This window comes from Lathamus discolor, chromosome 1 (assembly GCF_037157495.1).
Source record: "Lathamus discolor isolate bLatDis1 chromosome 1, bLatDis1.hap1, whole genome shotgun sequence".
Classification (NCBI taxonomy): Eukaryota; Metazoa; Chordata; class Aves; order Psittaciformes; family Psittacidae; genus Lathamus; species Lathamus discolor.
Window position 1 is genome coordinate 29,357,296 of NC_088884.1, and position 71,505 is coordinate 29,428,800.

The 71,505-nt window shown below is 42.7% G+C and overlaps 2 protein-coding genes across 3 annotated transcripts; both read left to right on the forward strand.

The window, feature by feature from the left end:
* Positions 1 to 1,968: 1,968 nt before the first annotated feature.
* On the forward strand, positions 1,969 to 32,624 carry NAMPT (nicotinamide phosphoribosyltransferase). 2 transcript variants are annotated; one of them, XM_065666125.1, is made up of 12 exons: positions 1,983 to 2,144; positions 13,139 to 13,295; positions 14,573 to 14,676; positions 17,452 to 17,580; positions 18,045 to 18,203; positions 18,569 to 18,705; positions 20,708 to 20,933; positions 22,109 to 22,228; positions 24,745 to 24,762; positions 27,557 to 27,697; positions 27,852 to 27,986; positions 29,720 to 32,624. In XM_065666125.1, the coding sequence occupies exons 1-12, from the start codon at positions 2,085 to 2,087 to the stop codon at positions 29,831 to 29,833; spliced, it is 1,500 nt and encodes a 499-aa protein (XP_065522197.1). In that variant the 5' UTR covers positions 1,983 to 2,084; the 3' UTR covers positions 29,834 to 32,624. The 2 variants fall into 2 exon arrangements, with proteins under 2 accessions (XP_065522187.1, XP_065522197.1); XM_065666115.1 differs by lacking the exon at positions 24,745 to 24,762 and having other exon boundaries at positions 1,969 to 2,144.
* A 31,869-nt stretch (positions 32,625 to 64,493) lies between these two features.
* On the forward strand, positions 64,494 to 68,310 carry SYPL1 (synaptophysin like 1). Its single transcript, XM_065663823.1, has 6 exons — positions 64,494 to 64,624; positions 65,345 to 65,370; positions 65,538 to 65,596; positions 66,134 to 66,354; positions 67,055 to 67,243; positions 68,126 to 68,310. The coding sequence occupies exons 1-6, from the start codon at positions 64,556 to 64,558 to the stop codon at positions 68,255 to 68,257; spliced, it is 696 nt and encodes a 231-aa protein (XP_065519895.1). The 5' UTR covers positions 64,494 to 64,555; the 3' UTR covers positions 68,258 to 68,310.
* The last annotated feature ends 3,195 nt before the right edge of the window (positions 68,311 to 71,505 follow it).

Consider the following 71,505-nt stretch of genomic DNA (forward strand, 5'->3'; position numbering starts at 1 on the left):
CCCTGCCACAGGCAGGGACACCTCACACTAAACCATCCCACACAAGGCTTCATCCAACCTGGCCTTGAACACTGCCAGGGATAGAGCGTTCACAACCTCCCTGGGCAACCAATTCCAGTGCTTCACTACCCTAACAGGAAAGAACTCCCTCCTTACATCCAATCTAAACTTCCCCTGTTTAAGTTTTAACCCGTTACCCCTTGTCCTGTCACTACAGTCCCTGATGAAGAGTCCCTCCCCAGCATCCCTATAGCCCCCCTTCAGGTACTGGAAGGCTGCTCTGAGGTCCCCACGCAGCCTTCTCTTCTCCAGGCTGAACAGCCCCAACTTCCTCAGCCTGTCTTCATACGGGAGGTGCTCCAGTCCCCTGATCATCCTCGTGGCCCTCCTCTAGACTTCTCCCTATCATGGACAAGCCAACAATTGTGCCAGACACCATGTTTGTTACTTGCTCCAAAAGCAGTGTTTTATTGTCACAGAACAATTCAAATAGGTAAATATGATCGAAAAACCGCAGGTATTTACACAGATTAGAAGACCAAATACAGTTATAAAATAAAGCTTTTCTAAGGCACAGTTATATTCTGATCAACACGGGCAAGGAAGTATCTTTCTTTTGAAATTTATCATATTCTCCCACTGAAGCAACTGGTACCAAGAGTGGTGGAGGTAGAGATTGAGATTTTGATGCTCTAGAAGGCCAGGGAGCCCTTCACCATACAGCAATCCCAGCACCCTGGTAAGAGAAGACCTGACACAGACAGCAGCTGTTGTCATTCTCCATACAACTGCAGCTTTCTCAAGCATGCACACATGCCTTCTGTCTTCATAAAACAACAGAATGGTTTGAGTTGAAAGGGACCTTAAAGCTCATCCAGGTCCAACCCCTTTGCCATGGGCAGGGACACCTTCCACTAGAGCAGGTTGCGCAAAGCCCCGTCCAACCTGGCCTTGAACGCTGCCAGGGATGGGGCAACTTTCTGCAAGTTCTCCACCTTCTTACCCCATCTCTTTCCCGAAGCTCATGTGCTCGTCTCCCTCCTCCGTCACCACACCGGCCCAAGAGCCCTGACCCGAGCACAGCTATTGCACGCCCCATGGCTGCCGCAGCTGCCCGTTCCTGGCACAAGCGCAGCGGCAGACACACGGTCGGCGGTGTCTGTGTCACCTCCGAAGGGCTCGTCCCCCGAGTCCCCTCACTCTTAGGGCTCCCTCCCTCCAGTGAGGCCCTTTCACCCCAGGAGTACAGGAGCCCAGGCTGCACCCCGGGCGGGCCCGCCGCCCCCTCTCACCCAGCCCTGCCTCCCGAAGTTGCTCGCCCTCAGCGCAGCTGAGAGCATCGTCCCGCCGCCACCAGCGGGCACGGGGCCCCGGGCTTCCCGCACTCGGCAGGCGCGGGAAGGCCGGCGGGGAGCCGGCCCTCCCTGACGGGCACGGCGTTCCCGGCAGAGCGGCTGACCCGGTCACGTCACCCGGGGTCTGCCCGGCCAGAACCAGCGCCCACCCCTTCCCGTCACCGCGGCCCGGACCCGGCTGCCGCAGAGAACCGACACCAGCTCCCCACGCATGCGCAGGCCGCTTACCGCCCCACGCCAAACAGCCCGCCCCCCCGCCGCCCGCGCGCTCTGCCGAGCACGTCGCCGCGGCGCCGGCCAATAGCGAGAGAGCGCGCACCGGCCGCGCAGTGACGTCACAGCGGCGAACCCGATCCTCCAGCCCTGCGCCCGGAACCCAGCCAAAGGGAACGTGCACCGGGGGGCCCTTCCCCGCCCGCCGTGATCTCAGAGCCACCGCCCCCCTCCGCTGCACCGACCGCGCGGCGGGGCCAATCAGGGCCCGCCTGCCGCCCTAGTCCCGCCCCGCCCGCGCAGTGACCTCACGGCATCTCTCTTCGGCGGTGGAGACGTGCAGCCAATCAGGGGCGCGGGAGGCCGCGCGAGGCCCCCGCCCCCCGGCCGTAATCCCCTCCCGTCCCCGTCCCCTTTCCTCCTCTGTCCCCCCGCACCGAGCGCCTGGCGGCGGCGGGCAGCGGCGCAGCCCGGTCGTGTCCGTGCGGGCGGCGGCGCCTCCGCGGGTTCGGCGACATGGAGTGCGCTGCGGCGGGGGCCGAGTTCAACATCCTTCTCGCCACCGACTCCTACAAGGTGGGCGCGGGCACGGGCACGGCGGGCGGGCAGGAGCGAGTCACCTCTGCGGGCGCTCTGGTGCCGCCGCACCGGACCTGCCGGGCCTGGCGGCGGGCGCTCCACACGCCGGGCACCGAGCCGCGCCGGCGCCGCCGCCACCGGCTCCTTCCCTCAGATCACCTGGCCGAGGCTGAGCGCCCTGCAGCCCCCGAGGTGTGCGAGGGGGTGCCCGGCCTCGGGGCGGCGAGCGGGGCGCGGAGGCCTGGCCGGGGGCTGACCCGGCAGCCCCGCTCCGCGGAGCGTGCGGCCGATCCCGCTTCCCCGCCGGGGTGCCCGGGGCCGCGCGGCCGGGGGGTGCCGGCGGCGGCCGGGCGAGAAAAGAAAGTGAAAGCGGGCGGGGCGCGAGGGGCGGCCATGGCGGGGGGCGGCGTGCCCGCCCCGGCGAGCATCCCTTGGCGGCCGCCGCGCTGCCCTCCCGCCCTCGGCGGGGCCGGGGGTGGGCGCACGTGTCGCCGCGGCGGGAGGGTGGCGGCGAGCGGAGCTGCTACTCCTCCGTGTGTTGTTTCTCCCGCTCTGCCCGCCCGGGGGTGGGACGGTGCGCGGGCTGCCCGCGGTCCTGTGTCGGGCTGTGATGCAGAACGCTCCGAGCGGCCGGCTGACTTAAAGTGTGCGTTTGCTAATCCTGTGATTAGTCCGTGGTCATTGCAGTGTCACAGTTGCGAGGCGAGGTTTTAGTTCAGAGTGGGAAATTGAACTCCACAATTCTCCCTGCGTCCCATGGGGTGATTTGGAAACAGTGGTGCTTGATAGCAAAGGCCGAGTGCAGGCACGCTGTCCGTGTTCCGATCTGGTGCTTTCTGACCCGGTCACTCTTGACGTGCCTCACAACACGAGTATGGCCAGGCCCAACTCCTCCTCCTGTGCAGCGTTGCATTAGTGTATATAAACAGCTTCTCGACACTGGGCAGAGCCACTGGGTGACTCCAGAAGTCCGGTTGTACAGATGTGCCCTGTGTCTCCTAGGCTAGAAGACTTTTCCTTCAGGATCTGCATTGCCATGTCAAAGACGTTGTTGGTGCCCTAAACGAAGCTACAGTGACAGTCCTGATTATGATTATAAAGCATTGATTATGTTACAGCTCTTTAAATGTTTGATCACTCGGATGGATGCTGGAGAGGGATTCTTCATCAGGGACTATAGTGATAGAACAGGTAGTGATGGGTTCAAATTTAAACAGAGGAGATTTAGGTTAGATACAAGGAAGAAATTCTTTACTGTTAGGGTGGTGAGGCACTGGAACAGGCTGCCCAAGGAAGTTGTGAATGCTCCCTCCCTGAAGTGTTCAATGCCAGGTTGCGCAGGGCCTTGAGCAACCTGGTCCAGTGCCTGGGCCATGGCAGGGGGGTGGAACTAGATGATCTTCAGATTTTACTCCAACCCAAACCATTCTATGAATCTCTGGGTTGCTGGGAGGAGGGTACTTCTAGATAGAAGAGTTGAAAAAGCAAATACACTGTTACAGCCAGGTCTTGTTACTGGCTGATGACTGAAGTACAAGCTTCAGTTTGTACGCCCCTTGCTGACTTGTGGTGTTGTACCTTTCCCAGCTCCTTTGTCATATTATTATGATTATTACATAATGCTACGTAAAGGTGCTCTTTTTGTAAAGAAATTAGTAGCACCTATTGTTGCTGTTAGTGGGAAGGTGTGTTGAAAGACACTGATAAATCTTAGAGCAGCTCAGTCAGAGCATCATAATGCTGCTATTGAGGGCTCCCAAAACTGCTTTCATTAAAGGCTTAAGTGATCATTATCAAACTTACTCAAATATGGAAGATCCACTTCCATGTCTGAGACTAATCACATTAAATACTGTAGGCCTACGTTTAAATGGTATCTATTTAAATCTAATTTGCATACTACTTCTAAATGCACTGGATCTGCTCTAGGATTAGTGATGGTGAGAAGCGCTGGAGTGACAGATGACCGGTTTGCTTCTGTTTTGCTTTGCTCTTTCATAGGAAAGATGATTTAGTAACGCTGCAGGAGTGGTAGAAATCTTAAAGAGGCCTCAGGTTGGTTGGGTTTTTTGCAGTTTGAAACTGAATTTGGATGAGGTTTTCTGTGGCAGCTAGGAGCCTTTTGTATTATACTGAAAACAGTTGGAATTGTCTGCTTTGCTTTGTCAGGACTATTCAAATGGTCTCTTCCTCTAAGCTTTTCTTTCCCAAATCTTAGGAACTCCAGCTTCTTTGAACAAAGCTTAAACAAGTAGCTTCTTTTATCTTGTTAGGTAGCATGAGCAAACATCACTTATCTTCTCCCTGGATGATACTGTCATTTCCTAATCAATGAAACCCCCTTAGTGAGAGCACTTTCAGTAACGATTGCATTAAAATATCTGGTAGTTGCAACATGAAGCTTTTCACTGGAATTACCAAACAGTCTTACTAGCAGTTAAACATGAGAATTGATCTTGTATGTTGTGGTTTTTTTTTTTTTCTTTAGATACTTCTGCACTGTCCACAATTGTAGCATCCGCTTGTGTGCAGTGCTGTCCACAGATAACATTTCAGACTCTGAGAAAAAAGCCTGTATCAGTTCAGAAGCTTACTTGGTGATCCTATTGCAGTAGACACTGATCCATACAAACTAATGTTGGTGACAAAAGTCATGTGGAAATAAACAGCTCGGGGTAGGGGAATGTAAACGTGCAGACTGCCTTAACCAGTACAACCCTAGCTCCTCGCTTAGGCAGCTGTCTGTGGGTAAAAAGTTCTGGTATCCTGGAGTCGTATCTGTCACAGTTTGTTAGTTTGAGCATTAGCTCCAGTGTCCCATTTCTTTTGCTACAGTTGAAAATTTGGGCACAGAGAAAATTGGTTAATGGCTCACTGCCTGTAAAAAAATCAGCAACAAGGTAATTTGGTAGGCAGGGATTTGTCTGTAGACAGTTAATCCAGCCTCCCCTCCCTCTAAACTATTTTCCTGTCTGTGCATGTCACAGGACATTTCCTCTGAAGTCATAGAAGATTAATAAATACTCGGTTTCAAAATCTTAAAAGCTGTTCTTGGAAAAACAACTGAGTATCATGCTAATTTCTAGTATACTTGGTATTTATATATAGAAACTCCTGTTACGCTCTGGCTGCATTACTGAGCTTCTGTTACTTACTCAATTGTACAAGTGCTCCAGGATTTTGAGGCCAGGCATCAAATGGTGCAGTTTATCTCCAACTTCCATGACAAGATAAAATGTTTTTACATCAGTTAGGTGGGTTTTTTTCTTCTTCTTCACTTAGTTGCATATTCTTAAGCATCTCCAAATCCCCTAACAGTATAATTCCTCTTGTGTGCTGGGTATATATGCCATCCCCTCAGAGTCTCAGCATGGGCATATGGTAGAGTGTGTGTGCATCTTGCTGATAAATAACAGCAGTCTTTTTAATTCTTTGAATCCTAAGACTTTTGGGAGATTCATCAATGTAATGTTATCTGGGAAACTTAATTGTGTGAATGTCCGCTATAGCAATGATGCTTCAGTAGTAGAGTTTTCTGCTAGTGACTCAGTATTACTGAGAATTACTTGAAGTCGATAATCCTTGTTTCTAAAGAGCTGCAAGAGGGGGTCTCAGCAGGTTCATTGAAGCTCACTGTTCATGCTGCATGATGTTTTACTTTTCTGTCTGTACTAAGAAGTCCCCGCAATCTTGCTCCTCTGACAGCAAAGGTTCTGTTCACTCATTGTGCTTCCCAAGCAAAAGGGCCCCTGCCCTTCAGTTCCCTGTTAGTCGGGTGTTGGTGACACACCAGCTCTCCGTTTTCTTTCTCTTTGATTCCCAATGCTCTGTTTATCCCATATTTATTTATTTCTGCCCAAGCAGGGTATATGCAAGTCTGAAGCTCTGTTGAAAGGATCAGCATAGCAGAGCTGTGTAGTTCAGTTGCAAGATACCAGTGCCTGGTGTATACCAGTCCTGGGTTGGATGGACCATGAACTGCATGTGAGTAAAGGCTATCAAAATGAGGACTGCACCTTGTTCCCTAAAGCAGTAATAGCTTACTTTGCTTTTACCAATGAAATGTATTACTGGTGCTTGGAATGTTTTGTAATTAAGCTGATAGCTGTAATAAGCTGCCGTGCAATTACCCCATAGGAGCAGACTTGCTATCTAGACTATAAATGAGATCTCTTTCAGAATTCAGTTCATTCTGGACCCTTCAGGGAAGCCTAAAAGATATGTTTTAACTCTGTATGCCTTGCGTGTTGAATTTTAAGTATTTGTCACTTTGAATGACTTCTTTTACTACGCACGGATGGAGGAGAGCACTTACTTCTGAAGCACTTGTCATGAGCATGTTATTCCAGGATCTGACAGCCTCTATATTCTTTATGTAGAAGGCTAGAGGTACGCAAGGGAGACACATCTATAATCTTAACTTACTTGTTTTGACTAGTACTTAATGACTGCAAACTATTCTTTGTAGTAGCCCGTATATATATTATTTTTTAAATAAAACCTTGTGGTGGTGGTGTGAATGTGATCTCTTGCCTCCTGTAATTCTGTCAGTGGAAAAGCATCTGGCTTGATGCTCCTCGTAAGAAGCAATCTTCACTCTATCTAGATTCACTGTCTTCCACGTTTTGATTTGCAGTCGCATGCTCCTGTTACAAACCCCAAGTCATCATTGCTCTAAAGGAACACTGCAACTGCACAGAATCTAGCCAATTTTTAAATTAATGGGAAGTAACTCCTTCAAGAATCATTACAGCTTTTGTTGTTGAAAAGGTAAATGTTTTACTTTTTTCATGGAGGAGCAGGAAACTTGTAGCAGTATGTGAAGTAGTACAGCCGACTCCTCACTAATGTGTAAACAGTAAACATAAGGCATTTTGTCACCTTTTTTGATAATCTTGGATACAAAACTGTGCTGATTTTGGCTGGGCTGGTGTTAATTTTCTTCACAGTAGCTAGTGTGGGGCTGTGTTTTGGATTTATGCTGGAAACAGTGCTGATAACACAGGGGTGTTTTAGCTAATGCTGAGCAGTGCTTACACAGAGCCAAGGCCTTTTCTGCTCCTCACACCACCCCACCAGCGAGCAGGCTGGGAGTGCACAAGGAGCTGGGAGGGGACACAGCCAGGACAGCTGACCCCAACTGACCCCAGGGATATCCCACACCATGTAGTATCATGCTCAGCATGTAAAGCTGGGGAAAAAGAAGGAAGGGGGGACATTTGTAGTGATGGTGTTTGTCTGCCCAAGTAACTGCTACATGTGATGGAGCCCTGCTGTCCTGGAGATGGCTGAACACCTGCCTGCCCATGGGAAGTGGAGAAGGAATTCCCTGTTTTGCTTTGCTTGTGCAGCTCTTGCTTTACCTGTTAGGCTGCCATTATCTCAACCCATGAGTGTTCTCACTTTTACCCTTCCAATTGTCTCCCCCATCCCACTAGGGGAGAGTGGGTGAGAGGCTGCGTGGGGCTGAGCTGCTGGCTGGGGTTAAACCCTGGCAAGAACACAGAAATCTTTAGTGGTAAAAAACATCCACTGTAAAGCATTACCTCTTGTATTTTCTCTGAGCAATTTAGAATACATTCCATTCTAGTGCTTACACCTGACCCTGTTTTTTTTTTTAAATAAAAGTGGATGTGGTCACTTAAAGCATCTCTGATAATGTGCAGCTTCCATAGGAATTCAGTTGCTTGTGTGCTCTCTCCATGGTTTTCTTATTACTGACTGTTCTCTTACCTTTGTGTTTGCTCACCTCTATTCGTCTTATTTTTCAATACATGTAAGAGATGAAAAGATTAGAATACAGAGTTATTAAAAGTGGTACAAGATCAACCTTCAGTCATAACCTGCATTAGTTTATCCCTCTCATCTCATGAGAGCAGATACCTCCCAATACTCTCACTTTAGTTCTTAAACATTATCTTAATCTGCATTTGCTTCACTTATGTGTGTTTAATAAGGGGTTTGGAGTCTCTCTAAGGCTACTTTCATATGGTAATTTGAAGCTCTCATAATCAAATATAATCATAGACTAGTTAGGGTTGGAAAAGATCCTAAGATCATCAAGTTCTGACTCCCCTTCCATGGGCAGGGATGCCTCACCCTAGACGACATCTCCCAAGGCTCTGTCCAACCTGGCCTTGAACACTGCCAGGGATGCAGCATTTACCACTTGTTTGGGCAGCCTGTTCCAATGCCTCTTCACCCTCACAGTAAAGAGCTTCTTCTTGTATCTAACCTGAACTTCCTCTGTTTAAGTTTGAACCCATTCTCCCTTGTCCTGTCACTACAGTCCCTGATGAAGAGGGAGATAGTACTGATTCTCAGGTTTGGGTTGTTTTTACTTTTCTGTTTTTTACTCACTTCAAGTGTGTACTCACTTTACCCACTGCTGGTGATGCTCTTCTTGTTGAGTTACTGAAGACTGATTCTTCTAAATTTTCCTCTTTTGTTCAAACGAACTTACCTTTTTTAACCACCCTGATTTTTTGTTTGGTTTTCATTTCCACTTTTGTTTGTGATGTGCATTCCCTTTGTGATTGCTTTGAAAGTTACAAAAGCATCCTTGTTAAATGTAACTGCTATTCACAGTTGTGGGGTTTTGCTGGTTATTGGCTTTTTTTCCTGAAGGGGGTCAGTGCTACCTAATTGCTGATTGTTATGTGTGTGTAGTGAGGTATATCTAATAAAGCATTCACTTTGTTCCTAAGTATTAGTTCATAGAATCATAGAATCATTGAGGCTGAAAAAAACCTTCAAGATCATCAAGTCCAACCGTTACCTCAGGACTGCCAAGTCCACCACTAAACCAGCTCTTGTCCACCACCTAAACTATTGTTGCAAACAATGTTGTTTTCAATATGGGTTATTTGCAGCCTTTGCTTTTAATCGCTCCATTGGCTAAACTTTCTAAAGGTTTTGGTGAAGCAACCATTCAAATCACAGCCTCTTTCCACAGTGTTTTCAAATAACATGTAATACCATGACTGGTGGCAATTCAGAGGTGCTTCATCAAAGTCTCGCCGGTGTAAATGCCAGAAGCACCACTGCAGTAGAATCGTCTTAACTTTGGAAGTTGTATGTGGACATGAGGTTCCTCAGGCCTGACATGCCCTAGCCAAGTGCCTCAGCCACTGCCTTCCAGGACCAGGCTTCTTCTGGCTCATCTTCTACCCATCCCTCTGATTCTTCATATTTACGGCTGTGCAGTGCCGTGGGTTTGTTAGCTGGGTTTTTCCATACACATTTTGCACTACAGACTTCCCAAAATGACTCCAGAATGTTTGAATACCCTCTTAGTTTAACTGGTATCATCTTATCTCTCGTACAGTTATGGTGCAGGAATGATCCTACTGGCTAGATATTTGGCATTTTGTTTTCCTCACTGTAGACGGGGCTTAGAAGCATCTTTCTGATGGTTCATGTCCGCACTCATCTGACCTAGGTGAGCACTAGGAGTAAACCACCAACAGGGAATTTGGCCATGCCTGACTTCCCATGTCAGACTGTTTCTCATGTTTTCAAATTGTTGGGTTTTATAGATTTAAATGACTTTTTAAAGTCATTGCACTGCAATCTGCTGTCCAGAAAAGCCTATAAGATTATTGGCTTTTATGCCAAAGGTCTTATTACTTAGCATATAAAAATGTAGCGTTCATCTCAGCCATCCCTGTTTTGTGATGAAACCTGTTAATTTCCTTCCCTTATAATTTAACTCTTAATATTTGGAGTGGGTTTTTTGAATGACTGATCTGAATGCAGTTTGCGCCTTACGGTTTTTCTCAAATGGCTGACTTGATTTAGTTAAGTAGATGTAGTCCTTGTGGAGGTATTCCTTCTCCTGAATATACCTTTATTTGGATTAAATTTAATAAGGAGCTATCACAACTGGAATAAAAGTGTTCTGTTTCAGTCATAGTACATAACCTTGTAGGTGGTTGTTCAAAGGTTGTCATACTTTTTGTAGACAAAGCCTAAACCACAGCCTTTGAACTAAATATCAAAAGGCCTTTGAAGATATTTTGGGGTTTCGTTTTCTCATAAGGGTCTCTTTATCCCAGTAGGGGCTTTTGTTTGTGGGTCTTTAGTTGGGTTTTTTTGTTTGTTTGTGTTCTGTAGAGGTGGCTTTCCTATTGACTTTATAGTCACTCCTACTTATCAAGAGCCTGTCTTCACAAGTCCTGTTTCTGTCATCCCCTACCTGAAAGCATAGATTTATCAATACTGTCTCAATCTGTAAGTCACATAAAATACATTTCAAAATTGTGTTGCCACTGGTTTGTTCTTTCCACTTTTCTTTAGAATACAGAAAGATGCAAAACTTCGTCTGACAGCAAGGAAAGCTTAGGCATTTTTTTGAGCAGAGTTTTCATTGCCCAAGTGCCTTGTGGTGTTGTGCTGTTTTGGGGTTCTTTGGTTGGTTGGTTTGTTTTCAGTGGCATCCTTTGTGTCTCCTGTGAGCTGTTCCCACTCCCTAGAGCATCATCTTTTGGGAATTTCATTGCATGCCAAACCTCCTGAGCATCACTGTGGTGAATGGGTATTACTTCCCCGTGTCTTAGTAGTCCAGAAATGCCAGCTAACGGTCAGAGCAGTCTTGATGTTTCATGGGCAGATGCTTCTGCTAGGAGAGAGCTTGGAAGCAAAACAGATGGCCAGGCAAATGAAAGGAGATGTAGGTCTTGTGGTTAACTTCTCATGTACCTACACCACATGACAGGAGCACATAGTGCTTGAAAAGCGTGGTGCTTCAAGTTTTGATCGTGTCTTTAAATCCTGAGTAGTTTGTGGGAGGCCTTACAGACACCCAAAGAGTATTTCAGCTTTACAGACAAAGCTAAGAGCATTGTGGAATACAAAAAGAAGCACAAATTGTTTAAAATTACAGATGTGAAGTCTGCTCAGATGTAAACATCTTAATTGCCAGGGATGTGCATTTTTCACTGTTTAAATAGATTCTAATGTGTGAAGAATATAATTGACTCATACACATATAACTTGTAAAATTAGTTCATTATCTCTTTCAAGGGCTTGAAGCAATTTAATTGATAAAATGACATTTCATTTTATTGTTTTTTTTTTGTTATTATTTGTGCATGACATTGTCATGCACTAAATTTTTGTTTATGTTTAAATCCCTAGAAACAGCTACTTTCTGGACACTATCCAGAATATATTTTCAGGTTAAGATCTAATCTAAAGTCAGCAGAATTAGCTAAACCTGTGATTTAATGTTTGAAGAACTTGAGTGGGTTTTTTTCAGGTTGAAACTGCCAGCAAGGTAGTGTGGAGGACCTGTTTCCCCAGGTATGCTACCTAAAGGAAAAATCAGGCTGTTAGCATTCCAGCCTGGTTTCAGACCTCCGGTTCTGATTTGCAGCTAGAGCACTGTGTTTTGTGATCATGTTTCAAAGCAGAGCTAAAATGGGAACCTGTCTTTAAAAACCTGTATTTAAATGCCATAGGAAAAGGTGCCACCAGCTCAAATGTGTGCACAGTACAAGTATACCTTAAGCAAATTTGGATCAGTACCCATTGGATAGAGAGAAGCATTTAGCCGGAGAAATGTCTTTGAACTGCAGAAGTCAAACTTTCTTTTAGAGATGATAGTCCAAGATCACGCAAATTTTCATTATAATATAGGTGTTGGCTTCAGCAACGTGCCCAAAGTTAGTAAGTTGGATAATAAAACTTTTTGAAAGAAACCCGAGTAGGCAGTCACACACAGATGTGTTTTCTTTGTTTTGCTTGAACTGTTGAGGTGGGAACAGCAGCGTTACATTGGTTTGCTGTATAGCTTGACAAGGAATTCGGGTACTGCTTTGGGGTATTGTTCCTGGGATGTCTGCTATGTACACTTCAAGCTGGTGGGCTCTGTGTTGAGTATTTACTCTGAAATCATGTATGATGTAGCACGCCAGTAGGATGAAGAGTGGAAATAAGCAGAGTTCCCGGGTGGTACTCTCAAATCCTGATAAGCACCAGTGGAAGTGCAGTCCCAGTCATAAAAAGGAACAAGATTTTTCACACTGTTGCTATAACTTCCTGAAGCGGCAACCGTGCGAACAAAATGTGGAGTTTCTTCTCCTTGTGCCTTACTGTGAATGAACCTTCTAATGTTTTGTTACATGTTCTTTTTCTGGGAGTCCATGTAATAATGATTTGTGTAAGGGGGTTGTGTGTGTGCTTCTGTTCCTATTAGAAAGACATGTAAAACAGTGTATTCTTGACTGCTCCACAGTAACAGGGGTGAAGGAAGGTTGGGTGGGAGTGTGTTTTGTTTGAGTTTTGTTGGTGTTTTTTCCCTTTAAACATGATGATATCCTCAAGAGAGTTTACTGTGAGCTGGCAGTGTGATTTACTACTTTGGAAGCTTTGTGTAGAACTAGGAAAGGACATGTTATAATTTGTGGAGTGAGACATTTATTAATAACTAGAACTAAATCTAAAAGCCAGGGTTTGTCTTTGGATCTAGCAGTGCTACTCTTCAGCATTCTGCTTTTGAATGTCAGTGAAATTGGAATAGAATAGGTTTGTGCTCCATTACGTGCCTGCGGTGCAGTGCTTTGCTTGAAGTAAAAGCAGAAAACTTGCAATGACAAGATTGGGTTTTATTTGGTTGGTCTGGAAAACCTCATATAAGACAAGACAGTGGAAGGATCAGTGCTCAGTGCTGCTCCTAAAATCTTAGCCAGTGTCTTTTCCAGTTAATCAAAGCCAAGTTATCAGGGGAGTGGAAGAGCTGACCATGAAGATTACTCTAGGGGGTTGACAGAAGCAAAGAATAAGATAGGGAAGTCAGTCTTTGGAACTGAAAATTGAAGGCAGCTAAAAAAGAGGAAATCCTATAAATACTTACTGTGTACAATGTGCATGGATAAATACTAATAATCCAGAAGAGTTGGGAATTACTCTGAGCTTTAGTGTACAAATGTAATTTCTCTTGTGCTTTGTAGTGATGTTTTGAGCTCTTACTGAAGTTTTTCTTAATATAGGTTACACACTACAAGCAATATCCACCTAATACAAGCAAAGTATATTCCTACTTTGAATGTCGTGAGAAGAAGACTGAAAATTCCAAATTGAGGAAAGTGAAATATGAAGAAACTGTTTTTTATGGTTTGCAGTACATTCTGAATAAATACTTAAAAGGTAACTGTGTCAAATTCCAGTGAAACTTTACCTGTAAATAAATACCTGAACTTTTCCTCAAGGCTGGAGTCTCATAGATGAAGCAATTCCATATTGTCTTGGTACAACGTAGGTAGTGACGTGTGTAAGATCTGATTTATGGCTGTGAGAATTATATGTCCACCCTTATAAAATGGTATTGACTTCTTAATTTAGATACCACTTAACTATGTTTATTTATGCCAGTGGTCTGGTGTTCATATCCATCGCACCTTCAGTGGGCTGAGGTGAAGTGAATGGAAGTAGAGCAAGACTGTGCATAGAATCCCATGGAGATAGAAAGATTGAAGGAAAAATACATTTTGTATTTTAAACATGAATTTCAGTCTGTATTTGCAGGTTTATTTACTGTGTAAACTAATAATGGTTTTAATTTCCCTTAAATTTTGATTGGCCCTCTGCTTAGATCCTTGAATACGGCAGGTACGTGTCAAAGTGTTTTCGATATTGACAGTTTTAAGAGTAACACCTGAAAATTCCTTGGGGCCATTTAAGATTTTGTTTGCTTTTTTTGCATTATGTGCATATATCGCCTGGTCTGACCTAAATACAAGTGGCTTTCTACCAAACTTCAGAAGGAAAACTTTGGTCATATGGTTTAATATCATTGTCTTGATCCAGAATCCATAAATAACTCTGCCAGTTCTACCAAAGATTGGAATTCCATTAAAATCAAAGCACTCAGTAATCTTGGTTTGTTCCTCTAAGGATTATTTTCTGGTGTATGCAGTAGATGATTGATCCTACAGCAGTAGTGATGCTCATTCAAATCCTGTGGTTAATCTGGCAGTTCCTATTGCAAGGTGGTTACCACCAAAGACTGGTTGTAAGGCCTCCCATGGGGATTCTCCCTGGAGCAGCGTAGCTTAACCCTTGTGTTAGTCTGGTTATGTCTTGTTGCATGTGCCAGCTTGCGCAGTCATCACATTCCTCTGGGAAAAACACTGCTGCTGAAACTCGTGACAGGTGTTTAACCATCATAAAAAAGTAATAGCCTCAAATTGTTCCTGAGTCACCTGCAAGCCACGAGTGTACTTTATCCTGTTGGTTTCTTGAGCATCCTGATCTATATAATAAAATAAAATTTGGTTTTAACAGAGTAAACTGCATTTGCTGTGTTCTTCGTGTCTTTGTTGGAGGCAAAGTGACTTTTCTGTGTCTGCCTTTTTTTGTTACTTAGTTTATAAATTGATGGATATCATAAGTTTCTAAGGTTTCGTCTGTTTCTAAAACTACAGGTAAAGTGGTGACCAAAGAGAAAATCAAGGAAGCCAAAGAAGTATATAGGGAGCATTTTCAAGATGATGTCTTCAATGAAAAGGGATGGAACTATATTCTGGAGGTAAAAGTTCATGAAAATAGCATGAGATCATTATGAAGGATTTGTGAATCAACTGTAGAGCAGTCTCTCATTTAATGATAGTAAAGGCTGGATAAATTTAGCTTTTTATGTTTAGTGTACAGGGAGTAGCAGCTGTCAAAGAATAATCATGTAATTGTAATTCCTTGGAGAAAAGTAATTTTCATCCTTTCAGATGCCAAATATGGCTTTGTAGGTAATAAGGATTTATGGTTGCTGTCAGCCAGCTAGTATAAGAGAGGGCTTGTTGCCAAGTCTCCATATGCAATACAGTGCTTAGTGGTCGTTTGCATCATTTACATTACTTTCTGTACCCAATCATAAGCAGTTTTATTCTAATGCAGAAAGCATTACAACTTCTTGCATGTGTAAATACTTCCAGAAAATGGACATTTTGTTCAATTGTTTCTTAAATTTTTCAAATACTTAAGTTGAACTTTATTATGAAGTACAATGCTTGAGCACTTCTGACACAAAAATCCTTCAAATTAAGTCTTTCCACAATTACCATCTTTCCCTTTTGTTTTAAAAGGTGTCAGTCTTCAAGTAACTGCAAACATCTCTTCTCTGCAAAAGCAGCAGATTCAGGCTGATAGCATTCATTGGAGCTGTTCTAATCTCTGCAGATTAATTGAATGCTAAGTTTCATTGTAAATTCTAGTGTCATTTGAAACACATTTGAAAACACATTTTTTTAGTTCTTTGCATGTATTTTTTTCCCTGGATGATCTGACTGCAACTATTTTATGGTGGCATCTGTCTGATAACATCTGGATGTCATCTTGCAACCAGGGTGCACCATAAAGTGTGCAAGAGAAAAGTGAATTTCAGCTAAATGTTGCAAATGGCAGCAAGGTAACTAAGCCCACTGTTTTCTAAGAGGGAGCTATGGAGAGCTTTGTAGAGGACTTGCATCCATTTCAAGTAACTCCAGATGTGAATTCAATCTGTATTCCCTTTTAGGCTGTGTTATATGTTGTGAACTGCTCTCATCTGCATTTAAAGTAATCTTGATCCCTCTCTGACCAAACTGAATTAATAAACATTTAATGCTGCATGTCCGTCCACGCTGAGTTTTAACTAATTCTGATCATCTTTTGGTTTAGTTAAAAGAAGCCTTCCTGCATACCCCCGGTATAGATTGCTCATTCCTTTGTCAGGCTTTCTTGTTAAAGTTGTGTATATATATATATAAAAAAATCAGTACGATTTCTGCTTCTTGATCTTAGAGGCTGGTGGGTCTCAAATAGGAAGTGTATGTATCCTTTGGGCCTTTGTATGCCCTTGTATGCACACACGGACCCTGCTTCTGCTTGCTGTATTTCTGCGTAATTCACGTACCTACCACAGTTTGCTCTCTGGCTCTGTTACCTAACCTGTAGTGTTGGTGAAGTGGAGGGGGCAGTGGCTGTATGAGTGAAGTGCCAAAATGAATTTGAAATGTACATGTGTTAATTTGTACTGAGAGTAAACATATGAGTAAAGACTGATAGGGTGGAGGGGTGAAAGAGAGGAATGGACTGCATGGAGAGCAAGGGGGTAGTGTGAAGGCTGGAAGTTGGGAGGAATTGATCCAAGTGATTGAGATGTAAGCCCTGAATTGCACAAGTCGATTCTACCTAACAGTTTTGGAAAGGGCTATAACACAGTGCTGTGGAATGACCATGCTGCTTTTTTTCTGTGGATAAAATCAACACCTACGACAACTTTGAAGTGTTTTGTTCTTTCACTTAGCTATACTTTTGTCTTCACTGGATCACTAATAAATTATTTTGAGACATTTTGAAGACTTCATTGTCCTTTGCTAATCCAGAACAGACATCTCCCAGTCTGACAGCTAAACCCTGTGCGGTATATAAACACAGTTTGCTTCAGCATATTATACTTTCAAAGAAACTTTTAAACCGCAATGTAGAAGACACTTCTGATGCATTTGGGGCACTGGAGAATAAGCTTAGATGCTACTTATGAATCAGTGTAATTACTCTGAATTAATGCAGTTTTTATTGCCTTTAAAGAATAGTTTCTGTCAGCAAACATTAATATACAAAAATAAGTATTATCAGTTTGGCTTGCAGAGCTCTTTCAGAAAGTTAAAACTACCCTTTTGAGGATGCTGTTTGCAACTTACTCTTTTTCAAAAGGCATATTTCACACAATGTTTAGTCCTTCAGGGATGAAAGACTGTATTTGACAAAAGAATGACACTTCAAGATTAGATGTCATGTTTAGAGGCTAATTGAGATGATAAAATATTCTTTAAAATAGATATTAAATGGATCCTGCTCTAATAAATTAACAAAGCACGCATCTATACGAAGCAAAAGGAGAGATTTCTTTTGAAACCCTAGATAATGCCTAACCTTTTATTTATTTTTTTAATTACTTTATCTTACTTGATGTTTCTTGTTCTGTGGGTAGAAGTTACGTATTTTAATAGAATATTTGAGCCTTCCTAATTCAGTTTGCACAGGGAGTACAACTGATAACTAGTATTTGGCTTGATAAATAGAATATTTTTAAGTTACAGGATTTTCCTCCTAATTTTGTTAAACGTGGATTTTTATTTATTTATTTATTTGGGCTGATGGGTATGCAAACAAATCAAGTTATTTTTAGGGCTGAAAGAAATGAATAAGAAAAAGGCTTTATAAATAAACTCATAGCCTGATTTTTATATGTATGTAGTTATGTAGAATGTGAGAGGTAAGTCCTAATCTTTCATGTTGTCTAACAGTATTACTGTTTCTTACACAGAAATATGATGGCCATCTTCCTATAGAAATAAAGGCTGTTCCTGAGGGCTCTGTAATTCCCAGAGGAAATGTTCTTTTCACAGTAGAAAACACAGATCCAGAATGCTACTGGCTCACAAATTGGATTGAGGTCAGTTTTGGAAAGTTTGCATATTTTTTCCAAGTAAATATTAACGCACTTAAATTAAAGGCTGAATCCCATTGGTTTAAGGGGAAATCTCTGGCAGCTTTCATTTTCTGCTTAAATAAGCCTGGATTCTTTATTTAGGGCTTCTACAGAGACTTTTTTCCCCTACCTGGCAAGAGACTGTGACAAATTTAAAGGAAAATCTTACAGTGCTTTTATCCACAAGGAAAGGAGGATGGGGGGAATTGTGTGGCTGTAGCTTGGCAGTGATAACTCCAGAGATGGCCAATAACTGGCCTGCCTTATAAAGGTATTATAAAGGCTAATTACTTCAGTCCTAAAGCAAACTGCTGGAGGCGTGGGTGATGAAAATAATTAGACCCTTTTGTGCCTGATTAAATGCTAAGTGGGGATTTTTTGAGTCCTAAGCAAACCTACACCTAATAATGTGATGGGTTTTGTTTTAGACCATTCTTGTTCAGTCATGGTATCCAATCACGGTTGCTACAAACTCTAGAGAGCAGAAAAAGATTTTGGCCAAATATTTGCTAGAGACATCTGGCAGCTTAGATGGACTGGAGTACAAACTGCATGACTTCGGCTACAGAGGAGTTTCTTCACAAGAGGTAATGTGACTTGTCTAGTAATTTGAGGAGTCTAATGGTTCTTAACTATAAAGGATTGTATCATGTATCTGTTACCAGTTGTGTCCTTGTTGAGCAGTAAAACTGCACATACATAGAGTGCTGCATTTGGACTTACTGTGGAGAGGGGAGATCTGGGGTGAGGGGATAGGTATGTGTCAAAACTGTAACACTAGACTGGGGGAGCTTTCTTCTATATGGAAGGTGTCTTTACTGTGTAAATGCATGAAGAGGTTATTGGTTAAACAGGAAACGAGTCAGTTTTGCTGTTACAAACTAGTGCTAGGCGGTGACTGGATTTAGGCATCTATTTTTGGCATGGCAGGTGAAAGTTGTGTCTTTTTCAGACTGCAGGGATAGGAGCTTCAGCTCATTTGGTGAACTTCAAAGGAACAGACACTGTAGCAGGAATTGCATTAATTAAAAAGTACTACGGTACAAAAGATCCGGTTCCAGGGTATTCTGTTCCAGCTGCTGAACACAGGTAGGGCTGTGAATGTCTTTTTATTATAGCTTAACAAAATGTAATTCTTTCCTACCCATCTTCGTATCCAGAAGTGTTATGCTGTTTCACTTATATCATGCACTATTAGCCATGACTGATCCAGCTGTTGAGGCCGAAGTTCAGTACGGATGCCTCTGTATGTTGTAGGGGCACAACTGTGGCATGGTTGTTCTCGACTATAATGTGTTCAAATGTTTTTAACTATAATCTTATTATCAGTGTCTAAGTAAATGTGGATGATTCTTTTTAGAATGGACTTGAAGGCTTACAGGTTAAAGTAGATATTGAGGATTCACTTTGAATTTTATTTTAAACATAAAATCCTAAAATGCAAAACCATATAAGTTGCAATTCTGCATTCTCCCACATAATGTTCTCCTTCCAGAAGAGGCAGTTGATCTGAAGATTCCTATTAGCATAACTAATACAGCCAATGGTAAATCCTTGATCTCTCAGTAGGAATTGTGAATGAGTTTTTGAGAGTAAAGAATTGAGACATTTGAGATTAAAAGCTCTAATTTTTTTTATATCCAGATCCTGTAGAAGTTCAGAAGTGAATACAGATCCTTGGATTTTACTTGCATGTCTGCAAACTGAAATGGGCAGAATATAAAGGAAAGGATTGTTGGGGTTTTCCTATCAAGTAAAAATCTAGTGCTTTTAAATAGTGAATATTTTCACTTAGGATTACAAGGCAGATAATAGAAATGCTTACACAAACAACCTGTATAGGGTAGTTGGCATCTTTTAAAGGAACGCATAACTTTCTAGACCATTGCTGTCGTGCTCTTCTAGACCTCCTGCTTGATCAGTAGAAGTGATAAATTTTGTCTGAAACTCTTAGTTTAATACTACGGTCAAGTCCAAAAATGATGGCCCAAGCACAGCTATAAAATTCTTTGTAATGAAAACAAGCCCGTGGAGCCAAGAGAGCAAGCGTGTTTTGCACAGCGTATTGAAGTGGTGGTATGAGAGCGAACAGCTTAAACTGCCCTAGTTAAAGTTCACGTTGCCAAAGGCAGACTGCAGTCACCCTTTCCAAGTTAATACATAAAAAGCCTCTCTTGCAAAAGGCTTGAATTTTTCCAGAGCTGATCTACTGTTACACAACCTCCAGCGTGAGGTTGCATTTTGAGAGTAGTGCTTACCTCTGGCATGCCACCAGGGTGGTTCCTTGAGCTGCCCCAGTCTCTTTGAAATGCATTTTGCTTTGTCTCTTCACTACTATGATCTGGGGCTTCTCCACACAGTAGTTAATGGTGGCATTTTATGGTAAAACTTCAATGCCCTCTAGCTCTTACTGCACACATGTGCTTTGCATGAGAGCATTTGTAGGTGTTCACACGCAAGTTACTAAAGTCAGTTGATCTGTACAGTCTGATCTGTGGCAGCCCCATACAGAACAGCTACTGCAGGTCAGCTGGCATTCAGTAACTTACTACCTCTCTTAGCAGCGTTTGCCTGTACCTTGTACCAAGGGTAATGCCCTGAGGTTGCTCTAGAAGAATGCTTGTATGAGTGAGCATAATGATTTTATATCACTACTAAAAAGGAAAATAGTGTTTTCTTCTAAGATTTTCCTAACACACGCTGTTAGTGCTCTGCTTCTCTCTTTGTAGTCTGAAGTTGCCAGGGCAGATGTTCTTGCATCTGTAGTTCCCCAACTGCCTGAATTTCAGATTTCAGAATAACTCACAAATGCTAAATAAATAAAGCAAAAAAAAAATAATCACATTTACATGTGAAAGGGGTTTTGTGTGTCAAGTGTTTGTCTGACTTGTCAAAGATAACAGGGTGCTGTTTACTCAGTATATAGTGTATTTACTGTCCATGCAACACAGAGCTGATAAGCACGTAATTTATGCTGTCTTGTAATCATATTGCCTAGTGTTATCTTGAACTGCTGCTGGTAGGAAACACAGAATGTGTGGGTTTACATATTAATGCTGCTCTAATACAGATTTTCCAATTGACTTTACAGTACTATAACGGCTTGGGGGAAAGATCATGAAAAAGATGCTTTTGAACACATAGTGACACAGTTTTCTTCGGTGCCTGTATCTGTGGTTAGTGACAGCTATGACATTTACAATGCTTGTGAAAAAATATGGGGTGATGACTTGAGGCATATAATTGAAGACCGAAGTCCAGAGGCACCGCTTATTATTAGACCAGATTCTGGGAATCCCCTTGACACTGTTTTAAAGGTAATCAATCCTTTCTTGAAGTCATTGATATACACTGTTGGGAAGGGTAGTTGTTTGTTTTGTAATGGCTGGCTAGTAAACATGGGGAATATAATGCTCTAACTTGATATGTATAGTATGTAGTTGATGCTGAATTATTTGGACCTATGAAAAATGTGAACATTTGCTTCATTTCAATATACACATGAAAACTTCAGCAGTCTGAACAGTTTAATCTTTTTCATCATCAAACCCATTCTTGCATACCATTCTTGAAGCTTTTACAACATCTCCAAGTTTTCCCAGGTCTAATGATGCTGAAATGGTTTTATAAGGAGAAACTTTTCATCACTTCATGACAAATAAAATGGAAAACAACTTGAGTATTAGTAAATGCCAGGCCAATAGAACTTCTTACCACCAAGTTTAGTTGTGTATTAATGTAATTTCCTGATTTCTGCTACAAAGACAAGTTTAGCACTCTTCTCTCTTGAGTAAGACATGCATTTAAGTCAGTGGCACATCCAAGTTAAAAAACGATTCTTGCCTCAGTTCTTGAGAGAGTACATTGATTGTTGCAGTTCTATAATAAAAGCTGTTGATATACCTGAATTTGGGTAGCTGCCAGCCCTGCTTTATTAAGAAAGTAGGGGAGATTTTAGTTATGTTGATGCTGTATCAAATCAGATACATTCAGCTTTATCACTTTTCTTTCGGGACAAGTGACATCGCACATGAACTTTGAATAATCTTTATCAGAGCTGATAAGAAAAACTCCAAACTGAAATGTTTCATTTTAATTATTAGTGGCTAACAGAATCTCAGAAAACTGAAAGCTTCATCCACCATCTTAAGGAAGGTCAAAAGAAGAGCAGAATCTTCAGTGGACACATTTAATAGCAAAAACTGACAGCAACCAAAGACAGAAAGGAGGGAAGCAAGTTCTGATTAGCTCTTGGGTACAAGTTCATAAAGGCTGTATGGTCTGTGGCTGATTTAATCTAATGGCTTCCATCACAATAGCTGACATGCTTTTTGTTTCAGAGCCTATGTGGGTAGATTTAGAGCTGGATATGTGGGCTTACTTAGGGATTTTTCTTTTTTTGAGAGCATGACTCAAATGTAGAAGTTGTTTCTTTATTGGAATGGCAGGCTTATATTCTAATTTTGAACGGTCTCTCTTCTCTTTTCAATAGGTCTTGGAGATCTTAGGGAAGAAGTTTCCCATTACAGAGAACTCAAAAGGCTACAAGTTGCTGCCACCGTATCTCAGAGTTATTCAAGGGGATGGTGTGGATATCAACACGTTGCAAGAGGTAGGAGATCCTGTTCATGTGTCAGGGTGACACTGGCAATCTTGATATTTAATCTGGACTCAGTTATGACTAGTCAGATATTGCAGCAGAGACTGCTGACCCCACCCTGCCCTTCATGCGACACTGGCAGGATATCCTAATGCATAAAACAAATTCATTATAACTCCACAGGGAATTATTAAGATGCATAAAAAAACCTAAAAGGCATTTCCAAATCCCTCTGTTGTAACCTTCTCCTGCCACTGTCTCTCCTTTTGTTTGCTTTCATCCTACTTGTCAAGTCTAATTCAGGTCAAAGTCTGGCAGTGTTTAGTCCTTTCATGGGTACCTAAGGCACACTGCGTGATTGCTGTGCCATAGGAGTAGTGGTTACTAAGTGATTTGGCTCATTAGTTACATACCATCTGAAGTGTTCAGATATCGAAGGTACAGATTTGAAAGAGATTTGTTTTTAAAAACAAGGGAAGCGAGTTCATTGAAACAGCAACTAGTGGAATATGCATTGTTGAAGACTAGACTGTAGTCTGAGTCAAAAGTACAATTCATCCAGGCAAAAATTAGTTATTTAGTAGATGTTGAATGCTTGAAACTACTTATTCACCACTGTTGACTAGATGGAGATACTAGATAATATAATGTAGTCACAAAGGTACAAACTGCAGTAACTACAGATGAGAGGTGTATAAGAGGAGGACTTGACTTTATCAGGTTTGTCTGTGATCATTCATTGTCAGCTGAATTAGAGTTGAAAACAAAAAATAAGTTTGATAAATTTAAGATTAATTTTACTTGATTTTTGTTGACACTTGTCTTAGCTTTCTAGATTGACACATCCTTAGTGGCTTCCTAACAAAGTTGATTTTGGATGCTCCTCAAGAGAGACATCAGTCTTGGGTTTTAGCTAGTCTGAAACTATCTGCACATCTCAAATGGATGCATAATGTGAACCTCAATGGTGGAAATCAAATTTGTCACTCAGATCCTTAGAGAGCAGTTAATATTGAGATTGTTACTTGTATGCCAGCTGTAGTGCAGTCATGCACTATATTTTGTTCCTCCTCCAATAGCCTTAAAGCAAACTTTATTTTACTTATTTTTTTGTCCCATGTGGCTATTGGGAATATACAGCTGTGTTGATGTGCTTAACAGAGCACAGGCATGAGAGGTTAATAGCTGGAAAAAGAACTCTTATCATTCAATACCAGGGGAAGAGTCTTTTAGATAAACTTCTGCATGTTCTCAACAGCTGCTTAACAGGACTGATGCCCGTGTTAGGCAAAGTATGTTGTGGTTGAGGTTTTCGTGAGTTGTGACAAGAAAGAAACTGGACTATAAATCCTCACTTGTAAGGAACTCAAAGGTTGCTTTCTGTAAGTTATATACTTACAGAAGTAACTGGACAAAATTCAAGGATGCTCATATAGTATCAATTGTAATAAAAAATTAAAACTAGTATTTAAAATCTTGACATTAGAGATAAAAATGCATTGCTCTCCAAGTTCTAAGTAGAGCAGGAAAATGATTCCAGCAGCTAATGGGAGAGGATGAGAGACAGAAGGAACAAATCTTTGTTCAGATGATCTGCCTGTGTACACATTTTCCTTATCAAACTGTAACTGATTATGAGGAAAAGTCTACCTGCAATACATGGTAGAAGAAGAAGATCCAGTTCCACAAGTTGTTAAGAGCAGATATAACTCACTCCTGCCTCGTGGCCACTTTAACATCTCTTCCTGACTCTCTCATCGTGCTGTGCACCTCATGTCAGCTTTGGTCATCGAACCAAATTTTGGTCATTAAACTGATGTAGACCACACATGTAGCAGCAAACCAACTAGGCCAGAAGTGATCAATTCTGTGATTCAGTGAATTAAATTGGCCCTCAAAATGGGCCAGCATTCGCTAGCACAGTACAGGAGAGAAAATAGGCTGTTGTCTTGAGCTCGGAGAAGCAGGCAGGAAGGAAAGAGACACTTCTCACTGGACAGCAGCAAGTTATGTTGGAGCAAAAAGACCCATGATCTTGCAGCCTAATGTTAGTCATGCTTAAATTTAATACATCTCTTTATCCTCTCATGTCAACAAACCCAAGGTTATGATACTGACTTCTGAAAAACGGGGTAATAGCTTGCCATTTAAAAAAATAAAGAACAAACCACCCAAACCCAACCCAACTCTGAAGTATAATTCATCCCTTTCACAAAGGAGTTTACATGAATGAATTATATGAATGTATTGTTTTCCTGTCTTTCTCCTCCCTCCCCACCTCTTATAGCCTATGCAAGTGATTATTCTCATTACTTCCTATCAGTCTTAGTTTCTAGGCATGACTTGTCGTTATGGGTCAGGTGAGAGGTAATGGGTACAATAGGAAAAACTAGAATGAGTAATGACAGATCAGTCTCATTTGACTATATCGAAACTAGCTATTCGCTAGTTTGATAGTTAGAAACAACAATATAGAAAACAACTCTATATCAGTATAAACTGGATTTTAAAATTCTTTGTTTTAATAGGGGATGCTGGTAGAACAGGTAAGGAACTTTTTCTGACTTTCTTGTAGCATTTTCACTTTTAAAAATCATTCCAATCTGCTAACTCCACAATGTACTACACTTTCAAAGGATTTTCTTTGAACATTCAATTTCCAGATGTCTTTAAATTTTTATACAAAGAAAATCCTCTAATCTGGAGTCACAGTAGATACATTAGTCATGTTCATAATGGTCAGAGGAAGCTGGTCAGAACCCTGACACGTGAACTGTTCTGCCTGTATGTGTTTGAAAGTGTGAGATAAGAAATCTTTCTGAATTGTTTTCCTTTGGTGGAGGCTTCAGTTATTTCAGATCTCTCTCTTTTCTTCACTATTACTGCTGCTGTTTGCCATCTCTTCCCCATACCTAAGGAAGCTGTTATCTGGGCCTCTGCTGTGAGTCACTGGTAAAGTCAGAACTGTCTTTCAACTTAGTCTTGATTTCCCTTCCCCACCCCTCACCAGCCAAAGGTCAGTCTGAGTAAAAAAACCCCTTGGGAGAGGAAAGGTGGAAGCCAGTTCTTCAGCCAGGGTAAATGAGGAGTTGTGCCTGTGGCGCAAGATGAACAAACCGTCTGCAAATGAGAGCAGGAACAGTAGCTGAAAGGGGTTTCACATTTCTTCTCACCCAGGCAAGAGGGTTAAGCAGCCATGGCTGAACTATGCTGTACTTATGCTAGCGTCTGTTGACCTACAAGTATCAGTGAACATGAAGTCTAAGCCTTGGTAGGATGCTGTCTATACCAGGTTTGTGCTACATCATGCAGGCATGCTGAAGTGAGTTCAGTGTCGGACCTGATCTATAAAACTGGATAAGGAGCAGAATACATTGCTCAGGCTTGGCCAACAGTTCACATGGCTTCAGGTTAGGTCAGCAGCTGGACAGGCCTTGATCAGAGTCCAGATGGGGTTTACTTATATTTGCCTTCTGAAAATATGGTGTAGATAAGCAGAGCCCATATCCAGGCCCAGTCAGGTCTGGTTTTTTACAGTACTATTGGCCTTATGCTTAAGTAGAGGGTATACAAAATCCCTTTTCTTACCCTTCCTTTGTCATCTTCTGCTTCTTCTGAGATGCTTAAGGCAGAATTTAATTAATTTCAATCCTGTATTCTCCCTGAGTACCCCTTTCAACTGCTTCTGGGAGAACCTAATCCCCTGCAAATGCGGATTCCTTTTGTGCATGGTCACCATTTGAAAGGGCACGACTACTGCTAAAATTCACAGGTTTCTCATGTGGTGGGGGGGTGTTTGTTCAGGATACAAAGCTTCCAAAGTGAAAGTCTTGGCGGTAGTGACCAAGACTCCTTTCCCTTGGCTTCTTAGATGAAGCCGAGTAAGCTGGTACCATTAGAATGATAGAAATCACTGATGAGATCTCTACTGGGGAAATCCCTGCTAAAAATGTAGTAGAGATGTGTTTAGAGCATACCTTCAAAAGGTGGTAGCTCTGCAGTCCACCTCTGCCATTGGCTGGCCTCTCTCAGGTGTTCAGACTTGAGGGTATCTGTGAAGAGAGAGTTTGCATGTGATTATATGAGTAAGCAGGCTACTCTTCTGTTCTCAATAGTATGCCCTTCTGTTTACATTAGTCACCTCTTTGCCACTGTCTGAAGTTTGAATTGCCTTTTTCTTTTTTTCCCTTATGAATGAAACTTTAGTTTTGCCTTAGCTCTCCCTTAAAAAAAGTGGTTTGACATCAGTAGCTCATGAAATCGCTCTGCTCAGTGCTACTCTGACATTTCTGTTTGATGCAAGAGGCTGAGACTGCACAGAATGAAGATTACCAGATTTCCGATGTTGATTTCTGAAACTGTGTTGTTCCCCATAGATCATGTCATTCCATTCTGTTTCTCACCTTCCTTTTTTGTGGATGGATGGGATTTTTGCTGTTTCACCCACTCTGAAGTTTTCTCACACACTTTTTTTAGTAAAATGGTTGGGAGATAGGAGTTCAGACTCTCTTGTGTTGGGGCTGTGAGCATCATTTCACGCTGTAGTAGGGGTAACAGGTCAGGGAAACAAATCTTGGCCATTTATGAGCATGACTGAACTAGCACCCACTACTCCAGGTTAGAGGATATCACGTTTGTCTGGATAGAATGAAGGTAGGAGGAAACAATATAGTAAGTTTTAACTGACTGCTGGTAGCAGTGAAGTTCACATTATATGATATTATTATATGATATTATGATATGATATGATATTATATTATATTTATATTGTATTATACCTGCCTGAGAAGATGGCAAAGCAAACTTTTTGAGCAGCTTTCTGTATTTCCATTTCCCATCTTCATAGTTGCTAATCTAATTCTAGTCAATGTGATTTTTGGGAGAACTGCTCTGTTGAAATTGTTGTTCAAATGGATAATAACTTTCTGGAGTTGCTGAGCAAGATGGCTGCTTTATTTCAGGATACATGCTATGCTTTGAAGTCTTCCCATAATTCTGAGTAATTGAAAGTCTCTGAAATACTGCCTTAAAGTCTTTCTTTTGAGTTCTGATTGTCTGGGCACTGCATTACTGTACTACCCCTATTTTGGGAAGTATATATGCTGGCATGATAAATAGTTTTAGGACAAAAGCTTTCTACAATTATGCCATGCTGAAATCACAATTAAAAATGCAAACCCAGTGCCAAGTATTGACAGAATTGTTACGTACATCTCCTGGAAACTGAATGTTAGTTGGTTTAATCGTCTGTAAAAGCATCTTGTTTAAGTAGTGTAATATTTTCATGGAAAAATGCCATCACCTGAAAGTATGCTCCATCATAATTTTCTTTCTCCTTAGATTGTGGAGGGAATGAAGAAGAATAAATGGAGTATTGAGAATATTGCCTTTGGATCTGGTGGAGCTTTGTTGCAGAAACTAACCAGAGACCTCTTAAACTGTTCCTTTAAGTGTAGTTACGTGGTGACCAATGGTCTCGGGGTAAGTCTTAGTAGAACTTCTACCATTGTGTTTTCAATAGAGGCCTCCCCGCTTGAAAACCCGTGACATTTCCCATTACACTTCCACCACCTGCCCTGTTACACGAGCTCCACAAAGCCCTTTCCTTTAAAATAAAGTACTCTTTGCACTTTAGGTGAATGTCTTCAAGGATCCAGTTGCCGATCCGAACAAAAGGTCAAAGAAAGGCCGACTATCATTGCATAGGACACCTGCTGGAGATTATGTGACGCTTGAAGAAGGCAAGGGAGACCTTGAAGAGTATGGACAGGTATGGATTTCCAAAGTGTGTTACATTATTCCTCATGCAAAAGTAGGCTGAGAAAAAGCAAGTTTTAGTTAAAAACTTGATTTCAGAATTTATTTTTCATTATCTTTGTTCAACTCCCTTCTGCAAATGTCCCTGGTGCCGGATTCAGTAACAGCAGAAAGTTAGGATGCCAGTTGAATGTTCAGGCTTTACAATTAGAAGTCTGTCTTTTGTTTATCTCCAGAAAGTAGAGAATATTGTTGCTTTTCCCCCAAACTAATGTTGCAGGTTATATGCTAACAAGCAGTTTTGTATGGGCTATGTTGCACAATTTGAGTAGTGATCCGGGTTGGAGGTGGGAGAGGGACAGCCATAACTAAAATTTGTTTCTACTTAACCACTGGGATTTTTAAATAGTTCCTTCAGGTGTTAATGCTCTGTACATGGAGTTGTTACCCAGTGTTCAAAGAGGTAAATTTAAAACAGGAATTCAGTTTCCCTGTTAATTCTTTACAACTGCAAAATGAAGTGCTATTTCAGTAAAATAAGCACAAACTTATGCCAGTGTCAGGCTTTCCGTTTGATATCTTCTATGTTTTCAGTGTGCAAGCAACGAAATGCTTAACTTCAGAGCATGTTGAGTCTCCCTGAATTGAGAGGACTGAAAATAAGTTATCAGCTTGCACTTCAGCCTTTAGAAGCTGGAAGTTTTAGTTTTCTGATATACAGAAGCACATTTCTGTGCTGCTAGGCAGAGGGGTACTAATAGGTGTGCTACTTTATGCAACAATAAGCATAAAATGGAGATCTGAGAAATTTCAAGACAGAAAACAATACACTTTAGATAATATGTTCTGGAAAACACATCTGGGAAAAAATATTTTTCAAAGTCATATATACAAATATGCATGTATATGTTTGTGATTAATATTCATCTCATATTTATATTTATATGTATAGAGGGAGGCACCTAATGGTGAGAAATCTCTTCGAAACAAATCACTAGTCTTTGGCTCTCGAATTAGGCAATATATATATAGCTTCCTTAATATTTGACAGGTGAAATAATTCATTAAAGGAAATTGCCCTGGGACATTAGAGGGGTCTATTTGTTGTACAGGTTCTGGGGCTTTCTGCTAAATCACAGGGAAATCTATTCTTGTGGTCCCATTGCCCTAATGCCACACGTCCTTGCACTAGGTCATCAGGCACAGCGACTGCTCAGTGTTGCTGCTGTGCTAACGCACAACAGCACAGCTTCTGCACAAAGCTGTGCTTGTTGCTGTTCCAGTGTGCTGTTTGCGAGCATTTCTTGATGCACTGTTCTACAAAATGGTTGTGCAGAGGGAACTCTGAAGAAAGATTTTGATTTTTATTTTTCCGTAGTTGCTCTAGAGGAAATCACAGACGTTTAAATGAAATCTTTAACTGCATTGTATTTAATTGGTTGAGTGTCACCTTTCTTAATAGCTGTTAGCTAGTAAGGTGTATTTAGCATGTATATTTGGCTTTGGCCAGATGTGGACAGCTCACTTCAGGGCCTGCTCAACGCAAAGCTTCTGTCTGTTCACAGGGTGGCCTAAAGCTTTTGTTCCGCCTAACCGTTAGTGAAAGGAGACAGAGGAAGCTTTAAGGATTTAGTGTAAAGCTCTAGTCTTACCAGGGGTAAGGGTTTGGGTGCTTGCTTTTGAGTTTGTATAACCTATGTTGTTGTTGCCAAATCACTCTTGCTGAAGCAGTGGTGTTTCTTTCAGGATCTCCTTCATACAGTATTTAAGAATGGAAAGGTAACGAAGTCATATTCGTTTGATGAAGTAAGACAAAATGCCAGGCTGAAGAGCAGTGAACTAGAAATGGCGTCTCACTAAGTTTCATTCCATGTCTGTGTATGTGTGTGTGTAACAAGTACGTACTGCATAGCTACTGGGTTTATTGTACAGATTTGTGTGTTTGTGTTTTATGACATCGTAGCCAAATTATTTGTTGGTTTATGGACATACTGCCCTATCTTTTGCCAGTCTTTAGAAAAGATGAAATCAGGAAATGGTACTTACATTGTAAACCATATTTAATGCTAAAGTGTGCTTTTTAGGGTCCTTTGCCAGTGGTGATTCAATCTGGTATTGATCTTTTCACAAATGAGACAGAGCTGAGAAACTTTTTTATATATAACATAATATCACAAAATGGATTTACATAAAATTATCATGATTGCTTTATGTTTATATTTAACTTGTATTTTTGTACAAACAAGATTGTGTAAAATATATTTAAAGTTTCAATAATTAAGTCTTTCCAACTTTTCATGATTTTTATGAGCACAGACTTTCAAGAAAATATTTGGTGGGGAGGGAAATCCATTGCCTTTTGTCCATTAATCAGCAAATAAAACATGGCCTTAAAGTTTGTTGTGACATTGTACCATTTGACAACTAAATCAGGACTCGTATCTCCTTAAGATCCCATAGAATTGCTGACCTCACCATTTCTTGTAGTTGTCTGTATTAGTAAATCTGCATTAAAGCAAATTGCTGTTCTTACTAGAAGGTTTAGGTACTACAGACCTTGCTAGCACGGTAAGGTATGTAAATGAAATGCCAAATCTGAAAGGATTCTCTACTGCAACTTAACTTGCCAAGTCTATCCCACTTGGCATATGCACCTCAATATTTTAAGAGTAAAGTTTTTAAGAGATCTCCTCTTCCACTATAGAATATATGTGTAAAATACTGAAATATGGAAGCGGTGTATTTTAAAGTAATTACACTTCTGGGTTTATTTTTCATATGCTGTAAGTGACATGACTTTAAAGCAAAATACTGGACTGGGTAGTGCACTTTTTTACTTTTTTGTATTTTTTTCATTGATTTGCCTTTTGTCAGACTGGATGTTAAATTGTAAAAATGTTTAACTATTTTTGTTAACAACTTTAATAAAACTTTATGCTAGCCAAACTCCTACACGAATGGCAGACCTGCTTCCCCGTCTTGCCCTGGCTCATTGGGGTGAGGAGGGGCTTTTATTTTGCAGAGGGTAGCTGTGTTTGAGAGATACTTTGGAACTGTCTGCACTCGATTGTATTTGCTCTCTGCATCTGCTTGATTTGAGTATCTGTTGGAGAATGAAACTGATGAGGATTTTGTTTGAGAAGCTGTGTAGTAACCTCTGAGATGTTCGATAGTACTGTAGGATGGCTCTCACTAGAAAAGTACCTCCCTTAAAAACAAAACCCAACAGCAAACGGATCCTGCGTTATGCTGGTTATCAACTATTGGCCAATGGCTTAATCTAGTGATGTAATTAACGCTTCTAATTAGTAAACGATGTTAAACTGATAGGGGTCCTCTAAAATAATTTAAGCTACAGAACTTTATAAAACGTGCTTTTAAAGGAAGATTGAAAAGCCATACTTCATAGTTCTTATTCTCTTGCCAAAAAGGGCCACATCAAAGCACCCATAATGTTTCCAGGGTTTGTGGTTAAGACGTTTATGCCCAGTCTCAATAGTTCTTGTTAATAAAAACTTGTTTTCCACTTGTAGTGTATGTAATTATACATTGAAGTGATGTATTGTTTCAAAAATAGTGCTTTAGTAAGTCTCTAAATGCTGACCTTTCACACTGAGGAACTGCCTTCCCTTTGCTTTTAATGATACTGTTTGTATTTGGCCAGGAAAGATTTTAAATCTGGACATAGGATCAGTAGCAGGTAAAGAGTATAGAGCCTATTTCACTCCTCCCCATGTGTACTAGGGAATTTTATGATGTATGGTTTAAAAAACAATAAAGTAAATGCTGCTTTCATTCTGTACCAATAAAGATTTTGATAACTATTGACTACCCATAACTGATATTTTTGTACTTAAGAACTGAGGATATGCTGTGGAAGCACTGTTTTCTTATGTACCATAAAATACATTAGTAACTGTTCAGTATTGTCTAAAACTTTTACCTTATTAGTTGGAGACTTGAAACAAATTGTCTACTTGTGCATGTCACTTTCAGGAAGTTGTCACATCACTTATTTTATTAAGTGTTAATAACTTTGAAAGGGGAAAAAAGAAAACCACCTGGTGCTATTCAGACCTGAATTCCTGCGTATCTGTGTTTGGCGGTTTGACATTCTGGGCATCAAGGAGTTGACAGAAATGACTGCAGTGCTTGAACCATACAATATCCTAATTCTTCCAAGTGAAAGCAAACAGCATGTTTGTTTGCTTGAAATTACTAGATTGGTAGTCATGGATATATTTTAATTATGCCCATTTCATAATATAATACAATATTTGTATTTAAAAATAGGAATTGGGAGTTTTGTGTTTAATACTTTTATTTGTAACCGTATTTAGCATAAGAAATGGATTTTATAGGATTTTTTTTTTTTTCTTCAGCTGCATGATTATGAAAAGATGCTTTTTTGGTACTTTAAAAGGTCTGAGGAGAGAACAGGAGAGTGCTTAATTGTTTGTTTTGCCAAAATCAAAACAAAGCTTAAAACGGGTTTTATTTCTTGTAGGTTTTTACATTCCTTCTTAACCTGTTTAGTGAAGAATAAATATTCCTCACTTAAATCCTCTGTTAAAGTAACTTTAATGTACTTGGCATCAAACACCAGTATGTAACACATGGTAATAAAGTTTAGTTCTGGCAGTGAAAATAATAGCCATCTGACTGTGTCTTGAAGTTGTGATGTTGGGCATTGGATGTCATCCTGTGCTCTGTTGCCAAACACAGACCAGAGCAGAGCTGTGCTGTGCTGTGCTGCCATTACAGCCCTCTGCAGGGGAGCTGCTCAGCTGGCTGGCATGCAGTTAGTGGTTAAGGGATTGAGTTTCAGTCAGCTCAGTTCTAGAGAAGGGAAACTGGCATCTCTTTTAGCCCCCTTTTTTTGGGGGGAGGGGGTGCATCTTGCCTGTTTATGTGCAAAAATGAAGCACTTGTAATTGAATTTGATACAAGAAACTCTCCTCTATATTTGATATAATCCTTTCTCAAATAAAGATTCAGTATTCAAATGTTACTTCTAAAGCTACTACAAATCCTTGTTTAAAAGCAAATTAACCAAAGACAGTGCAGCTTTCTGTTCATTTCAATATCTTTCAGAAAATAAGGTCAGCTCTTCAACTGAGAGAATGTCTCATGTTAGGACATGATTTTCGTTATTAGTTACACTTCTAATTCCTACATAACTTGCAGAGGGTACATTGCAAACACAGATGCTGTTAGTATGGGTGTATAAAGCAGCCTTTTTTCCAAACAGACTTTCCTATCCCATATGCCCTTGGTCACTGTGCTTGTGTAAGCGTGGGTAAAGCCCTTCCCAAATCTTTGCCTGCGAAGCCAAGCTGTCAGTCAATCAATAAGGCACCTAGTGTAAAGAATATTATCATCACTTGTTGCTGGTCCCTTTTGGTCATATTGTAATGTAAAAAGGGATCTCTGACAATGGTCTTTTTTTAGCACCTGAATTTAAAGTCTCTGTTATGTTCTCTTTACAGAGAACATGCACTGCCTAAGGGGGAGGCAGGCCTCTTCCTCCTCCTTTCTGTGCTGGTAAAAACCTCCAGCTATTCCAACTCCTTCCCTTCTAATCAGCCTTTGTGTAAGTTCAGGGTGTTTACCAATGGTGGGTGTGTGGTGGTGAGCTCCCAGGTCATCACACAAAGGAGTCTGCAAGGAAATTCCAGGCCTTGGACTGCACAGGAGAAGGCGAGGGACTCATAAATGTGTCTCTTCATATGTCCTCTGATTCTACAGTAATCAATAACATAGTACCTGTGCTGAGCTGCTCAAGGCAGGAGCTGTGAGGATGGATGTGAGTCATGGGTTTGCTAGTAGCACAGCTGGCTTGGTTAATGATTTTAAAACACCCTTCAGAGTTACCTAAAACTTCAGTTTTAATTCAGGGTATGAAGGTATGAAAAAGTAGAAGGTATGAAAAGCACTGAGCAGTAGAGCATTTCCAAAAAGTATTTTCCTGTGACACGGTGTATTACTGAAGAGTACCCTGATTGCTGCTGCAACATAATCCAGAGCAATTCAAAGGGAAAGGGAGCAAAGTCAGCAGGATTCTGCTCAAGTAACATACTTCGTTCCATACCATTTTCTTACTAATCTTCATCTGCCTACTCCTAACTGCTTTCTGAGCAGAACTTCCAGAATTTTCAGTTTATGGTGAGGTTTCCTGGAACCAATTGCAGCCTCTCTCCTATTCCTGGCTGGAGTAGAGGGGTCTTTTAAGGACAGCTAGGGAGCCACCATGCCTCGAGCAATGATTTTAATTCCCTCTTATACAACTCTTGTGAGCAGAAGGGCAAGTTTATGGGTTGTTTACCTTAGAGCCAAAAAATCAAGATATTTGAGTTGTATAGCTCCTTTTTTCCCAGAAGTTTCAGTTGTGTTCAACTTCATTCAAGCTGTTTCTAGATCTCTACTTACACAAGCATATTCTGTTAAAACATATAACTACTTATGCTTCCGTGATTAATATTGGTCTATGACATCTGAGGATCTGATTGTTAGTAGTTGTTCCAAAGTACACATTGTATGTAGCCAGGTGATCATAAATTATTGAAAATGGCTTCAGAATTATCTGTACTTACAGTACTTAAGAAATTCAAGTGGGTAGATAAACAATGCATGAAAGGATCTGGGGGCTGGAGTTTTTACTTCTTTGTCACTAGTTTAGGTTAGTACTGTGGCTATTTAAAGCTCTTTTATACAAAAGGAAATGAGGAAACTTCTTTTCTAATGGCTGAGTATTTGTATCACCAAATATTAATGAAAGTAATACACATCAGGCTAACTGAAGGGACTCTAAACCTTTGTATCTTCTAAGGTAAAGCGAAGAACATCAGTCTCAAACTTTCTTGCCCACAAAAGGGAGAAGAAAAGAGCTGCGTTGGGATGCTGATTCCGTAGCTTTCTAACTGTAAAGAACAGGGCTGGCAAGCTCTTCCCTTTCAAGGAAGTTTTCCTTATTCCGAAAGATGCTGCCCTATTTTAAGCATAAGGAGTTGCAGCTCGTTGTTGGATGTGTCAGAAGGATAACATACCCCGGCAATTTAAGAGGACAATCTCTGGGTGAAACGGCATTGGGTAGAGATATGCCTGTAGGTCACAGAAAGGCCAGAGCATGATGACTAATCTGCCTCTGGTGAGGGTGCCTCCCATGATTTCTGTCTCAGCTGAGCAGGTTCAAGTCGATGCTATAATCTGCTCTGAAAACATTGATGCAACGTCAACCAAAAGAGTGTTGGTGTCACCGTGATAACAAAGCAGTGGTGTGGTAATGTGCCCCAGTTTAACCTTAAACCATTTTCAAGGCTCGTAGCTACTCGTTAAGCCAAATGCCAGCGACAAACTTCATTAAAGCTGCTGTTCTTCCCACACACTGTGTTTTTTGCAGCCTCACCTCCAGCACTGTTGCTTGAAGACCATTAGTTGCTTTTATTGCAACTATTAATCTCTAGAAGATAAAAAAGATTTCACCTCTGTACAAGGTTTTGCAATCTTTATACCTTCAGACAAAAGCAAATAGATTCACACGCTAAAAACAGAGGAGAAAGCTGTCCCTTTGCTGCCTCTGTGTCCTGATTTGTGACTCTGAAAATGTTAAGAGGTGAGAACCTGGTAGAACTAAGAATTCATTCTCTTACAAATTGGTTTCTTTAGAAAAGCCATATGCTGAAGTGTACATTTATGATCTTCATAGTAATAAAACATAGCTGAATACTCAAACACTTCAGTTTGGTTTCTGCAGGTGCTTAACTTGCCAGTCTCAGCCACATTCCAAAAGGTTTACACACAGTTAGTCCCATCAAGACAGAGAGGTGGCATCTTCTCAGGTGCTGTTCTGAACCCCAGAGATTAAAAAAAAAGCAATTTTGGGGGGTTTTTGGAGCCTAATTCAGCTCCGGCTCTTCTTACAGCAGTGGAAACGTGGCTGTTTTCTTGTAGGGAAGTATGTATGTGTGTAATCCCTGGTCTGCCTTTCACAGACTATACTGAGCTAGGCAAGACCTAGAAAAAGTTTAATTAGTTTCTTCCCTGTTACCACGGGGTCCTGCCCAAAGGCATTCTGAGAGAAGAGCCCATATGGCTGTTGAGTATGTGGTGTGCTGTAACCCGGCATGAGGCAAGGGAGCAACTGCAGGTTGTGATAAGACTGTAAATAATAATTCTTTCCCAAGTCAGTTGATTAGATTTAAATGCTGTCACTGATGCGGTTGTTGTAGCACTGCAGCAAAGGCTATTGGAGGGTATCAAGGTGTGTGTTGGCTGCCTCTGGTTCTTTTCCGGCTGACTTTATTGACTGCTCTTTTAAAACACGTGGGATTTGGGAAGTACCACTTTCACCAAGCAGCCATGTGTAATTTTCCTACAATGGAATGAAGCTCTGTCCTTGCCTAACATTTGAACTGCCTGGGTTTCTGTGTGTTTGGGTTTAGCGCTATCGAGCTTTGAACTGACATCTTTACAAAACTGTTTTTTATAACCCCAGGATTTATGTATTTTAAGTGGTGGTAGATGAATTATAACACATCACGTGAGGTGAGGATTATTTTTACCTGTACACATCGGTTTATGTTTATGCTGAATCTCATCTCCCATTTTAACTTGCAGTCACTGTTTCATAAGGGCTTTTTGCAATTCTTCACAGTCACCTCCAATCTTTATTACCCTGAGTAACTCAGCACCTCCAGCAAACTGTCACCTACTTACCCATCCTTCTCTAGATTGTTTAAGAACATGTTGAGCAGTGTTAGTTGCAGCACAGATCACTAAGTAGTTTCACACTCTCTGGAAAGCTGGATATTTTTCCTGCTGTTTTCTATCCTTTGATCAATGTTGTATCCATGTAAGGACTTCCCCTCATGTCTCAAAACTTCTTAGCTTCCTTCAAGACTTGATTAGAAACCTTGTTGAATGCCTTTTTGAAGTTAATTTAGGTGATGTTAAAAGGGTCTCCCTTATCCTTTGACTCCTTCAAAGGACTTCAAAGAAACTGATTTTCTCTTGCACAGTTCATGCAGGGTCTTCCCCAGGAGCTTAAATTTACTCCTTCCACTGTAGCTGAACAAAGCTAAGCTTGATCACCTTCAGCATCCGGCCCCTTGGTCTTTCTGTGCCTTTGCCCACAAGACGAATGTATTTTGAAAATTTGGAAGATCTGACTCCAGACAACTCAGGGAATTTGTGAAACCAATCCTTGTTCTCTTGCTGCCTTTGCCATGTTGCATTACAGCTCTTGGTGGTGAATGGCACAGTGCTCACAAGATTCTGCAGTCTTATTCATGTGTGGACAGTCACCTGCTTCAGTGGAGTACTTGGGGTAAGAAAAACATTTAGCCATTGGGGCGAAGCAGTTCTTGAGGTTTGAATTAAAGACATACTGTTCCCAAGTGACAGACCGACTTGTGGGAGGCTTCTCAGGGACATGCATGAACAGGAAAGCTGGGCATTATAAAAGGGACAGTCTCACCAGCCACTTCACGAGACGTTTGGTGTGGACTAGAGGCAGGGAGAACTTCGTTTGCACAGTACTTACACTTGGACTCCAAAACAGTTCTTGTATTCAACAAGGGACTCTGGGCTAAACCAGACTCCAGAATACTTCTGTGTAAAGGGACATTTGTTTTAGAACCTCATGCTAGGCTCTGTGGACATGTCCCAGGTCCCAAAAAAGCAGGTATATAAACCTGGTATATTGAATCTGCTGAGATGCCTCTGGCATATTTGCTGGGCTTGAAGTTTTTTTACATGTACTGACTGTACAGGGATCACGTGAATATATGCACATGTATATATGTACATTTTACACCCACAAAGATGCAAATTATCTATACATAAATAGACAGATGTGTATATATTCTATCTAGAAAAGGAAATATCCATAAAGACTAAAGACGTTCTAATAATGGTGATCTTTCATGGGCTACGATCTTTCACAATCTCTGCATACCGGGATCCTTGCCCTACTTCTTCCCAATGATAGCTTCATTTATACATAAAAGGGTTGTGTAAGCAGCCTTTTCAGCTACCACCTGACTGGCAGCTTATGCTGAAATGATCATCTATGATTACTCCTAAATCTGTCTCTGAATTACTGCTTGCCAAGACAGTCTGCATGCCTGTCTCTGGTGTTGTGTAAGTTGGTATTTAGCTACCTGCCAGTGAGTGTCATGGGACCATGACCAGGCAAATCAGGTTGTGTAACAGCAACCTGCCTTTGCCCCTCTTTATACGTATTCCACAGGCTTCAGCAGCAGAAGTTTTGTGTCACTGTGTTCACCAATGAACACACTGACCCCATACCACAGCCCTTTGGCATCACTGCTAAACGCAGTTGTGCTTATTGGTGACTCCCAATGACCCATATTTTGAGATTAATGAAAGAGTCGGGTTTTAATCCATGTAGTTAATTACCTGGCAGTCACATGTTGCTAAAGTTTTTAAAACCAAACACAGTGCTGTACTAATGCCTTGGAGGAATTAACATTGCATTATGACGGCTTTCTCCGTTCAACAGACCTGCAATCCAATCCCACCAGCCCTATTCAGTTCCCTTTGTTCCTACCAGCCAGTAAAGTGCTCTGATCTGAAAGGTTAAGGATGATGTCCTTCACTTGGGATCTCCTTCTCTCTTTAGCTTTGAGCAGGAAGTGCTGCCTGCCAAATCCTGGTTTCTACTACAATTCCTAATTACGAAAGGAAATACCTTTAGGTAAGGAATGTGCTGGGAATATTTGGCTGCAGGAAACTCAGCCCTGGAGAAGCAGGATTTGTGTGATAGGTAGGTAAAGTCAGAGGAAAAATGGGCACCATCCCCCTGGGGACTGTCCTGCCTGGCACAGCCTGGACCTGGCACCTCATCCATCCCTGGGCAAATGTCCATGTTGGACCAGGCTTGCTGGCCACAGGACTGTGGGGGGGACTCCTGGGCTGCAGGCTGAGGTGAGGCAGGTCAGGGCCTTAATTTCTAAGAATGAAACCCCGCGTACTTTGGTGATAAGGTGGAAGATAGCTGTGCTGAACCTAAATCTAGTTGACCATATGTCCCCAACACGCTGCTCCAGCAACATTTAAAGCTGCTGAAATGAACATAAACGCAGTGTTCATCCATGTTTGTGTGCCAGAAGTCACTACAACGCAGTGAGCAATGCTGATGAGGTGGGAAAAGGCAGTAAAGAAGCAACATTTTTAAGGGAGAGCACAACTTCTTGAGATACACGTGGTCCAGGCAAAGCCAGTGATAGCTGGTGGTAAGCCAGTGATACCTGGGGGCAGCTCACCTCCAGCCATGTTACTCCAGTGGTGGTCATACACCCAAGAGCACCCAGGTGGTTTTCTGTCCTGAAGATAATGCACACACAGTCATGGAAGAATGAGTCTAGGGTCTGCTTGCCTTTCAAGCATAGCCAGCCATGCCATCATCCAAGCATAGGAACTTTGTTTGAAGGGGATGTAGGGCGCTGGGGTGTCAGGATGCTGTGGGCATAGCCACTGTCAGTAACTGGACCGCCCGGCAGGCAAGCTGCATCTGGCTGACACTGGGCTTTCCTACAGAACAGGCCTCCACAGAGTCTGGAGAAGAAAGTCCTGGCCTTTCCCTTGCAGGTGGCAGGTAAGTGTACAGAGAGCAGGTATTCTGTGAAGGGACTCAAACACTGAACTGCCTCAGCCAGGACTTGACAACCCACAGTGCCTCAACAGGCCTCTCTGGGAGAGGAACTGTGCATTGTTTGAGCAGCTCTCCTGTAAATATGTAATTCTAGGACTATCTATAGTGCCACAGAGAGAACGCACCATAACCCACCTCCCAGAGCCTGCCCTGTTTGCCTGGCTGGGTTCCTCCAGCCCTGCTTGCTCTCTGGGACCCAAGGGTTCTCATGTCCCACAGAAACACTCACACAGCCCCTGCAGCCACAACATGCAGCTCCCCGGGGGCTGCGAGACCCCCTGTGGGGCAGCAGAGAGCTCTGCCTGGTGTGGTTTCTACCTCTTTCCACCTGGAGCTCCATGTCCTAACATGGAGCAACCCCACGGTCTCCTTCCTTCTTCTGTACTGCCTGGCGGAGCTGCCACCCTGCCCTCCTGAGCTCCAGGAACAGTGGCCTTGGGCAGCAGCGTCCAAATCTGGGACTAGAGAGGCCACTGTAGTGTTAATGTTTCAAGTGAACGCATGGCTGATGGCAGGAGGGAATTTAAACTGCTGAGTTAGACACAACCCAGGTCTGGATCAGGGAACTGTAATGTCAAGAAGGTGGGGAGTAACCAGCCAGCCAGCCAGCCAACCAAGGGTGAAGAGGAAACTGCCCTCGTGCCCAGCGTACCCAAGGGACAAAACTTCAGATACACTTCATATTTTCCTCTTCCACATTGCTCCTGCTTGTTTAGGTGCAAGCAGGGACAGGCAGTCATCATGTAGCATGCAAGATGCTTCCTGCCAAGCCAAGCTGTCCACGTGAGGTGCATTGGTGTTTCAAGATGGGTCAGCCTAGCTGCAAGCTGGGGCAGAGCAGTCATACATATCAAGGCAGTCTGTAGGAAAATGGCTGCTCCACGGGCGACAGATCCCTCTGTGTGCATCGAAGAGGGATGAACACTGCTACGGGCATCCTGACGGACACTGCATGGTGAGCACAGGCAAGGACAGTATAGCTTCACTAGTGACCTTTCAGCTTCCCAGATCCTGGCTGCACCTTGCTAAAATACACTTTGCCTTCACTATCACGCTTGTGCAAGTGGAAGTGGGAGGGAATGGACTGAAGTAGAGCTGGCTGAGCACACTTTGAGATCTGCTGCCCTGGAGATGCCAAGCTGAAGCTAGGCAGCGCAGCCAGGCCAGCGTGGGCTCTGCAGAGAGCCCTCTTCATCAGCAGTGGCTGCCCAGGTGCTGCTTTTCAGGAGGAACCGCTCTGATCTTGCAGCCCTGGAGTGACTTCACTCCCTGTCCCAGGTAAGTCTGAAAGGTGAGAGAGTAGCCTTGGGCCAATACTGCATCAGATCTCCAGGCAGCATCAGGCTTCTGGTCCAAACTACTGCACCCACCTTGTGTCTGCACAGGGTTTCTTTCCCCTGAGGAGACACCTCACATCTCAGGGTGTGGGGTTTTAATCTGCTCTTGGTGGAGGCTCCGGGCAGGGCACTCCTGGGTGATGGCTGAGCCAGCGGCCCATGGGAGATGTGCTATACTCCTGCCTCATTCCTTGGTGCTTCCTTCCGAATAAGATAGTCCCTGTGTGGCTCGATGTCAGCTCAGTGCCAATAGGAAGGGGCAGCACCTGAAAGGAAAAATGATTTTGAAAGTGGAAGAATCCAGGGTTCTCCGATGCCTTCCTCTGGCGGGTGAATAACAAACCACTGGCCACAGCGTTTGTAACAAGACTCGTCTCCGTATTTTTAGCAACTGATCTATGAGATCATTTTGCTATTTTCAGTTGTTTGTGACTTGGGACTTTTCTGCTAGGAACATGCTGAGTGGGAAGGAGCACATAGCGTTAACTTCCAGCAAGGGCTGAGCAGACCCTATGTACCCCGTGCTCATTTTCTGAGCAGTTTGCCTCCCCAGAGCATCAGCAAGCCAGGCCATCAACAACAGTTGTTCTTCCAAGACACAAGAGAATAAGCATATACCCAGGAAAAGTCCAGTTAGTCTTCATTAAACTGACTTGATCACTTCCGTAAGCAGACAGAGTCTGTCTGTAAGCCAGGATGTCATCTCCTGTGCCCCATTCACAAGCAAACAGTATCTTGCTTAAAGCAAGAAATATGATTTGATGATCTGGTGGTTTCACTGCGAAGGATCTCACAGCAGATCATACATTCTGCATATCTTACACCAGTCCCAGCATTAACACAGTGCTTGCTGCCAACACATCTGGCAGCTGGGCACCATTGACAGCCTCAAAACGGGGCAGCTTGATCATCTTCCTCTTGCCTGCTCCTCTCCTGCTTGCCCTGCTGCACTACACACAATGTGCCTTACATCATCTGTTGTCTCAAAGTACAAAGAGAACCTGACCCTGAATGTTGTTCATTCATAAGTGCATAAGGGTGCAGTAAGTAATTGCCTGAGCAATAAGCCACAGCTATAACTTTACATCAAGCCTGTAAAATTACCTGCAGGATTCCCCTAATGACATCCATGCTGTGCTAAAACTGTGGATTCCTTCGTCTATGCCAGAACTTTAAACAGTCATTAAATAGAGACAACCTCAGATGAGACTGTAGAGCTCAGAGGGGACAAGTTACTTGGGCTGTCTGTAAGTGACATGGCCCTTGGTACTGGACCCAGCTTGACACACTGCAGCCTGGTGCACCAGGCACAGACTTAGCTGCTGCCTCCTGTGGATAACAGCTTCCCCTCCAAATTTGTTTCACACTGTAGATGTGATTTCTTGGTAGCAGCATCCTCCTGGCATCACATCTCACCAGCCCAAATCCTCTGTAATGTCACTGTTTCTCCCCAGGTGCCTATGTAGGGATACGCATCAGCCACTCCCCATCCTCTCTTTGACTGCATAAATAATCTCCCACTGCAGAGGGCTTTATATTGAGGAGCTTACCCTCCTTCCCCAGCAAACCTGCACCACATCAACAGTCCCCAAAAGCCCCTGCAGCAATTGCCACCCAGACGCCTGCAGTGCTAGCTCAGTGTCCCTCTGTGTCCAGGCCTATGTGTCACAGCAGAATGCGTGGACTTGGCTCACACACTGGTGGGTGAGCCCTGCTGACCTATAAGACCTTGGCAGAGCAGAAGGGTTTCCAACCAGGACAAAATTCTGGCTCTGGAAAACCCAAAGGGGCACAGGAGAGCTCGATTTCATCTGAGCAGACCTGCAAGCTCAAGGTAAGCTTTGGGATTTTTGCACATTGGAAGCTCTGACAGGGCTCTCCTAAGGGAAACATGGCCATGGACTGAAGCACAGCCACCAACCTGACCCTGGAGCTGCTCAGCATGGTGGCCGACAACCTCTGCAAGCCAGTGAGCGTGAGATGGCTCAGCCTTGGGACTTCAGCATTTCCACAGCTTCAGGTTCACCAGCTCAGCTGCAGAAATTTTAAGCTACTTAATGGCATTTTCCTATGGTCCTTTAAATATATAAAATGCTTACGGAGGCACAAAATGGCACTTTCGCTCCCAAAAGAGGACTGTTTATTTCCTTTCAAGTTAGAGGAGGAGAGTGGAAGAAAATACGAATTTGCTTCTCCAAGAAAACAAAGTGACCTTTGAGTGTTATGAAAGCCTTTATACAATAATTTGGGCAAAGAGAACTGGAATTTCTCCTGTGGAGCATATTTTTCCTTTCAAAATGCCAGTTTGCTAAAACCAGGGCAGTTTGCAGAAAGGCTTGGTTTCAGTGAATCTGCCCATTTCATAGCTGTTTACAAACGCTCCGAAACTGCTGAAACGCTGAGATTGTCAGCATAAATCTTCAACTGCGAAGTTTATTTACAGCTGGGGTCAAAAAGATAGAATGAATAAATCAGTCATTATAAAAAGACAGAAGCAAACCCAAACTGAAGTATTTTTGCATTGCTTAAAACCAAAGCCTTGTAACCGACCTGATCCAAAACACATCATGATCATCAATACACAGCAGCCTTGAAATCTGGATTTCTGAGGAGTGGAAAATTCACCCCACATGGGAGGAAAGTGGTAACGAGCCCTTGCAGGGAAGCTGCAGGGTAGTTGGGATCAGAGAGTGAGGCTTTCTACCTGTGCTCTAGAATAAAGTGACAACCTTGTGCAATGGCATCACTTTCTTTGCAAGTACCTCTTCCAAAATGGGCTCGAATAACTCCCTGACCTGTGGCTGTGGCCACAAAAGTCATGCAAAGCATGAACTCTGCATTTGGACATCATGCAGCCATTACCTCCTCTGAAGAGCTGCACCCACAATAAATGTGTCTAGTTCACTGATGCAAAAATCGTGTTGGTTAGGAGTCAGGAAGCTCCTTCTGCCTCATCATGTTTTCTCCCAGCAGCTTGGAGGTGGTACACAGCCACCACATGGTTTGCCTGAGCCTGCACGCAGCACATGGAGGGCTGGGGTGATGTCATGTTCATAGGATCATGAATCACAGAGTGGTTTGGGTTGGAAAGGACCTTGAAGCTCATCCAGTTCCAACCTCCTGCCATGGACAGGCACATCTTGCACTAGAGCAGGTTGCTCAGAGGCCTGTCCATCCTAGCCTTATTTGAACTTACTTTACTGATCTGCCCCTATCTGATAGGTTTGTTTTCAGAATAGCACAGCTTCAAAGCAACAGGTGAAGAAGCATTTCTGGCTCTTTTCCTCTTCACCAAAGGCAGTGCAAGACATCCAATGATAAAAAAAGCAAACATTAAGCTAAAGACACGTTGGTCTTACTAACCAACACTAACCTTAGAAAGCTTATTATGGTTTTGCTGTTACTTCTTACCCCAAAAAGGAAGCATTCTGGGCTGGAACCACTGTGAGGTGTGTTCAAAGCAAGATAAAGGTCCAGTCAAGATCTTGCCCTCTGTTAAAGGTATTTTTGTCCAGGAAATATATTGGGAATAACTGGTGGGTGGGGGAAACCAAAAGGAAACAATTAAAAGTAAGTGAGTAAACTTTCTTTTTCCCTTCTTTCTTTTTTTCCCCCTTCTTTCCACACCAGAGAAAGCACACAAAACCAATGACAGTTCATTCTAATTTGGGAAGAAGTGGAGTTTTTAAGGCCAAAACAAAAAAGGAAGACCCTAACCTAGAATATCACTTCGCCAGAGCCTGCACTGGCAAGGTACTAATGCCCTTCCAGGAGGGGTGAAATGATACTGCCTTTGGCCTTAAGCCCTACGGCACACTGAAGGCATGAAACTAGGGCTCATTGCAGATATCATTCATTGTGGCTTAGGGCCAAAAAGACAATAATAATGACTTCTATTTGCGCAGCACATTTCATAATCCACCGAGGTTGCAACCAGGCGGGTTGTGTGCAGCTGTGCCCTTCTCATATTCCCAAGTACCAAATTAATGTGCCGGTTTGTGGTTGTCAGTGAAGACACTAAGTGGCCTGTCTTTCCTCCTCGTTGCTTGATAATACGTCCTGCTGCAAGTCCTCCTGAGAGCTGCTGCTGTTGATTTTTATTCTCCTAAGACTGAAACAACATTTTGGTACCAGGCAGTGTATAATCAGTGCGAACCGGCCCGTACTTAGGTCCCCACCTGTAGCAAGAGATGTATCTCTTTGAAACCGAGAAAGACAAAAGCATTCCCCCTCAACTGATCATTTCCGAGCTGCTCTCCCTGGCATGAGGCTCCTTCATCTGGAATGAATGCCTGCTCCTCAAAAACTCACCCATCCCTTTCTTTTTTTGGCTCCTTGCTGCTTAGCCTAACATTTTCTTGAATAGCCAGGAATAAAGTGTCATTGTGAGGGTTTCTAAGTTCACAGAGCTATGTGTGATTAACAATAGCCAAGAATCAAAAGCATTATGCTTAAACACATCTAATAAATATAATGGAGAGAGGCAGAAGTCTGAAGGCTTTTCTGCATCTGAAAGAGATAATTCAAAGCTCATAAAAAATTCACTGCCATAAAAAATGTAACTCCCTGGAGTTTTTGGAGTAAATCCAGTCTGAACCCAGAGTGTCAACTAGGGGTGCCTTTAATAAACATTTTATTAATCAAACACTGGTTCATGGGGCTCCTGATTTTCTTCTAGTAGGCATTTTCCCTGTCATTAGTTTACCTGTACATTGAGCTTACATCAAATTGCACCAGCACTCCTGCTGGGCAATACCACTTGTGGATGTTCATAAGTGGTCTCCATAATCCTTGGCACAGCCACACGCAGAGACATGCCCAGAGCTGAGCCCAGTCACCCAAAACCACAGTGCCCCAACAGCCAGATCAGGCAGGTGCCTATGCCCAGCGCTTGAGGGGTGGCTAGGGATCCAATGTCCCCCACAGCAGGCAAAGAAGGACGTGTCCTCCCACCAAGACCTGGGGTGATGCAGTGACTTCACCATGGGGACTCTCTGTCTCCCAGCTCCTGCTAACATTGTCCTTGGGAGCTGCAGGGGCAAGATTCGTCTGGGTTGTTGGAGACTTATCCTCACCTTCCAGGAGCCACAAATCTTCTAAGGCAGCCAGTGGAATGGTGGGAGTGGTGAAACCCAGAACATGTGCACCCCAGCTTGGGCCTGTGGGTCCCCCAGCCACCTGCAGTGCACTGGCAGGAGCCCTGAAGAGCAAAGCAGCCTTAATAATGCAATCTTGCAGCCCAAAACAATGCCACTGAAGCTGAGTTATTGTCACCTTGTGTTGTATGTGTTTAGGGGTTGTCCTGCCCACCTCTGGTATGTAGGCTGACTTGGTCCCTTCAGGCTCTGGCTTCACTGTGCTAGTGGGAAGCTCAGCCCAGCTCCTATCCAGTGGCCACCACAGCACCCAGCCTGGGAGATGAGCCTGACCTCAGATCTGCAGAGCATCGCCAGCCTCCTGTCATGTCTAGCATAGTCCTACATCCAGCCCATGCTATAACCCCAGTTCAAATAGCAGTAGTAGGAAATTGTGCTTTATTTAACTCGGTTTTGCTTTCTGCAAAAAAATGGTAATAAAGTTTGTTTCACTGACTGAACTGGGGGAATACACCAAATAACTATGAGGCCACTGTGGCATGTACCTAATGTAGGAAGGAGGTATGGATGGGAGGGATTCAAGAAAAGGAGGAGATACCATGTAGAAAAACATGGAACAGATAGGATTTTTTTCCAATGAAAGACCCATTTTTTAAACAAGAATAGAAAACCCTGGAGGACGTGGGGATGATGCTGACGCTTCATTCTTTGCTTCCATGAGCAAGGCAGGCACGTGGCAGCTACAAAGGTATCATCTCAGCACCAAGGTTTTGTCTCTTGGGCCAGAAAACCTTGAGTGTGGTTATACCTGACATGGGTCTCATGTAAATCACTGTAAGGTAGACATAGGTGCCTAAAGTAGACATAGGTGCCATCGAGTCAGTAGATGCATGTTACTGCCTTCTGCTCCCCATTGCTCAGTCTCTTGTATGCCACTTCACAAGGAATCTCAAGCTCTTTGGTGCAGGTCTCCTTCTCCACACATTTTAAAGAAGGTAAATTAACCTGAGCATGTTAATATGTTGACCAAGTTGAAATATTTGAGGGTAAATCATATTGCTCAGGCTGAGACAACTGGAAAATAGAGCAACACATAGCACCTGGAAACAAAAGAGCTGGAGATGCACATGAGGCTATTGAGCCAGTTTGATGGGCAGCATTGATTTTCCTCTGCAGTCAACTGCTGCCACACAGCTTCACAAATACTCCCAGCTCGCACTTTGTTCAAAAGTCAAACCAGCCTGCAGTGCTGCGGAAGGGGTTGATGAAACAACAGCTCATTTTGTCTTTTCTCAGCAACACAGGGAGAGCAAGTTGTGAGGATAGCAAGAAACAAACACCTATCTATCTGTCACAATGAGGTTTGTCCTGTTCGCCAGTGCGCTGAGCAACCAGTGTAGCATCTTTCGCAGAGGAATTCCAGCAACTGCAGTGAAAATTACAACTGAGCCAACTCTGGTGCCAGGAAATCCGAAGTTCTCCACATGAAATTACCAGGGAAGACTTTTTTTTGTTACTGAAGACTATTACCCTTTTCCCCAAAGGCAGCCCAGGAGATGAGAGCTCAAGCAGCTGCCCTCAAGTGACAGGACTATAAATCTTTGTCTCAGGGGCAATGGAAATGAAACTGCCTCAAGTGCTATTGGAAAAATCCCTGCTTGCTTCTTACGAAGTTCAACCAAACAGAATGAAATCACTATTTTTCCTTACTCAGGGCTGTGCATCTTGCAGATAAAGGAAGATAAATGTAAAACCATCCACCTCTGGCAGCCTTCATGGTTGATGCTCTGTGCGCAGGAGCTGTACAAAACCACCTTCCAGACGGAGCTGACAACTCAACCATACAGGAATCAGGCCTTGTTTTTGTTGAACTTACTTTTTTTTTCAGTTAGGAAAGATCCAACATCAACATCGCTGTCACAGCAGCTGCGCAAGGAAGTAAGTGACTTCCTGTCTGAGCATGTTCCACCACTCAGCATTTTGTTCTTGTGTTAAACCACAACCATGCATGTCATCCCACCCTGTGCCAGTGTACTCTGACGCATCCCCTCGCACCAGAAACACACTGGGAAAACATCACAGAGTCAAAATGTGCCACAAAATGCACACTCAGTACTAGTGCCAAATGGCCTCCCTAAAATGTGCTGCCAAGGAGGAGTTTTATGTACTTTGGGAGTAGCTGAGGCCTCTTCTTGTAGCATATGCCCCTTCCTCCAGAGCAGTCACAGAATCACAGAATCACAGAATCATAGAACAGTTTGGGTTGGAAGGGACCTTCACAAAGCTCATCTAGTCCAACCCCCCTGCAATAAGCAGGGACATATTCAACAAGATCAGGTTGCCCAGAACCACATCCAGCTTGACCTTAAATGTCTCCAGGGATGGCACATCCACTACCTCTCTGGCCCACCTGGACCATGATTTCACCACCCTCACTGTAAAGAATTTCTTCCTCACATCCAGCCTGAATCTCCATCTTTTAATTTCAAACCATCACCCCTCATCCTGTTGCAAGGCCTGGCTGAAAAATCTTTCCCCACTATATTATAGGCCCTTTTTAAGAACTGAAACACCACAGTAAGTTCAACCTACATGGGGACAAGAAATTAAATCCTGGCACAACTTTCAGTCCAAACTTGCTCCAGAACCTAGAGATAATGAAACTCTCTATCTCTTTGTGCAAATAATGGGGGAAAACCCCCAGCAATGACAAGCCTCTTACTGTTTTTCCTTTCCTTAGTAATAATTCTTACAGTGAGACAAAAAGAGCTAACCTGCGTCCTAAAAGTAGGTTCTGCCTGGGTGCAGTGCTGCTGATGTCCATGAGAGGGCTATCAGCAAAGGCATTTGAATGTTTTACCGTACCCCAGAAAGAGAGAAAGCACGTTGCCAGTTAATCGCAAAATTCATAGGCACCCCCTGCTCCCTCGCAAGCTTCTGCACAAGCTCTGGCTCGAACGAATGCGCCCTTGCACCAGCTGGATGTGCAATGTGACCTCCTCTGCCCAAAGCAGCTCTTGCAGCAGCACAGTCATTAGTGACCGCAGTAGCAGCGTGGGGCTGTTCCGGAGCTGTGCTGCCTCCAGCCCTGGCTCCCCGCACGCTCCTGGACAATCTTCTGCATTGTCAGAATGTCTGAGACGAGCCCCATGCCGAGGACTGCTTTTCTTAATATGGCAGTTGAAATAAACCACATTTTATTCACACACAGCCGAAAGATACGGTTGGATCCAAAGTGGCATGTTCCGTGTTTGCTCAGGTTTGAATCTATTCTCATTATTAAATAAGGCAAATTTCAGAATAAAGCAGGGTTTCAGAATAAAAAAAAAAAAAAAAAAAAAACACACAAAAAAACCTACAGCATTTTTAATTGAAAACATGTTAAAATGAAATCTTACTTCTATACATGTATATTTCACATATATATGTTACATATTAATATAAAGATTTCATACCTTCTTCTTCCCTGTACATATCGTACCATTACCTTCATCCAAACGATACTTTCTGAATTAGACAGAATTTCTGGTCAACACGAGGGGTTTTTGGGAAATAAGCCATCTATGGGAAAGAAAAAAAGGAACCCAACCCCCAAACCCTTTTCTAGCTCTGGGATTTTGCTTCCCTTCACTTTTGGAGCCACCAGGAGGGCTGTTGGCACTTCTGAATACACCTTGAGTGAAATTCAATCCAGTCTTGAGGTCAGCATGAATGTCAGCATTGCCTGGATAGACAGGTCCTGCTTGGGAGATACATGATCTAAAGACTTGTGCTGGTAATTGCACAGGCCTGAATGTGACCTTTAGATTTCTCCTCAGCTCATCTGAGACTTTGTACATTATCTCTGGGACATTAAGCACGGCAGGACGAGCTCTTCAGGGAAATTCTGCAGTGTCGTCAGCACTCAGATTGCTACCCCGTGGGACACAATGTACTTCTTCTGTCTCCACCTTCCGGTGTTCTATGATTATGTGAGGATCTCAGCTTTCATGACAATGAAAAGAAGGTTTCTAGTCATTGTGACTGGAGAAAAGCTGGCAAATGTCACCTCGTAAAGGTACAGGATCAGAAAACAAATGAAAAGGAATCTCAGCTGTATCAAGAGCCTGATTTTTAAGCTAACTGCATGGCTTAACAGTGGCATAGTTTTGAGGGACAAATATTAGCTTTTGAATACTTGGAAAAAGAAATAGCATTCAATTCTTAAAAAGAGAAAAATTTGCTTCTTGCTTTTTCTTTCTTCTCTGCCTGCCCTTCTTCCTTCTTTTCTAAGGCTTTCTCCTATTGCTTACACTCCTTGATGCTTCTCAGTCCAGAGATGCCATTGGAGGATGCTGCTGTTAGCCAGTCAGATGGAGTGTGAGTGCTGGGAATTTTCCAGGGTTACAAAATGTTTTCCTTGCATCTGCCAAAGCTAATGGCAGCAGTCACTGAACACGTGCCACTGGAAAATCACAAGCAGGCTGCCTGCCAAGCATGCAGAGCTCTTGGACAGAGGCATACCAGGGTCTTGTGAGTGTGAAAGGACATGGCCGTGTCTGAGCCGGAAAGGCAGCGCTCCAGGCTGGAACCTGGCACGTGACAGCCCACCACTGCATTCCCAGCCAGGAGGGCTGCCATAGATCTGCATTGCGAGCTGCTGGGCTGTGTGTCCCTGGCAGCCTTGCACGAGCAGTGTCCACTCACCATCAGAAGAACACATTTCTTTTTTCAGTTAAAGTGGAAGTAAAGTGGTCAGCACAGAATAAACAATCTCAGCTAATGGCTTGCTGACATACAATCACAGTTCAGCAGGGACATCTCCAGCATCCCTTGAATCTTGTGCCAAGCCATCAAACCCCTCTCACTTGGCAATGGAAATTTGCCAAGGAAAGGCTAAAAAGGAAGCTACTGAGGAGTTATTCTACTGTGAGCGCATGAAGAGGAGTGTCGCCAGTGCAGGGTGGGGAATTCTAAAATTATACTGCCCACATATATCCATACTAGATCTGTAGCCCGTCTGAGCCTGTAGTCTGTTCTCTGGCAGTGCCCAAAACTAGGGAAAAGATACCTAAAACTATGCAAGTATTTCTCCCAGCTTCAAATGATTTTTGACACATGTGATTGGGTGAGGAAATCCATTCATCAGTTGCACTGTAGCAAAAAAAGAGATCTTCTGCACAATTCAGTGAATCCCATGGCTGTCATAATGTCTCATCCAGAGAAAAGTTGGTGGGAAAGGGTAAATCCATGTAACTTAGAGAGATTACAATTTTTCATAGAATCACAGAATGGTTTGTGTTGGGGAGGACCTTTAAAAATCACCTAGTCCAACACCCCTGCCACAGGCAGGGACACACTCCACTATACCCGGTTGCCCAAGGCCCTGTCTTTGAACACTGGGCAACCTGTTCCAGTGTTTCACCACCCTCATCAAAGAAATTTCTTGCTTATATCCAGTTTTGGTAGTATCTGTCCAGGTGAGAACATCATGTTATGTATATAGATGAGAGTGGAGTGATGCACACCTCTGTATCAAACTGCTCTCATTTGGGCTGATTACTACCTTCATACTTTCACTCTGAAGCTAAATTCTTCAGTGGAAGTTATCTATTTCCATGGGAGATGCTCAATGGCACCCATTTTTTAGGATAGAACTTTCAGAGAGATTTTCTTGATTTCTATCAAGTTAATGAAAAAATCAAATGAAGCTTCATCTTGCAGAAGGTTTTGTCAAAACACTTAGGCCCTAAATTCTGCCTATAATAACACACATTTTAACCAGGTGCTTGAAATTTATAGCTTAACGTAGATTACGTATGCATGTCTTATCTGCCAAGCCTATATATACCTATTCGAAGGAGCTCCAAAAAAAAACCCAGCCCCCCTCACTTGGTTGTTAACAGGAGAATGGTGAAGGTAGAATTTTCAGGCACTATGTATAGCCAAGAATTTGATGTGTGCTCAGTGCAGAAAGGATGAAGGGAAGAAAAAGCAGTGGATTTATGCCTTTGCAGAACCAGCCAAGCTGGGACAGCCTTGCAGTTGGCCGCCTGTGGCCCTCAGAGGTTTGTTCCAGCTTTATGTTTCACTAATATGCGCTACCAAAATGCTGCCTGGGGCTGACAGACTACCAGCAAGACTGATTAAACCAACTACTGGAAAAACCCCAGGAAGCTAGTCAAAACACAGCATTTCCAGCACTGGAATATGAGCTGTACTAGTTCCTAGAACCGACTCCTGGGTTTGGTTGTTTTAAATCGCACAGACACAGCAGCCCATGACTGTGAGATGACAGCACAACGGGTGTTTCTTACAGCACAGCAGAGCTGGAGGCTTTAAAGCACTGTACACAGGTAATGCACATCTTACTGGCTGCACTCCTACTGACATGCAGGTAGTTGCTGAAGGACACATTGCAGTGACAGTTGCACCAGTAATTATAAATGACCCCAGAGCAACCACGTAATTAGGCAATGCAGACTCCTCCTAAGCTTTCTGTTCTTCAACATTTTCTCTGAGTAAAAAGCTCATTTGTGAATATGATGAATAGCTCATGAAATGGCTTATACAGCAGGATGCTTACAATAAAATGGGTTTGGAGCAGACAGGGCAGCATTATTATTGCCCTGCCTGGCTGGCTTCTTGCCAGCCTCCTGCTGCCTTCTGTCTTCCATCACAGGAGGCTGGAACAATTCCCCTGGGATTAACATGAGAGAGATCCTGTGAAAAATGAAGGTGGTATGAAGGAGGGAGGTGATGGCTGAAGGGAGAAATCAGGCTTGCAAGGACTGACACAAGCAGTTAAGCACCTGGAGAGGTGGGACAGCTACGAGACACACTGCAAAAGGGAACAAGAAGGAAATCTCAGGCAACTTCCTCCCTCTCTACTGATGCTCCAGACCTCCCACAAAAATGCTGCTTCTGTAGGACAGAAGGGCAAGAAGAGCCACCCGCTCTCGAGCACTGTTGGTCAGGAAACTGGTGAAGCTCTAAAGGTAGAATTGGACACATGGACATGCTCCCAAATAATTCCCAGGCGCAGTTCAGGAGGGAGGATGGTTCAGAGATGATTCCCACTGTGTCATACAGCCACTGTGATTTGGAGGCTGAGGCTTTATCAGCGTAGAATCAGATCACACCATGCCAGCTGGTCTCATGTCCAGGAAGGTCCCCGGCCACATTTAAATTACTGCAGCTGAAGCATCTTGTGAAACTAAGGTTTTCTGCTGTATTTTATACTATATCTTACATTGCATTTATACTGCCACTCATCACACCAATAAGGCTCTGAAAAGATAAGAAGACATTTTAAAAACTAATCTGGAAAAATTCTTACAGCAAATCTTAAACCTGATTTTAAAAATTCTTTCTTTGAGGGCCAGATTTTTACCACCCAAGTATTTGAACGACTGGACTTGCCAGATAGCATATAGGAGATCCTTTTCTTCTGGTTTCTCTGTGGTATTGTTTTCCCAGGATAATTCGGCAACATTACAACATCTTCGTTCTCAACTGGTATCCTTGTTTGCTCCATTTCCTGCCAAAAACTAGGCTCCTGTTGCAGCCTGCGGTGTGACTGGCAGGTATCAGCAGTAGCCGAGTTTATTCCCTGACTCTGAACGAAGGAAGAAAAGGCCAGAGGTCACTGTGTGCCTGCTCGGTTTGTTTCTGCTAAATGTCAAGTGCTGAAGTAGTCTGGGAGGAAAGAAGTTAAATGTGTAGCTCCTGAATTACAGTGCCAAGAGTACAGTTTGCTTTTTCTACACGAAGCTGGAGTTGGCCAAACTCTTGATTTGCATCAAAAACAGAACTCACACTTGCATTTGTAAGACTATGAACTTTTGGACTAAGGATTTATGAACAATTTTCTTTCACCGAGTAGCATTCATATTTAATGGCATTAGAAAGACTTTTTTATTTACCTGGGGTGCTAGAGACTTATTTGGTTTGTGGTTTGTTTTCTAGAATATTTCATCTGGTCAGATAATAACTGAATTAATTACATAGCTCCACTTTAATTTCATTATGCTCTCTGCTTCAGTTTCACTTCTCATTGTATTTAATCCCCATGTATTTTTACAGGTTGTGATCTAAAAGGCGTAATCTATCCAGTGCATTTCATTATTTTTAAATTCTTAACAGATTCTTTAAGAACATCTATTGTGTCTCATTTGGCAGACAAATAATACCTGCTTGACCATCTGTATTTGTGTACAGTTATTCCACCACAAGACTTCCTTTCTCACCATTTAGAATGAGAAATATTTGTACTGTTGAATAGATTAATTTTTATGTTGCGGTCTGATGTCCGTGACCCGGATTTGAGTTACAAACCTGTCATGTCATGTGTCAGGGCTCATTAGCCACTGATTGCATAAGCTATTGTTACCAGGATAAATTTAGAGTTCATGTGAAAATTACAATTAATCATTTGACCAGCTCTACATTAAGGTCGGCCAACATCTACTGTCTCTAAGCTCATGTATATTGAAGTTTGCTGCCAGAATATTTTCTGAGTTTTAGCTGCCTTGATTTGTGTTATAATCATTTCAGATTCAAACTACTTTGCATAGTTAGCTCACTAACTCAAGTGTGTTGGCATGCCTTTGAAAGACTAGCACATTCTAAATATGTGCATAGACAATTAAATAGCAATATCTGAAATAATTACTATTTATATCCTTCCGTTGTTTTCTCAATAAACAGTATTTTATACTTAGATATTGTTTTCAAGATGATCAGGCTGATTCCTAAACTGTTTTTCCTAATTGTTTTTGTTTTTTCAAGTCCAATAATGTTTCAGGACTATTTCCATCTGGTAGCAATAGTCCTGTTTATTCTGGAACATCTTGGTTTATATTATCCTTCTGTGTCACAAAATCTATTGAAATCATGCAAAACACCAATCTCTCTGCCAAAGTCAATAAAATTACTACTTGTTGAAGAAAACAGTAAACAACAGAACTTCATAATGATGTCATTAGCACATCCTTTGTCAACAGTTGGGAAATCCGGAACATTGACGAAAAAATAAAGAAGAAAAAACCATAATGCATTCAGCTTGGATGTATAATTAATTTTACATAAAATTCCAACGAGATTTGGTTTGAAACACAAACAAGTTTTATAGCAGCGTTAGGTGTACAGCAGCAAGGCAGCAGTAGCTCAGCATGCAGAGTGGGTGCTGCATTTTGTCCGTCCATCCATCACATAGATGGACACATTTTAAAGCTTCTTTAACTCTGACAGTCAGTGTGCTACCGCAGACCCTTTGCAACTGGTATTTAGATCTGAGCTGATCTGGAGTCCAGTTCAGAGTCTGATTCAGTACATCTGGGAGCTCCCAAGGGATTTTGTCATACCCTGTACTTTCTGCTCGAAGCCAAATTCTCCTGCTCTTTCTGTTCAGAACACTCCCGGAATGTCATCCCAGGCCACCTCTTGCTTTGAGCCGGCACAAGACTTGTGCATCCATTTGGTACCAAAAATGGCTTTTGGAGGTTTTGGAGGTTTTCTGTCCTGATCATTCCAAATGTGGCAGTATAAAACTCTGCAGTCATGGGTAGAGTATGTTTATTCAATTGTTAGTGCCACCCGAGCAGCACATAAAGTACCAGAAAACACAGGGGTAGGCCAAAGCACACTGGACAGATATTGCCTTAAAGTTGCATGATATGGTCAAAACTGAACTTACTAGGTTAGTTCTCAGAGACTGTTGTCAGAAAATGGACAGGGGAAAAGGAAGGGGCTTTCTGATTTCTAGATTCATCAAAACATATATTAATAATAGCACTACAGAGGTGTACTTTGCTATAAGGAACAGATCAAATATAGTGCTAAATGTTAGGCTTTAGTGAGACTAATGTATAATCAGGGATGCTATTGATAGTCCACACCAAGCTGAAGTAGTCTGGCTGCAGCAGAGAATACGTTCTACCTCTTTCCTCCATGGTTTCCACTTTAAATCAGCATATACAGCATATATCCAAGATATTCTGTTGGGTTTCATGGATGGCAAACATAGACTTATAATAATTTATTAAATAAATAATAACCTACTTAGCCTGACAATGAGCCACTTCCACAGTGTGCACTATCACAACGTGCCACTAGATGGTAGAACAGGATTCTGTCTGCAGAGCTCTGCAGTCAACCAGCCCTCCCTGACACAACCTTCCAGTAAGCAACTAGATTCATCCTGTCTGAAGATTCCTAAAACTACAAGTGTAATTTAGAATTTTTATTCCAAGTGCATACACCATATTCCTTTTCTTTTACAGTTGTTATGTTCCAGAACTCCGAGTTCAGTGATGACTTCCCAAGGCGTATTTACAGAACAAGGCACATAGCAGCACACTGTATGTATGTCCCACAGGTGGCTAGTTAACACCTGAAAAGTGAGAAGCTATGAAAATGAAGCCACGAGATTCGTTTGTAGACTGTGATCCCCTGTGGAAATCACACCGCCTGGGTGTGATCTTGCCTGGGAGGCAAGAGCAACTATAAGAAACTTCTGCTCTGAAGCATCCTCCAGAGGAGCTGCCTACCACCTCTCTGGGAAGCACAGTCTTCCCTCTTCCCTTTGAAAATGTACACAGAAATAAGGGGAGCAGGAGACATGAGTGCCTGCTCTTCAGTGACTTCCACAGGGATCAAGGAGAATAGTGGGATTTTTTACACATGTAGCAGTGGAAAATTAAAATTCAAGGCAGCAAGGGTACTAATAAGCAGCATCATAGTTGAGAAGTAACTAAGCTGCTATGAGTAAATGAAATGAAGGCAGTGTCAAACACCTAGGATTTATTATAAAAAATTTGGATACAGTGCCTAAGAAAATCTAATTTGTATTGACCACAGAACTTAAAACCTGCTTGGATATGATAGATGAATGGCACATGCAGTGAAATATGTCTCAAGGACTTTTAGCAAAGTTAAAACTGTGATTTCCAAAGTTTTGAAGAGCATATGGGTGCCACAGAAATGAGGGGAAAGGAGCAGTGTTATTAGAGAGCCAAAAGAGAAATGAATAATAAATATACTAATAGGTGTAAAGAAGAAAGAGCAGAGTGCACAAGGAAATAAAATGATGCTAAGACCCTAGAAAAACAGACGTAACTAATTGGATAGAAAATTGCAGCTTGTTGTGTCACAAGAAACCACCTGTGGACAACTATTTGGCAGGTGAGATTTGCTTAATATGGGGTGAAGAAAAGCACTTTCCCACCTGGAGTTTCCAGAGTTACAGCACACCTTCTGATCAGACCGTCCTGTGGATAGAACAGTCCTGTGGAACGGTGTCTCCCCTGACAGATAAGTATTAACTTAATCATCCACTCTTGTTTTATCTATAAACACAGAGCTCAGGACTTCCCTGAATTCATACTTGTTTGGACTGTGTAGGGGTTTGGATGGGAAAGGAACATAATGAATCATCAAGGGTTTTTTTCCACTGCTATCACAAGCAACAATATTGCAAATATCCTGAACTCCCTCTTGAAACAACTTCCAGCCTTTCCCTCCTGTTGGAAGACATTTCCAGAATCTCACACTTCATGTTCAGCATTAATTATATTCTTTGATTATATGCAGTGATCCCTGTGGTAAAACCACTTTTTAGTATAAATCTCTGCCTTCCCTATGTCTACTCCCTCGTGGACTCCAAGCTAGTAGTAATACCTTCCTTTTGCTAAGCTAAACACCCAAGTTCTTTCAGTATAAGAATAGGAGCTCTCCATGACCCTCAGTCATCCAGGTAGTTTGAATTAATCTTCCACAAGCATTAGGAAATGCAACTGCTGCACAATGCTCCAGAGGAAGCTCACTTGTTCCTTGCACAGGGGCACAAGTGCTTTGCTGTCTCTGCTGGAGACATGTCTCCCTGGGCAGCCTGAATCCCACTTAGTTTCTCCCACAGCTTCTTAGAATCATAGAATCATAGACTAGTTAGGGTTGGAAAGGACCTCAAGATCATCTAGTTCTAACTCCCCTGCCATAGGCAGGGACACCTCACACTAAACCATCCCACACAAGGCTTCACCCAACCTGGCCTTGAACACCGCCAGGGATGGAGCACTCACAACCTCCCTGGGCAACTGATTCCAGTGCCTCACCACCCTAACAGGAAAGAATTTCCTCCTTATATCCAGTCTAAACTTCCCCTGTTTAAGTTTTAACCCGTTACCCCTTGTCCTGTCACTACAGTCCCTAACGAAGAGTCCCTCCCCAGCATCCCTATAGGCCCCCTTCAGGTACTGGCAGGCTGCTATGAGGTCTCCACGCAGCCTTCTCTTCTCCAGGCTGAACAGCCCCAACTTTCTCAGCCTGTCTTCATACGGGAGGTGCTCCAGTCCCCTGATCATCCTCATGGCCCTCCTCTGGACTTGTTCCAACAGCTCCATGTCCTTTTTATGTTGAGGACACCAGAACTGCACACAATACTCCAGGTGAGGTCTCTCAAGAGCAGAGTAGAGGGGCAGGATCACCTCCTTCGCCCTGCTGGTCACGCTCCTTTTGATGCAGCCCAGGATACGGTTGGCTTTCTGGGCTGCGAGCGCACACTGAAGCCGGCTCATGTTCATTTTCTCATTGACCAGCACCCCCAAATCCTTCTCCGCAGGGCTGCTCTGAATCTCTTCTTTGCCCAGTCTGTAGCTGTGCCTGGGATTGCTCCGACCCAGGTGTAGGACCTTGCATTTGTCATGGTTGAACTTCATGAGGTTGGCATCAGCCCACCTCACAAGCGTGTCAAGGTCCCTCTGGATGGCATCCCTTCCCTCCAGCATATCAACCGGACCACACAGCTTGGTGTCATCGGCAAACTTGCTGAGGGCGCACTCAATCCCACTGTCCATGTCAGCGATGAAGATGTTAAACAAGACCAGTCCCAACACCGATCCCTGAGGGACACCACTTGTTACCGGTCTCCAGCCGGACATTGAGCCATTGACCACAACTCTCTGTGTGCGGCCATCCAGCCAGTTCTTTATCCACCGAGTGGTCCATCCATCAAATTGATGTCTCTCCAATTTAGAGAGAAGGATGTCGTGTGGAACAGTGTCAAACGCTTTGCACAAGTCCAGGTAGATGACATCAACTGCTTTACCCTTGTCCATCAGTTCTGTAGCCCCATCATAGAAGGCCACCAAACTGGTCAGGCAGGATTTCCCCCTAGTGAAGCCATGCTGGCTGTCACCAAGCACCTTGTTGTTACTCATGTGCCTTAGCATGCCTTCCAGGAGAATGTGCTCCAAGATTTTACCAGGCACAGAGGTGAGACTGACTGGTCTGTACTTCCCCGGGTCTTCCATTTTCCCCTTCTTGAAAATGGGGGTTACGTTTCCCTTTTTCCAGTCATCGGGAACTTCACCTGACTGCCATGATTTTTCAAATGTGATGGCCAGTGGCTTAGCAACTTCATTCGCCAGCTCCTTCAGGACCCGCGGATGGATTCCATCAGGTCCCATGGACTTGTGCGTTCAGATTATTAAGATGGTCTCGAACCAGATCCTCTCCTACAGGGGGCCCAAGGTCTTCACTCTCACAGTCCCTGCGTCTACCTTCTAAGACCTGGGTGGTGCAGTCAGAGCCTTTGCCAGCGAAGACCGAGGCAAAGAAGTCATTCAGAACCTCAGCCTTCTCCAAATCCTACGTAGCCAGTTCTCCCGAAAGCTTCCTCAGGGGGCCTATGTTGTCCCCAGTCTGTTTTTTGTTTGCTACGTACCTGTAGAATCCCTTCCTGTTATCCTTAACATCCCTGGCTAGGTTTAATTCTAACTGGGCCTTAGCCTTCCTAACCTGGTCCCTTGCTTCCCGGACAACATCCCTGTACTCTACCCAGGCTGCCTGTCCTTGCTTCCACCTTTTATAAGCCTCTTTTTTCATTTGAAGTTTCCTCAGCAGCTCCTTATCCATCCAAGGAGGTCTCCTGGCCCTCCTGCCGCACTTCCTTCTAGTTGGGATGCAGCACTCCTGAGCTTGTAGCAGGTGATCCTTGAATATCAACCAACAGTCTTGGGCCCCCCTGCCCTCCAGGGCTATATCCCATGGAACCTTACTAAGCAGGCTCCTGAAGAGGCCAAAGTCTGCTCTTTTGAAGTCCAGGGCAGTGAGCTTGCTGCACGCTCTTCTCACTGTCCTGGGGATCTCAAATTCAACCATCTCGTGGTCGCTGCATCCAAGGCTGCCCTGGAGTACCACATTCTCCAGACATAATGAGAGTAGTTACACAAACCCCACATGTTCGTCCTCTTCTTTATTTTCTAATGAATGGGACTTGGTATGCTGAAAAGTTATTTTTATTTTTTCACTAATAATATTGATTTTCAGTTTAAGAGTTATCAGTTACCTCATTTCTAATTCAATCAGTGGTTTACATCAGTTTACATATCCTTCCAGAGTCATCAAGTACCAGGTCAAATACCTTGCAGAACTAGGAATTACGTTAGTTACAAATATTATCAGCTATTCTTTTGATCATCACTTCTTAAGCATTGGCTAATCAGCAAAAACTAACTCCCAAATGACCATGCACTTGACATTAAATATCTTGTTTTAATTTAATTCTCTATTAAGAAGGTTCTGCATCAGTCACCTCACCTTTTTTTCTTAGGACTACTGCTAAATGGATAGGCCTATATTGCCCGAACGTCAGACATCTAGATCTTGACCGGTGTTTCAGAGCAATCATTGTTCATATTAAGAGAGCTCCCTTATCAACCCTGTCCCAACTGAGGTTGCTGGGTATTGACAACTGGCAGAAAAGCTTTAGCAGATGTGACTCAAGACTCCCCTGAGCCCTGCTGGAGTGGAAAGGATTTATTACACAATTAGCATATTAATAATTCCCTGCTTTTTCCTAAACCCCAAATACAATATTGGCTATTCCTGCTTTTTTTAAAAATAAAAAAAAAAAAGTTGATTTTCATAATTTCTCTCTGTTCACTTTGATATAATCTCTTCATCCCATGTTTCAAAAAGGCATTGCTGTTGTCCTCAAGGCCATAGATCATACACTGGTCCCTTGGTTCTTTGGCTTTTCTGTAGTAAGCTGCCTCCTAATTTATATTCATTATTACCAACTCCTCCTTTGTCCCCTTTGTTATACAATTTTCATACTTCTGTCACCTTCTCTATAAGCTGAACAGATTTTCCAAGCAGAATAACTCTCATTTTCTGTTGCAGGCTTTTTCAGTGTTCTTAAACAGTACACAGTATACCTGCTTAAATTCTTTCTTGCAGAGATTTGATTCAGAATTCGTTTCAGCTTATAAAATTAGCCTTGTAGAAGTACTATCTATGTTTAATGTATTTGATATAATTTTGGAATGCAATCCACTAACAAAACTGTTCCAAAAGACTTTTAACTGCGGGGGAGAGGTAAGTTATATGGAGTGAAAAATTAAGAGCCTTTTCCAATTTTGAATTAATGAGCCCACAGCTAGAACATTGTATATAGTTCAGAGTACATCCATTCCAGTCATGACACCTGAAAAGACTTGGAGGAGAAAAAACATCAATCAGAGCTGAGTGCATTTTTGAAGTATGTTTTAAATAATGAAATGCTTTTAACTAACTGACAAGTGGAAAAGGAGAGGAATCAAACAAATGCCTATATGTATTTTTACAGAGATACATCACTTATAGCATTTAAGTAGAAGACAGGGAAGAAGGAACACAGAGAAAAATTACTGAGATAGATTGGGTGAGGGGCAGGGAGTTACTGAATCCATCTAGACTGAACCATGACTTTGTATGCCACTGAAATGGCATCTATAGAAAGGTTTTTCTCGGGCATGGAGGATGTAGACATGATGAGCAAATAGATATTCCATCTTTTATCTTAGTCTGTCCTTTGCTTACGTTCCTGTTTTGCTCCTTTAAGGAGCTGGCTATTCAGGCAGCTAAGCTAATCAAGGTGGCTTGAACCCTCAGCACTGCATGTCTGGGTCATGGTGGGGGGTTATGTGATTCATGTATGGAGAGCAGGGAGCATAGATAGTGTCCCTTAGGGTATGTTTTCCTGGACTGGACATTGCTCATTTAATTCAATGACAGGCCCCTACAAGATCAGAGGGCATCTCACCACTGCTTTAGAAATGCCAGCATGAAACATAGAAAAAAAAATTGTCAGTTCAACAGTCTCCCCCACTGGACTTCGATCCTACAAGGCCGGCACAGCCTAAACTAAAGCACATTTTAGTTCTTCCACCATTGTGATATCCACATAAAAGAGCTCCTAAGAATCTTGCACAGCTCTGCTGTGGTCTTGCTCCCTAATCTGCACACACTGCTCAACTCCATTGCATTTAGAGGAATTAATTTCAGCACCAAAATAAGAGTTTACTGTTCTCCCCTTTCAACATCAGTTAATGATGCATCACAGAACCATAGAATAGCAGAACAGTTTGGGCTGGAACGGACCTTAAAGCTCCTCTAGTCCCACACTTGGGTGGGGGAGGGCAGGGAGCCATAGTCTCTCCTTGTAACTAGGTTATTGTATGCCCTTTGCTTATCAAACCAGCGCACCACTTCCTCACTTAATGCTGAGCATCCTTTCTTCCCCTGATGCCAAGTCAATCACTCTTAGTTTAAAGCTCTCCTCAACAGATTGGCCAGCCTGTTGGAAAGATGCTTTTGTCTTACTTGGTCAGGTGGATCCCATCTTATCTTACAAGTCCTGAGTCCTCAGAAAGAGTTTTGTGGCCATAGAAGCTGAATCCCCTTTGTTGACACCAGCTGCACAAACAGTTGTTGACCTGCAGGATTTTTTCGCTCCTCAAATCCTTCTTCCTCAACAGGAAAACTGAAAAGAGAACTACCTGGGCCCATGATGTTAACCACCACCCCAGAACAATGTAGTAGTCATGCTTGAAATGCTCCAGGTCTCCCTGGCAGTATTGTGGGTACCCATGTGGGTGAGCAGCAATGATTAATAATTTGAATCTTGTCTTTCCACAACATCTTGGATCCAAGTTCCTGGTGAGCAGCAAACCTCCCTAGACAGCAGGTCAGATCAGCAGGTAGGGGCTTCCACCCTATGCAGGAGGAAATTTCCCTCTACTGTCAGTCACCTCTTCCTCCTGGTACTCCTGTGTAGCTCAGGCTCAGCTGGCATGGAGGTTTCCTTGGAGAAAACTCCCAGCCCCTTGTCTGTTACCAGAGTACTGACTCTGTTTTGTAGCTGCAGCCATTCTCCTGACGCAGGAGCCACAGCCTTCCTCGTTCCGGGAGTCTTCATTTCCTAACCCGATGAGCACAGTCTCTCCCTGTCCCATCTATAGAACACAGTGGATTCAGCTTGCTGAAGCTGCAGGGTCTCAGAGCAGATCCAGTTGATCCCTTTCTCACCATCTCTGGTGCTGTGTAGGCTGCTGACCTCCTCGCGCAGCTCCTGGTAACACACACCTTTCACCTATGCGCACCTCCTGCAGGTAAAGAGCCCACATCTCCCAGCCCCGGTGAGGGCCGCAGGCACCACCCACAGCCCCAGGACTGGGAGAGCTGCACATTCCTCAGCAGCCAATTCTGAGCCAAGGCCTCTGATGCACCACGGACACCCCGATGTTCCTTCAAGGGTTCCCAGGAGTCCCCCAGTGATCCCAAAAGAAGTTTCTAGAAGATCTTGAAGCAGAGCCAGGAAACTGCTGCAGCCACCTCAGCCATGCTCTGCAGTGAGGAAGGAGGGCAGCCCTTCTCACAGGCATCAAATCTAGCATGGGTTTTAGCGCTATGGGACCACTGAAAATCAACATAATGGCAACACAGCACAATCACCAGAATTACCTAAAGCTGAAAAGTATCAAATGGAGCTGATGGGGTTTCAGTGAGCTCCCATTGCACATGAATCGTCAAAAGCCTCCACCCTGCTTGCTAATAAAACCACTAAGCCCACAGCCAAGCTGAGGTGCAGATGATCCTCCGCAGAGTGCTGCCCTCTCCCATCCGTCCTGAGGCTGGGGTACAACACACAGCCCTGACACCAGAGCACCAGAGGCCTTTGCCACGGCAGCACCTTCTAACTTCAGCCAGTCACTGCCCCTTCGGCCTCTCAGAGATGGAGGAATGGATGGATGGAAGGCAGGAACTCCTCAAACTGGCCAAAGTTGTTCCTTGCTGTGACAGCTCCTGTGACTGTATTCCATGGGAGCAGCACGCATGCCACACAGCCCGGCCGGGCCGGGCCGGGCCGGGCCGGGCCGAGCCGAGCCGAGCCGAGCCGAGCCGAGCCGAGCCGAGCCCTGCGGCCCTCCCGCCGGGCCCCGCTTCCCCCGGCCTTCAGCTGGGGCTGAGGAGCGCAGTGTGAGGTAACAGGGTGGGGCCGGCCCCGTGCGAGGTAACGGGCGTGCCAGGGTGGAGCCCCGGGGCTGGCCTACAGGGAGGTGCCTGCGCGGGGCCGCGCCGTGCGTGGCGGTCCCGGTCCCGGTCCCGGTCCCGGTCCCGGTCCCGGTCCCAGTCCCAGACGCAGTTGCTGCCGGTTGCTCCGGTGTGCCCCAGGATGGGCGGTGTGAGACTGGACTTTGGCTTGCTCTTGCAGCCCCCGTGCTCCGTTAAGGCTCTCGAGTGGGTGAGGGATGGGGATGTGTAAGGGGAAGCCCTTCTCTTCTCATGCGGCTGGTTCTTCTCCTTCCCCAGGCCTGGCTTTGCTCCTGTTTCTTAGCTGGGCAGGTCTGAGGAGGTGTGTGCCTCATGTTGCTGGTGCTGGATGCTCAGCATGAGGCTCCTGTTCAACCAAGCATGCTGGCTGGGAGGGAAGAAAACAGTTCTCCAGATAGATAAAATCTATATGCTAATTGCAGGTTTGTCATAGTAACTTGTGCTGCTGTGTGATGTGTGTGCTGATTGCTGGGGGGTTAGGGTATTGCTAGTAACCAAAGGGAAAAGAAGAGCTACTTAGTCGTGCTGGTGTGCAATATCCCGAGTGTGTACTTTCTAGCTGCCCTAATCTATAGCTGTGGATGTCTGGGATTCATAAAAATACTTCTCTTACCAACTGCAAGAGGTATTGTGCTGGCTCTTCTCTTCAAGGAAGTTTGCTGTAGAGTTAAGAAAAATAAACAAGAAACTCTTAAATATGCTAATATGCTTTTTTTCTTAGTGGTGTTGCTCACGTTGAGTTTCTAGAATCCAAAATGTTTGCATTATCTCTTGACATCACTTCGTACTTCTGGTTTCCAGATTTTCTTCCCATTTCTTGATTTCATTATCCATTTCAGCTAAATGTTGGATTTATTTCCTTGGAGATCCACTGGTGTGCACTAACGTGTCTCTGTATCAATTCCTATAGATTTTTGCCATCTTTGCTTTTGCATGGTAAGTAAAATGGGTACAGCTGCTTTTGCTTATCCTTTCATGTAAGTATTAGCTCTTCAGTTGCCACTTATATGTTAATTATTTATTTTTCACTTCTTTCCCATCTTTTGTCAGTGCCCTATAGGAGTAGATAGAAGTAGCAATAGGCTGTTTCACTCTACATTAAGCTCTATTCTACTGGTGCATGAATGCAAAAGAAGATCAGCTAGTAAGAAAAACTATACAAGTAATTTTGACAGCCTATTTCTTCATTAATTTGTAGCTGCTTTGGAGGCCCTGATTAGATTAGATTCAGAAGTATAGATTTTGGTCACAAAACGAAGCACCATAATAACACTTGCAGGGGAAAGTGAGAATGTGAAATGGTTCTGTGCTGGTCACTGCTAGTCACACAGGTTTATTGAACTTCGTGTTTGTATTGTCTTGAAGCTGTAATGCAACCCAGTCCCTTTTATGTCCTGCTCCCCTTCTTTAACTGCCAGTCTCTGAAATAATGTTATGTCTCCTTCCACATCAGGATTTCCTTCTTCAGCTACTCTAAAGATTAGATTCTTCCCTAAAAGTTGCCATTGCATACCCCAGTGTAGAATGGGGAACAGTCATCGGATATCTTGACAAGTCTTTGTGCTGTATAATTGATGTATTATGCAAACATAAATTTTCTTTTAGAGAGAACTTACGCAACCAGAATGCTGAAGCACTGTTACTGTGAATCATGTCTCTGTAAAGTTTCCACTGTATAGCAAACACTAATTACATGAAGGATATAATCTTTGCAAGTTGAATACTTTAGTATTTAGTGCACCAGGCCCAAATTTCTGTGGTGGCCCTTGCACTGATGTTTATCTTGAAGGCAACTTCTCTTCTGCACAGTTCTTTATTACTACACTTGCAGTGTTGGTATTCCTCTACTGCATTGCAGCTCTTGTGGTATATATTGGATATAAGCATGTGTATGACCAAAACAGGAGGTTTCCACTAGCTGTAAGTAGCACTAAAATATTTTAATGCTTGCCTGTGAAACTACAAGGAGATCAGAAATACAAGAATATCTGAATAACTTATGCATATTCAGTAGCTCCAAAAGTTAGATGGGTCATAAACAGAGTATCTCAGACCAGTTACTACAGCAGTCAAGAAGAAAAGGGGATCCAAAGATCTTGAACATCACCTTATGCCATTATTGAAGCAGAGCAGAGTGAAGTTCCATCTTCTCAAGTGAACAGTGTCTTCGCCGCAACTTTTATTTTGTTTCATGTATTCGAATATACAATTGTTCCATAGCTGGAACCTCTCTTAGTCTCTGAGAATTTTCCCTGTGCAGAGCACCTGCTGTGTGGATGCTACTGGCAGAGGAAAATAGTTATCTTGTGAATTTTAGTCACTTTACTCATGTGGACTTAAATTTTTTTAGCAGAAGTGCTACACATCTGATTTTAGAAATTATTTTTTTACAAAGGTTAAAATTGCTTATGCTTGATAGATGCAGAGATATACTATTTTGTAGCTGATCAGTACAGAATATAAGTCATGTTGTAATTACATCACTGTTAATGGCTAAATGTTTGATCATTCGCACTGATGCAGTTATTTTGGTGATTTAATTGATGCTGTCTCTGCCTTGGTCTCTTATGTATATTTATGAATATTTTTTAACTTACTAACGAGTACTTCACTTTTGTAGGCCTTGGTTATCGCTGTCATAACAGCCTTTTTGTGGCTAGTCAGTACTTTTACTTGGGCAAAGGTGCTTGCTGACATCAAAATGTACACAGGGGCCAGCATTATTCTAGGAACTGAATCTTGCAAAACACCAGGAACAACTTGTCATTTTGCTGCTGCAACCAGCATGGGAGCTCTGAATATGTCTGTAGTATATATGCCTTCTGCCACATGGGTACAATAAATGTGTTAGAAAAGAGCCAATGGCACCTGAGAGCCCTGTTCTATTATTGCATGTGTTGCTTTGTGTTAAAATTGCTTAAATTTCAGGCTCTTTAAAACTGGTAGAACACCAATTTTTTTTCTTTAGAAGGTAACTTGTTTCTTTTAATTTCTTTGAGGAAATAACTTGCAGGATTTGCCTCTAGAGCTGTTAAATGTGTCTGGAAATGCTGTATCTGAGGATAATTTTTTTTCTGTAGCCAAAAGCACCTTAAAATATGTTACTGCACCATACAAGTGTTGGCTTGGCTGATGTAAGTAAAGAGGAAACACTGTGCCTCTTGTTCTATCTTTTGGTGCTGAACCTAGGTTTTTAATCAACTGAGCATTTTTACATATTAAGTAAAGGTTCTTTGTAATATGAAGACATAAAGCTCGTATTCATAGAAAGAACTCTTCACAGTAGGGCAAATGAGATTTATTGTATGATCTTCTGAGTGAATCCTGCTTTTCAAGACTCTGGCTGCTATTCATTGGCCCAGTGTCGTGGTTTTATTATTGGTTATTTATTATATATTTATTATATGGTTATTACCCAGTAATAATTAATTGTGTGTTCTGGAGGTGGTGAGTGACTGGAAAGAATTTAGCTAATTCCATGAAAAGGATAAAGTAAATAGAAATATCTGATTTCTAAAAAAGTCTGTTAAAATAGCTTGTAATACTCTAAAGCATGAGGAAATATCCATGTCAAAGGGCTGCCAAAGATAGCGGCTGTTTCTGGTTTGTCTTGAAGCTATATTCTAGGGTTTTGTTGGGGGTTTTTTTTGTTTTTTATTAAAATTCTTATCATCTTTTTTTTAACCTACAGGTATTTGGCTTGATTAATATGATTTTAAGGGAAGGAAATACTTGGTTTCTATATAGGGACACCAACCTGCGCAACCAGCCAAACAGAATTTCTCAAAGTCCAGAAATACATCATATTCAAAGAGGAGTATGAAAACAAGGTGATACTTTGAAGTGCTTCCAGGTTTACATCATACTGCCAAGAGCATGGAGCCATTAGGATTTATGTCAAGAATAACTAATGATATTTTGTAAAAACTTGTTTTGTACTATGGCTTGACATAAGGTCTCAGATACTCCAATTGAAGTGTTATCTTGAAATATATTATACCTTTCATAGTTGTGCAGCCTTTTATTGCAGTTTTTGAAGAGCAAAAAAATTGAGGTTGTCTGGATGCTGGTCCTTTCAGATTCTTAAATTAGCCATGTAGGAGGGATGGGTGAGAAGCGAGTGCACTTGGGTTATTAATGCAACTTCTTTAGCTCTAACAAGCCTTAGCTGAAAAATGAAATTTAATTGCAACGAGGGCATGTGAAAATGCAGTTCAGGTTCTTCCTATTGCTGATACATCACAAAAGCTGTCTGAGTAGAACTTGTAGCTCTGTCAGAGTTGCAGCCACCACATGTGGATTTCCAGATAGTCCATTCAGATTACTGTATCAAATCTGACAGAACTATCTGTAAGAATGTTACTTCTGTGTTTAGTATGTCATTACAACTTAATGGCTCAGGACAATCTGAACAAGAAATCTTAGAGCTTCACTATAAAATCATTTAACAAAGAGTGCATATATGTATGCAATAGATAACTTAGACTCATACTGTAGAAATCAAAGCTCATACATTCCAACTGGTTGTGGCTGGGCTCTGAATTCTTTTTGAGGTGCATGAGCAATGCTTGCGTGTGAAAGGACATAACTGGAGATATCTGAATATGACTAAGTTGTCAGTGATGTTATTCAGCTTATTCCTTGGGAGCAATATTTTTTACTTCTCATGTGGACTTCCTTATTATATGACCCTGTGAATTGCCCAGAAAAAATGTGTTTTGACAAATTTAATAAATGAGCTGTTCAGTCTCTTGATTTGTTTAAACTGTTTGTGATTAAAATAGACATAGTGTGTGTCTATATAATGCAAATCCTGATTGTCTTGTGTCCCCAAGCTGCTGATTGCCTGATAGTAGGCTTCCAGTCCAAAGACTGTCAGAAAATAAGTATGATTTGCTGAAAGAATATGCCTTGTGTCCTTACTGCTGTAACAGTGATGTAAATGTATTGGCTTTGTAGTTTCTGGGGTGTGGCTTTAGCTATTGGCGACCTTGCTAGCTGAATGAGTTATCTGTACTACAGAAGGGCTTTTTACACAGATACCTTGGGTTTGTTGTAGACAGGACAATCTGTTATTCCTGCGGAATAAAGCTGGCTGGTGCTGCCCAGCACTTCTGTCAGCCTGAGGTGGGGGCATTTAGTACTTATAACTATCTAAACTTTTATTTGAATCTCTTTGCATCTCTAAGAAGTGCAGTGTTCAGTTGTCCTTTCCTAAAACCATGTTCTTTCTTCTGCATTCCTGGATAAGGGATTTGAAAGCAATGAGCTTCTGTTATTTATGTTACTGCCACAACAAGACAGACTTGCCTTTTACTTGGTGGTTATTCAAGTACCAAGTATTATCCCACATTAAAGGCTTCTTGAGGGAAGATAAGAGAAAAGCAGTGTACTCTGTTCCTACTCTTTCATCAAAAATATGGCACTCAAAATCATAATATGGACTTCTTGGGAGCTTTCCTCCATCCTAGGCCTTCTGCAACCCAAGAGGCAATTCTTAATGGAAGACTGGGTCATAGGGTTTAGGAAGAACAGTATCATACTTCTTTTCTCAAGCAAGATATGAAACTAGGTACTTCTATTATGGGTTTATTTGGAGAAGCTTTTTAATAGCAAAACTGGGCCAAGAGCTAAAGGGCTGCTGAAACTGCCAAATGGTTTTGACAATGAAGTGGTGTTTTTCTTCAGCTTTGCAGTCAAAGGGCTTTAGGCAGATCAGTGATTGACATCGGTGATTGACCCTTCTTTCTCCACATCCTTGCTTGTGACAACATGACATGTAAGTGAGCCAGGGCATGTGCATTCTTCTAGTAGTCCCATGCTGTTTGCACTTCCTTTACCATCAGAATATTGATTATGGCTGGGTAGTCTTTTCAGTGGTCTGAAGCTTCACTGGAAATACCAGTGATGAAAAAAATGAGTGTAATCTCTGCTACCACTACAGCAGAATTGAACTGAGCTATAAATGTAACAAAACTTTTGTGGAAAGGCTACATATATAGCAATTACAATGCTTTGGTGTTAACTAAAATAGAACACAAAGCTTCCACTGATATTCAGAATATAGAGTCAGTTGATTACAAGTATGTGTTAGGTTGAGGTTCTCTTGCACTAGCTGTTCTCCTGCCTCTCAAGAACCCCTGCCAGCAATGACTTCTGCAGTATTCTTTCTGACCTCTTTGCTTGCACCAGTTCCATGTTCCAATTACTGACTTTAAACCTTAACTCCTCATTCCTTTTGGAAGTACGTTCATTTATCACCTAATACTGCCCTGAACTGACAGTTGTCACAGATGGCTTGTTTTGTAGTGTTATATCTATATCACTATGAACAGCTGGGAGGAGAGGGACAGAGAAAAGAGTGGGAGATGAGGGGAGAAGTCAAAACTGTTGGACCTTTTCTATTGCTCTCTTCCTGACAGTGTTATAGACACTTAAGATAAAAAGCTCTATGCTGTTTCGTCATGGTGAGCTACGATAGGATTACTCGTTCAAGGTTATGAAGATCAATATTTAAATGTTTGGGTAATTCTATTACTATATCTTCAGTTTCAAAGCTAGACCTGAAGTAAACCTTTTGTCACCTGGTCAAAGCTAGCACTGCTCTGAGCGAGAGGGTGAACCAAGTTTTTTACAGATACTGTGTTATCCCGAACACCTGATGAGCCATTGTTTGCCTTTCCCCCTATTTTTTTTTTTTATTTTTATTTTTTTGTCTTTTAGCCGGAGGCTGCCTCTTTGCATCATTGTGCATGGTTATTTAAAACATGTATTTCATCCTGAAATCTAAAGCTTCCACGAGTTTTCATACTGCCTAAGAAAAAACCCTGCTAATTATAGATTGGGTTTTTCAGGCTCATAATTCTTTGGATTTAAGTTTACACATTATGTGGCTAAAACATAGTTTTATTAACCTTTATTTTTAACAAAACTATGTTCCTGTCTATTTATTAATTGCTTACTTATCAACTGAAGCTCCAGTTCTGTGCTGAACTCACTTTTGTTGCAAATAGACCAATTAGAGTGGTTGGGATGGCTTAGTTATAAAATGGTAATTGTGTGTATTTTTGC

Bases quoted from the DNA above. Each gene is read 5' to 3' on its own strand.
- NAMPT (XM_065666125.1), top strand. From the start codon at position 2,085: ATGGAGTGCGCTGCGGCGGGGGCCGAGTTCAACATCCTTCTCGCCACC. The intron at 17,581-18,044 runs GTCAGTTTTGGA...GTTTTGTTTTAG, and splicing joins GGCTCACAAATTGGATTGAG to ACCATTCTTGTTCAGTCATG. The intron at 20,934-22,108 runs GTAATCAATCCT...TCTTTTCAATAG, and splicing joins CCCTTGACACTGTTTTAAAG to GTCTTGGAGATCTTAGGGAA.
- SYPL1 (XM_065663823.1), top strand. From the start codon at position 64,556: ATGGGCGGTGTGAGACTGGACTTTGGCTTGCTCTTGCAGCCCCCGTGC. The intron at 64,625-65,344 runs GTGAGGGATGGG...CAATTCCTATAG, and splicing joins CCGTTAAGGCTCTCGAGTGG to ATTTTTGCCATCTTTGCTTT. The intron at 65,597-66,133 runs GTAATTTTGACA...AATTACATGAAG, and splicing joins TAGTAAGAAAAACTATACAA to GATATAATCTTTGCAAGTTG.